We start from the raw sequence: 70,327 nt of genomic DNA on the forward strand, positions 1-70,327 counted from the left end.
ACCGGCATGGTGGTGACCAGGAATCAGTGCAATGGACATAGGACAAACGGCCTTCTGTCTACTTTTGTAATTAAAAGTTTTACTGGAACATGGCCAGGCTCATTCATGCATGTGTTATCTGTGGCTGCTTTTGTGTTACAATGGCAAAGTTCAGTAATTGGTGCACAAAATCTAAAATATTTACTCACTGTTATTAGATGAGTTATCTCCCTCCCCACATTCCTATGCTGGAAGTCCTAATCCCCAGTAACTCAGAATGTTGACTGGGGTCTTTCAAGTTTAAACATTCCAAGTTAAAATAATGATACTGGGTGGGTGCTAATCCAGTCTGACTACTGTCCTTTTAGGCGCTGGGGACAGGCACACACACACAGAGGGACAACCATGTGGGGACATGGGGATATGAGAAGAGGAATTCGAAGAAACCAACTCTCTTGACACCTTGATCTCTGACTTCCAGCCTCTAGAACCGTGAGGAAATAAATCTGTTGTTCAAGCTACCCAGTCTGTGGTACTGTATCATCATCATACTAATACACCGGACTTTCACAGAAAAAGTTTGCACACCCCCATTGTAGGTACCTCAATGTAGTTCCATTGTAGTGGAATGAAATAAAGACTAGAGACAGACCCACATACACATGGTAGGCAAAATAACGGCTCCTGAAAGATGTCCCCATCCTAATCCTAGAAAGGAGAATGAAGTATGCCAATCCAGAATTATCCAAATATCGCCCATGTAATCCACACATGCTCTAAAGTGGAAGAGGGAGACCAAGGAGGCCAGAGAGAGGTGGACAGTACTCAACTCTGTAGCTGGTTTTGGATGCAGAGGAAATGGGCCATGATCCAAGAAATGCATGTGGCCTCTAAAATCTGGAAAAGGCAAGGGAAAGAATCCTTTCCCAAGAGCCGCCAGGAATGAAGGATCCCTGCCAACACTTTTGAATTAGCCCAGTAAGACTTGTGTGGAACTTTTGGCCTACAGAACAGTAAGATACATTTGTATCGTTTTAAGCCACCAAGTTTGTGGTAGCCTGTTACAGAAGCATAGAATGTTAATAGCATATGAGTAACTAGTATATGATTGAAATTATTTTAACCAGTCAGTAGTGGGCAAAAGATGACAATTCTCCATTTCAGTGTAAAACTTTTAGACTCTTCCTTTCCACATTTAGTATTTAGGATTTATTTCACTTTATGAAGTCCTTGATAGAGCAGTAAAAGTATCAAATCAACCCAAGTACTTATCTTTTTACTATCTGTGCAACAGATACTCTGACTCCATACTGAAGTTCCATAGTTATCTCCAGAAAAAGCACTTGTGTGGTTATTTGATTTGGGGGCTTCACCTTGCTAAAAAGGGACTGAAAACAAGGCACTCATGGATGTGGCAGACATGGTCTCAAAAATTGAGTGAGCTTGTCACTTCAAGGGAAACAAATGACCGTATTTATTTATTTACAACCTAAAATTCAAGTTTTCTAGGTGTGGAGCCTAAGGCAGGGCTTGAAATCAGGACCTTGAGATCAAAACCTGAATTGAGATCAAAAGCCCATTGGACTGCTGCCCAGGTGCTTGCCAAAAACAGCATTTTCACATTAAGAGTACGATTTTGGGAAACTTGTGTCTGCCACTGATTCTCAGAGTTTTCCAATACTTAAGATCAATGACAATATTAAATAGGATTTTTCATATTGTAAAGCAAAATGTGTCATTTGGAATATCTGCGTAAGTCAGTGAACTGATATTTACACACGACTAATTCATGATAGTAGAGAAGCATGATAATAAAACTATCTGAAGTGCAAGACAGTTTTTAAAAATTTTTCAGTGTAACAGGATTCATTGTTTTTGCACCACACCCAGTGCTCCATGCAATCCGTGCAGTCTCTAATACCCACCACTTGGTTCCCCCAACCTCCCACCCCCCCGCCCCTTCAAAGCCCTCAGATTGTTTTTCAGAGTCCATAGTCTCTCATGGTTCACCTCCCCTTCCAATTTCCCCCAACTCCCTTCTCCTCTCTAACTCCCCATGTCCTCCATGCTATTCCTCATGCTCCACAAATCAGTGAGACCATATAACTGACTCTCTGCTTGACTTATTTCATTCAGCAGAATCTCTTCCCGTCTGCTCCATGTTGCTACAAAAGTTCGATGTTCATCCTTTCTGATGGAGGCATAATACTCCATCGTGTATATGGACCGCATCTTCCTTATCCATTCGTCCATTGAAGGGCATCTTGGTTCTTTCCACAGTTTGGCGACCGTGGCCATTGCTGCTATGAACATTGGGGTACAGATGGCCCTTCTTTTCACTGCATCTGTATCCAGACAAACAGATTTTAATGTAACAGAGTGGAAGTTCACCTATCTGGTTTCAGACTTCCACTGCAACTAAAGTATCCCTTGTTTAGTTGCTATGAGAGGCAGCAGAGAGAGGTGGAAGCAGGCTCCCTCCCCACCAGAGAGTCCGATGCGCGGCTCGATCCCAGGACCCTGAGATCATGACCGGAGCCGAAGGCAGCGGCTTAACCCACGGAGCCACCCAGGCGCCCCTATTTATTATTTTTTTTAACTAATATTCATTAAAGTGTCATTTATGTTAACATGTCATTATGAATTTCTGAGTTTTTATCATGTAACTCGGGACATTCCCCATTTCGGGAAAGTGGAGAATGAAAAACATTTTTAAAAAAAGTTTTTATCTTTTATTAACATGTAACGTATTATTAGCCCCAGGGGTAGGGTCTGTGAATCGCCGGGTTTACACCGTCCACAGCACTGCCCCAGCACATACCCCCAGCGTCCGCACCTCCGTGGATACCACTCCCGCCTACTGCTGCCCACGACTGCAGTTCGCCGCCGCCCTGAGAGACCCCGCACCGCGTCCACGGCCGACCCCGACGACCCGAGCTCCTCTCCGCAGCCTTCCGGGCGCCGGCGGCCCTCCCACGGCGCCCGACCCACCCCGAGGCCGGGCGCGCTCCCGCAGGGACTTCTGGGAGTTGTAGTTCTCCGCCCTGCGGTCGCACCGACCGACGCGTTTCCGGCGCGTCCCTAACGGCCGCCGCGGGCTGGGCCCGGCCCGGAGAACCCGGTTTCGCGGTGACCCGAGCTCGTCTGCCTCGACAGCCGTGGCCGAAGCACCCGCGGCCGGCGCCGCCCACTCGAAGGGAGGCCCGAGCCGATGGGGCTGCCGAGCCGCGAGGTCGAGGCGGCCGGTGCCCCGCGTGCCCCGGCCGGCGGCTGAGGGGTCGCTGCAGCGTCAGGGCGGCCGGACGGTAGCAGCGCCTCCGACCTCGCGTGCCCCTGCGCAGACTGGGAGCGGTGTCCGGCCCGATCGCGCAGGGGCCGGGCAGGGGCGGCGTGGGGACGGCGGGCCCCGGGGCCGCGACCGGGGCGGCGTCTCCGCGGGGCGCCCTCCGTGGGGGCGGGAGGCGGTCCCCGGCGCGGGGTGCGAGCGGCGCGGACGCCGCCTCCTTCGCGCGTCGTGCCCCTCCGGCAGCCCCGGGGTCCTGCCGCCGCCCGCGGGACGCATCGACCGGCCGCGGGCATGGCCACCCGGGTCCGGACAGCGGCCATCTGGGTGAGTAGCGCGTCTCTCGGTTCTGAGAAGCTCTCCCTGAGCCCCCGGCGGACCCGGTCCGTTGGCCGCGCGGGGGAGTCTCGCGCGCGCCCCCGCCGCCCACGGCGCGCCCCCGCCGCCCACGGCGCCTCGAGACTCTCGGGAGAGCGTGTTTGCTCGAGGCCGGAAGGACCCCACCCCCGGCTTCCGTCTCTCTGCGGCCGGCTCTGTCCCTTCTCGTCTCGCCGGCTCTTTCTCGGCGCGTCGGACCGCATTGGGAAATCGGCCCTCGTGTATCCCCTATTCAGCAGCGTGTAGGGTCTCGTGCTGGCAGGCCCGGGGCCGGTGCTCAGAGCGCAGACATCAGTTGTTCCTGCCCTTGTTTGGGGAGAGCGGAGGTCTGGTGGGGCCGGTGGACCTGGAAGCCCGTGGGGACAATGACGGTAGGTACCCAGAGCCGGCCGCCGAAGGACATGGGGACGCTTGGCGCAGGGTCCGTTCGGGAGACGAGGGTCCTCCAAAGAAAGGCTTGGCGAGGAATAAGACTCTTAACTGAGCTTTGGAAGGTGAGTGTGAATGAGGGACGGAAGGTCAGCCTGGGAAAAGGAAGCAACGTGCACACCTGCGAGGCTGGAAGTGCCCTGGTCTGTTGGTGAACTTGGATCGTTTTAGGGTTGCTGAAATGTGGAGGGTGAAGGTGTAGGTGACGGTGGAGTGCGTGCTGAGAGAGGAGGCCACAGCCACAGGCTGACCAGATCATCGCGGGGTTTGAGGATTACCTTAAGAACTTGGATTTTAGGGGCGCCTGGGTGGCTCAGTGGGTTGGGCCGCTGCCTTCGGCTCGGGTCATGATCTCAGGGTCCTGGGATCGAGTCCCGCGTCGGGCTCTCTGCTCAGCAGGGAGCCTGCTTCCTCCTCTCTCTCTCTCTGCCTACTTGTGATCTCTCTCTGTCAAAAAAAAATGAATAAGATCTTAAAAAAAAAATGTACAACTTGGTCACCTTTAGTATTTAGAGTTGTACACGGGTCACCGCTAATTCTAAACATTAGGGTCACTCCAGTGAGAAACCGTCCCCATCTGCAGTCCCTCCCTCTTCCCCCTTTTCCTTGGCAACCATTAATCTACTTTGTGTTTTTCTGAATTTACCAATTTCATAGAGTTACACCGTATGTGGCCTATTCTGTCTGGCCTCTTTGGGCATGATGTTTTCAAGGGTTGCTTTGCGTTGGTTTCCGCCTGTCAGGCGAGACGCTAGCGAGTAGGTTGGCCTGCGGCCCTCCCTGGGCCCATGTGACCGTCCAGACATTCCCAACTGGAGGCAGAGTTGCAGCTGGACTGGCGTTTGAGGTTCGTCCTATGATGGCAAGACGCTTCATCAGCAACCGCCAGGGAATGTTGGAAAAACAAGGTTTATAAGTCCTGGAGGTTCGTAAGCCCTGGAGGGCATGTGGTATGCCAGACAGCAAGGTCGTTGGGCGGGAAGGGTGCACTCAAGCTTGTGCCTTTATTGAGGTTGAGGGTGGGGTGCCTTGTGTTTTGCAGGTTCACTTTTTATTGGTGAATTTAAAATATAAGGGTGGGAATTAGGGCACAGACAGGGAAAACCAGGGTCCCTCAGTCGAGCAGTTATCTAGGTCACCCAGCGCTTTCCAAAAGGGGGATGTCATTGGGAGGGGCGGCCCTGTTCTTCGCCTTTTGGTGTAGCCGGCGATGTGTTGGTCCAAGATGAGTGTCTTCAGACTGGATGGCTTGACAATGAAAAGCTCGCCTCAGACACTTAAATTACGGTCAAAAAAGCTAATTGCTGGGTGCTTCCTCTCCAAGGGTTCATCAGTGTTCATCACCGTTTATCAGCACTTAATTCCTCGGTGTGGCTCAGTGGCCTCTGCTGGTGAGGCCACATCTCCTGTATGCGATCATCCATTGGTGGACATCTGGGTGGTTCCCAATACTGAGCTGCCTCTACAAACATCGGTGTACACGTGTACAACTTACTGTTGCATCTTTTTTGTCACGTGCTAGGGATCTTGTTTTTATTTTATGAAGTGACCGTTTTAATTCCAGTGTGGTGACCGTGCAGTGTCGTGTTGGTTTCGGGCGAGCCGGGTGCTGATGCAGCGCTGCCACACATCACCGCGCGCTCCTCGTCCCCTGACCTGGTTCACCGCCCCCTCTGCTGACCATGTGCTCTCTGTAGCTAGGACACTCTTTCTTGGCTTGTCTCTCTCTTTTTTTTTTCCTTTTGTTTGGTTTCTTCAATTCCACATATGACAGAGATCATATGGTATTCGTCTGTCTCTGCCTTATTTCACTGAGCGTCATCCTCTCCAGCTCCGTCCGTCTCATTGCACAGGGCACGATCTCATTCTTTTTGCCTTTTTTTTTTTTTTTTTTAAGATTTTACTTGTTTATCTGACAGACAGAGATCACAAGCAGGCAGAGAAGCAGGCAGAGAGAGGGGGAGGGAAGCAGGCTCCCCACTGAGCAGAGAGCCCGATGTGGGGCTCAAACCCAGGACGTTGAGATCAGGCATGACCCGAGCTGAAGGCAGAGGCTTAACCCACTGAGCCACGCAGGCGCCCCTCCATTGCATATTCTTGCCTCTTTTATCAGAGATTAATTGACCATGTAATCTTGGGTTTGTTTTGGCTTACAGTCCTTTTCTGTTGATCTGTTCTGTTTTGGGGCCAGTACTACACCATTCGGATTACTGCAGTTTGTAGTAGAAAGTGAGTCTGGAATTGATACTTCCGGCTTGGTTTTTCTTTTTCAAGACTGTTCAGCTATTTGGAGCCTTTTGTGGTTCCATACAATTTGTAGGGTTATTTGTTCTCGGTCTGGGAGAAATGCTGTTGGAATACGTTGATTGGGATTGCATGAAATCTGTAGGTCGCTTTGGGTCGTGTGGCCATTTTATTTTTTTTAAAGATTTTATTTATTTATTTGACAGAGAGAGAGATCACAAGCAGGCAGAGAGGCAGGCAGAGAGAGAGAGAGAGGAGGAAGCAGGCTCCCCGCTGAGCAGAGAGCCTGATGCAGGACTCGATCCCAGGACCCCAAGATCATGACCTGAGCCGAAGGCAGCGGCTTAACCCACTGAGCCACCCAGGCGCCCTGTGTGGCCATTTTAACGGCATCTGTTCTTTCAGTCCATGGGCGTGGAGCACTTTTTCGTTTGTGTCATCTTCAGTTTCTTCCATCAGTGTTTTATAGTTTACAGAGCACAAGTCTTTCTCCTCCTTTTTAAAGTTTATTCCCAGGTGTTTTATTCTTTTTGGTACAATTGTAAATAGATTGTTTTTCTAATTTCTCTTTCTGCTGCTTTATTATTAGTGGGTAGAACTGCAGTGGATTTCTCTCTGAATTCATTTATCAGCTCCAGTGGTGTTTGGTGCGGTCTTTAGGATTTCTCTACATGGTATTAATGTTGTCTGCAAATAGTGAAAGCTTTACTTTTTCCTTACCAGTCTGGAAGCCTCTTACTCCATTTTCTTGCCTGATTGCTGTGGTGGGACTTTGAGTGCTGTGATGAATACAAGTAGTGAAGGCGGACATCCTTGTCGTGGGCCCGATATTAGGAGGAAAACTCTCGCTCTCTCACCTTTCAGTATGACGTTAGCTCTGGGTTGTTCAAATATGGCTTTCTTATGTTTACGGTATGTTCCCTCTAAATCTACTTTGTGATTTTTTTTTTTAAATCATGAATGTCTGTTATACTCTGTGAAATGCTTTTTCTGCATCTGTGGAAATGATCATATGGTTTTTATGCTTTCTGTTGTTGATGCAATCTTTCGTGTTGATTGATGATTGATTTGTGAATATGGAACCACCCTTGCAACCCAGGAATAAATCCCACTTGATCGAAGTGAATGATGTTTTTAGAATATTGTTGGATTTGGTTTGCCGATATTTTGTTGAGGATTTTTGCATCTGTATTCATCAGAGATACTGGCCTGTAGTTCCTGTTTGTTTTTTTTTTTAAGATTTTATATATGTATTTGAGAGAGAGAGAGCACAAGCAGGCAGAGCGAAAGAGTGAGAAGCAGGCTTTCCTCTGAGCAGGGGCCTGACGTGGGGCTTGATCTCAGGACTCTGGGATCATGACCTGAGCCAAAGACAGATGCTTAACAGACTGAGCCACCCAGGTGCCCCAAGTTCCTCTTATTTTGTAGTGTCTTTATTTGGTTTTGGGATCAGGATAATGCAGCCCTCATAGAATCAGTTTGGAAGTTTTCATTCTTCCCTTTTTTGGAATACTTGGAGAAGAACGGATGTTAACTCTCCTTCAGATGTTTGGTAGAACTTAACCCGTGAGGCTGCCCGTGAGATGACTTCTGTGCGTTGGGAGTTTTTTGCTTACTGATTCAGTGTCATCGCCGGGAATCGGTCTGTTCAGATTCTCTGTGTCTTCCTGATTCAGTTTGGGAGGTTGTATGTCTCTAGGGTTTTATCCATTTCTTCCTGGTTGTCCAGTTTGTTGGGACAATGTTCATATTCACGTATTCATAGTATTCTCTTACGAGCCTTTGTATTTCTGTAGTATTACTTATTAGTTCCCCTTTCTTTTCTAATTTTATTTGAGGCCTCTCTCTGTCTCTCTGTCTCTCTGTCTCTCTCTGTCGCTCTTGGTGAGTCTAGTGAAAAGTTCATCAATTTGGTTGATCTTTTCAAAGAACCAGCTTCTTGTCTCACTGGTCTGTTCCATTGTTTGTTTTAGTTTCTCTTACATTTATTTCAGCTCTGATCTTTATTATTTCCTTCCTTCTCCTGGTTTTGGGTTTTGTTTGTTCTTTTTCTGGTTCCTTTAGGTGTATGGTTGGTAGGTTGAGATTTTTCTTGTTTCTTGAGGTGGGCCTGTATTGCTATGAACGTTTCTCTTAAAACATTCCAGACATTTGGGACTACCGTGTTTTTTCTGCATGTGTTTTCTTGATTTTCTCTTTGATTTCCTGGGTGACATATTCATCGTTTGGTAATATGTTACTTAACCTCTATATATTTGTGTTTTTTTCCAAATTTTTTTCTTGGTTGATTCTTAGTTTCATAGCATTGTGTCAGAAAAGATGCTTGGAATGACTTCAGTCTTTTGGAGTTTGTTGAGATTTGTTTTATGGCCTAATGTGTGATCTGCTCGGGAGACTGTTCCATGTGTATGTGAAAAGAGTGTGTATCTGCTGTTTATGATGGGATGTGATGAATGTATCTGTTAAATCCAGATATCTTCATTCTTAATAATGGTAATAGAACTGTCATATCCTACAATGTCCATAGAATGGTTTTTAAAATTTATTTTATTTTTTTTTTAAAGATTTTATTTATTTACTTGACAGAGCAAGATCACAAGTAGGAAGAGAGAGAGAAGAGGAAGCAGAGAGCCAAGCAGAGAGCCTGATGCGGGACTTGATCCCAGGACTCTGAGATCATGACCCTAGCTGAAGGCAGAGGCTTTAACCCACTGAGCCACCCAGGCGCCCCATAGAATGGTTTTAAAATTATAATTTGTTTTTACTAACAAGGATGCTGAATGAAGTTCAGTTTGTCTTGGTAGCTCATTGTATCTAAAGATCAGTTAGGAAAATTATCCTTTTGTAGTTTTGTTTTCAGTTGGATAAAAACATTTGTTGACACTTACTTGCAGCTGTAAGGGCTGCCCTCCCTCTTTCTGATTATGTACGATATTTATACGTGATTCACAAGTGGAAACTGACTTGCTGTTAACCCTTCTGCCCCGTTCCGCCCTCCTGCAGAAGTCTCCATTTTTACTGCTCCACTTCATCTTCTCAGTGCTTCTTTTGCAGACAGAAACAAACTCGTACTTCAGTGCTGCGCCGTATCAGGAAGCCCTTTATTTGGCCTCTAGCCTCTGCTTCCTTCAGCATGCCTGGTCTTCTAATGCATTTCTTTCACATTCACGTATTTTGTGGTAATTTCTGGAATAGGATCTCAGTGCTTCCCTCTTACTGTCTGGTAGCCTTTCTCCTTTCTCTGCCCGTTCCCTCTAGTCACCTGGACCTCTCCTCTCTCCGCCCCTCCTTCCCCCTCCCCTCCCTTCCTCTCCCCTCCTCTGTCTCCGTCGCTCTGTCATTCCTCTCACTACCTTAATCTTCCGTGTTGAGCAATTTGGGCATGATTTTTAGCACTTTTCCCTCAGAGCGAAGATCTTTGTGTCTGGAGAGGACTGTTTGCCGGTCATTTTTCAAATTCCCATGTGCTTAGGTGGCGGCAGTGCATCAGGTCACTTAGTGACTTCGGGATTGTCTTCCGATTGGGGGCACGCATTATTGGTGACTTTGGGGATCTGCGGTGTGTGGCCCATCAGAATCTTCCCTCATCGTTCACTCTTCTCTCCTGGGATCTGTCCTGTGCTCTGAGGTCACCTCTGCCTCTATCCTGATGTTTGTGCGGAGACGTCGTCACCTAGACTGTGTTGGTTTGGTGTGGACGTCTGCGGGCTTTTTCCTGTACCACTGTGATTGGGCTCGTCTGCATTCATTGGGCATTTTTGGAAGAATAAAAAACTGCGCTGCTCTACCTGGTGCCACCCTGTGCTGGTGTTCTCACTGCAGCAAACAGTAAGACTCCGCGGAGAGAGGAAGTGACTTGTTGATGGGCATTTAAATAACGAGGGAAGAGACTCTAAGGCAGTGTGGCTCATTCGAAATCTGTGGCTTGCATACGCCCGGCCTAAGTGCCCTTGTTGCGCTCTATTTGAGTGACCCCCTGCGGTTGTTCAGCTCCTAGGGTGGCTGGTGCAGCTTCGGGGCTCCTGAGCATCTGTGTGCAGAAGCAGGGCGGGGGCTGTCGTCACTGCACTGGGGTTCCGCCCCACAGTGACGCTGAGCACAGCGGGCAGAACATCCAGCCCGGCCTCCTGCGAGTGTGTTTTCCGGCACAGGAGACTGAGGTTGGGGCCCAGGGGAGTTCTGGTCGTTAACGTGAGTTTGCTCTTGTGCCCACAGGTCCCACCTCTCCAGGAACAAGAGAGTTCACGCCTCAGAGCGGGAGAGCTGCAGGGTCAGGACACCGTCCTGGGTCAAGGGACCCCTGACCACCGGCCTTTCCCTGGAGGACCCTGGCAAAGACACAAGAATCACAGGACAGAGCAGGTTCTAGAGTGGCTGTTTATTTCCCAGGAGCAGCCAAAAACCACCCAGTCTCGGGTGAGTTGTTTGCTTATTTATTCCTGCTTTTCTTTAGTTCTCTCTCGGTCTGTGTAAGGTCCCTATCTGTCTTTATTAACATATTTTCTGATTTCCTGTAGTCTATTTCGATCCCTCCCCCATTACTTTGTTTTCCATGGATTTCTTTTGTTTGTATGTGTTCACAAAATATGTACTGTTATTGCTATAGATGCATTTTTAGTTTATGTTAATGGTGTGACACCTGTATCTCTTTTTTAAATTTTAAGATTTTATTTATTTATTTGTCAGAGAGAGGGAAAGATAACACAAGCAGGGGTAGCGGCAGAGGGAGAAGCAGGCTCCCTGGCTCTGTCCCAGGACCCTGGGGTCACGAGCTGAGCCACCCGGCTGTGGCAGGTTTGTCTCCGTTTACTGTTTCTGTTCCTCAGTAAGCACTTTGTTTCATTAAATACCCGTCCGCTTCTATTTACAACTCATGCTAGGAGAACAGTGTTTGCGTGTTCCGCTTGCTTTAAGTTCTTGGCCAGCAATTTCTATTGTTAGTCTTTTGCATTTGCGCCATTGTTGTGGTTGTGTGGTGGTGGTGTCTCTTTGTGGGTTTAATTTGCATTTCCTGCTAGCTGAAGAGAATGAATACCTTTTGTCGTGTTTATTTGACATCTAGTTGCCTTTGGTTTTTCTGTCTTTTTCTTACTGGTTTACATGGATTTTTTTGTGTTCTGGAAGCTTGTTAGAAATGTAGAATATCGGAGCGCCTGGGTGGCTCAGTCAGTAAGGGGCTGGGTATGGCTCAGGTCATGATCCCCGAGTCGTGGGATCCAGCCCCGCATCGGGCTCCCTGCTCTGCAGGAAGCCTGCTCCTCCCTCTCCCAGTTCCCCTGCTTGTGTTCCCTCTTGCTGTGTCTCTGTCTGTCATATAAATAAATAAAATCTTTAAAAAAAAAAAGGAAAGAAATGCAGAATACCATGTCCCACCTCAATACTGTTTTTTTTTTTAAGATTTTTTTTTTTTTTTAATTTGACAGAGAGAGAGAGATCACAAGTAGGCAGAGAGGCAAGCAGAGACAGGGGGGGAAGCAGGATCCCCACCGAGCAGAGAGCCTGATGTGGGACTCGATCCCAGGACCCCAGGATCATGACCTGAGCTGAAAGCAGAGGCTTTAACCCACTGAGCCACCCAGGAGCCCCGACTTTTCATTTTCACAGGATTCAGTGATTCATGCACATGGAAGTTCAAAACTTACTTGATACCAAATCCATTTTCAAATTTTACTCAGGGTGCTTCTTTTACCTCTAATACTGTGTTACAAAAATCTTCAGAGGGCAAGGTTGAAAGGATGTCGGCGGACCTCTGTGTACCCGACCCCCGGAATCTGCCATTGACATTGTCCTGTACTTGCGCTGTCACAGTATCTGCCTTTGTCTCTGTCTCTCTTTGCATCCTTGAAGCCATCTTATTTTTGGTGCATTTCTTAATATATTTCAGATATCTTCATGCTTCATCTAAATATTTCAGTATGAATAGCACTAACTCTTGTTCAATATTTTTTTGTTTTGCTTCCCTTTTCATTCTGTTAGTGCTCTTTTGATGAACAGATATTTCTCATTTTAATTTACTCTGATTTATACAATTTTTATTGTTTGTGCTTTTTGTGTCCAGTTTATTTTTATTTTATTTTATTTTAAAGATTTTATTTATTTATTTGACAGGCAGAGATCACAAGCAGGCTGAGAGGCAGGCAGAGAGAGAGAGGAGGAAGCAGGCTCCCCGCCGAGCAGAGAGCCCGATGCGGAGCTCGATCCCAGGACCCTGGGATCATGACCTGAGCCGAAGGCAGCGGCTTAACCCACTGAGCCACCCAGGTGGCTTTTTAAGTTTAAGTGCTTTTCTCTTATCTGAAGCTCAGGAGGATGTTTTTCTTTGTTATTATTTTACCTTTCACATTGAGATTTATAATATATCTAGAATGAATTTTTATGTTGGTGTGGGTAGAAGTCAAGATGTACTTTTTTCACAGAGCTGTCCACCTGTCCTGATTCCAGTGGAGCGATTGGTTTCTGCCTCTGGCCCGGCAGTGCCGGCTTTGTCACGTGTCAGGCGTCCATGCGTGTGGTGTGGTTTCCTAACTCTTTCTTCCGTTCCGTCGGTGTCACGGGCGTGCTGTGAGGGTGCATGAGCTGTGTCTAGTGTCTTCAGTTACAAAACAAGGTTAACAAAACTGTGAAGCAATTCAGGATTTCAAACTCAATGCCATTTCACTTATTGTGGCTTCGGACACATCACACAGAGCAAAGCTTCGTACAAAGTCCCGCAACAAACAAGAGGTACCAAGGGGTAGGAGCTGAACAAACCAAATGCGAAGTGTGTCCATGAGTGTCCATGAGTTGGGCTGAGGACACAGTCTGGTCTGGTCGCTCTTGCCACGTGCTTCTCACTGTTCAAGCTGTGGGGAGGCTCTTCTGCTCAGAGGTCACTTGGGCAGAGCCTGCGGCGGCAGTCGCCTTTCTGATACCTTTGGATTGAATGAGTCAGTATCTGAGGACTCTGATGGTGTATGACAAAATCTCCCCTTGTCAAAGCAGTTTAATCAGGGGCACCCAGGTGGCTCAGCAGGTTAAGTGACTCAGGTTTGGCTCAAGTCACAATCTCAGGGTGGTGGGATCGAGCCCTGCGTCAGGCTCCACACTCAGCTCGGAAGCTGCTTAAGATTCTCTCTCCCTCCCGTGCCCCTCCCTCTGCTCTGTGCTCTTTCTCGCTCTCGAATATGTATTATGAATCGTTAAGGGAGTTTAATCAGTCTTAGACCTCTGCAGGCCTCTTCTTGTTCTGGTTTTTGGTTCTGGACGCTGGTTTCCGTGATAACTGGTCTTCCCGGCAGTGCCCTTGGCTGCTTGTGTTGCCATTGGACACGAGTGACGCCACCGTGCTCTCCGCACTTGGTCTGCTTTTCTGGCCTTGTGCCAGCCTCATGGTCTTTATTTATAGTAAGCCTTGATATCCATGTGATTCCAGTTTTTGGTGATTACAAATGCTGTCCTCATTCATCAATGGGTTTTTAAAATTTTATTATTTTAAAAATTATTTTTATTAACATAGAATGTATTATTTGCCCAGGGTACAGGTCTGTGAGTCATCAGACTTACACACTTCACAGCACTCATCGTAGCACATACCCTCCCCAGTGTCTGGTCATATGGGTTTTTATGTAAACACGAGTTTTCCCACCAGCTGGGTAAATACCTAAGAGCTTGATTGCTGGGTTGTATGGTAACCGTGTATTTATCTTTGTAAAAAACTGTCTGCCAAAGTGGCTGTGCAATTCTGTGTTCTTAGCAGCAGTGAATGAGGGTTCCTGTTGCTCCTTGTCCTGGCTGGTGCTTGGTGTTGTCAGGTCTGTAAAACTTGTCATACTCGTACATGTGAGGTGGTATTACATTGTGGGTTTAAATTGCATTTCCCTGTACCTAGTATTATTGAGTATCTTTAATATTTTGCTCTCTGAATATCTTTGGTGAAGTATCTGTTCTGTGCCTGATCTTTTCCCCAATTTTTACTTGGGTTGTTTTCTTGCCATTGATTTTGAAGAGTTCTTTACCTATTTGAGATTCAAGTCTTTCATCAAAAAAGTATGTGTAAATGTTTTCTCCCAGTCTCTGGCTTGTCTTTTCATTTTTGTAACACTGACTTTCACAGACCAAGTATTTTGATTTTGATAAATTCTGTTTTCTCGATTTTATTTTTTAGAATGAATTGAGTTTATATCTGAAATCTCATTGCCGGGCACCTGTTTGACTCAGTTGGTGGAACATGCAACTCTTGATCTCTGGGTCATGAATTCAAGCCCCACACTGGGAGTGAAGCCTGCTGAACAAAATGAATAAATAAAAATCAAATCTTATTACCCAAACCAAAGTACACAAATTTTCTCTTGTATTTCTCTAGACTTTTATAGTTTTAGCTTTTACATTTAAGTCTATGACCCATTTAAAAATTTTTTTTTAAATTTATTTTCAGCATAACAGTATTCATTGTTTTTGCACCACACCCAGTGCTCCATGCAATCCGTGCCCTCTCCAATACCCACCACCTGGTTCCCCCAACCTCCCACCCCCAACCCCTTCAAAACCCCTGACCCATTTTTAGTTAAATTTTGTATAGGGTTGGGTTATGTGTTGAGGTTTACTTTTTAAAAATTTTAAAAATTATTTCATTCATTTATTTGACAGGGAGTGAGCACAAGTAGGGGGAGTCACGGGCAGAGGGTGAGACAGAAGCAGGCTCCCCTGCTGAGCAAGGAGCCCCATGCAGGGCTCGATCCCAGGACCCCGGGGATCATGATCTGAGCCAAAGGCAGACTTTTTTTTTAAAGATTTATTTATTTATTTTATTTGACAGAGATTTTCCTCTATACATTGAATTGCTTTTATGTCTTTGTTTAAAAACAAAAACAAAAATCAGGAGACAAGCTTTGTATGGGTCTATTTCTTTCTTTTTTTTTTTTTTTAAAGATTTTATTTATTTATTTGACAGACAGAGATCACAAGCAGGCAGAGAGACAGGCACAGAGAGAGGAGGAAGCAGGCTCCTTGCTGAGCAGAGCGCCCGATGCGGGGCTCGATCCTAGGACCCTGAGATCATGACCTGAGCCGAAGGCAGAGGCTTTAACCCACTGAGCCACCCAGGCACCCCTGTATGGGTCTATTTCTAAGCTCCGCTTGCTGTTTCATTCATCTTGTGTCTGATCTTTCACCAGCATCACACTGTCTGGAGGTTACAGGAAATCTTAAAATGGGCTACAGGGATACTTCATCTTTATTCTCCAGAATTGTTTTGGCTGATTTTTTCCCTCTGCCTTTCCATGTTAACTATAAAAGAGCTTGTGGATAGCTGCAGAAAGCCTTGCTAAGATTTTAGGGTTTGTTTTTACGTATGATACTAGGTAAGGATCCAACTGCATTTCATTCTTGTTGTGGGTACTGCGTTTTCCTTCCCCATCATGTCGTGCTGGCACCATTTTGAAATCACTTTACCATTGAATAATTATGGATGTGAAAACTACAATCACCATTCTGATGAGGGGCTTTATTTTTTATTATCCGTATTAACTGTTGAGTAAAATATTTTAAAAATTATTTGATCATATATGCATGGGTTTATTTCTGGGTTCTCTATTCTATTCCATCCATCTGTGTTTCAGTCTTTGTGCCAGTATTACTTTGCTGTCATTACTGGAGCTTTGTTGTAAGTGTTGAAATAGGGAAACGTGAGTCCTTCAGCTTTGTTCTTTTTCTATATTGTTTTGGCTGTTCAGGGTTCCTTGAGATTCCATATGAGTTTTAGGATGGGCTTTTCTATTTCTGCAAAAAAAATTGTCGGTGGGATTTTGACAGGGATTATACTAATATGTAGATCACTGTGAGTAAGTAGTATTGACATCTTAATGATAAGCCTTCCAGTCCATGAACATTTATTTATATCATTTAGAATTTCTTTGAGCAAAGTTTTCTAGTTTTCTTCTTCCTTTTTTTTTTTTAAAGATTATTTATTTACTTATTTGACAGAGAGAGAGAGATCACAAGTAGGCAGAGAGGCAGGCAGAGAAAGAGAGAGGGGGAAGCAGGCTCCATGTGGGACTAGAGAGCCTAATGCAGGGCTCGATCCTAGGACCCTGAGACCATGACCTGAGCCAAAGGCTCAGGCTTATTAACCCACTGAGCCATCCAGGTGCCCTCTAGTTTTCATTCTGTGTCATTTACTTCCTTGGATACACATTTATTCTGTTTGATGCTTTTATAAATGGAATTGTTTTCATAATTTTGCTTTTCAGAATGATCATTGTTCAAGTGTAGAAAGGCAACTGATTTTTGACATTGTAAGCTGCTACTTTGCTGAATTCATTTGTGTGTGTTTAATCTTTAAAGTTTTCTACATATAGGATCATATCATCTGTGAACAGAGATAATTTTGCTTCTTCCTTTCCAGTTTGTAAGACTTATTTTTTTTCCTTGCCAGATGGCTCTGGCTAGAACTTTCAGTTCTATGTTGAATAGAAGTGGTGAAAGCCAGCATTCCTGCTGTGTTCCTTCTCTTAGAGGAAAGCTTTCAGTCTTTTGCCATTGAGAATGACATTTGACTTTTGTTTCTTGGGAGTTTTTTTTTTTTTTTTTAAAGATTTTATTTATTTATCAGAGAGAGAGGGGGGGAGAGAGCGAGCACAGGCAGACAGAATGGCAGGCAGAGGCAGAGGGAGAAGCAGGCTCCCCGCTGAGCAAGGAGCCCGATGTGGGACTCGATCCCAGGACGCTAGGGTCATAACCTGAGCCGAAGGCAGCTGCTTAACCAACTGAGCCACGCAGGCGTCCCTTCTTTTTCTTTTCTTACTTTATTTGAGTCCTCTCTCTTTCTCTTTTAGTTTCTGTTTCATTTATTTCTGCTCTAATCTGTATTACTTTACATCTTCTACTGGTTTTGGATTTTGTTTTTTTCTTTTTCTAGTTCTGTTCTGTGTAAGGTTTGGTTGCTTATTTGAGATTTTTCTTGTTTCTTGTGGGACCTGTATTGATATAAACTTTCCTCTTAGAACAGCACTGGTACATCCCAAAGATTTTGGACCATTGTGTTTTCACTTTGATTTTTCTCCATGTATTTTTAAATTTTCTCTTTGACTTCTTGGATGACACACTCATTGCATACTAGTATGTTATTTAACATCCATGTATTTTTTTCCCCCCAGATATTTTCTTGTGGTTGATTTTTAGTCTCATAGCATTGTAGTTGGAGAAGATGCTTGATGGGGTGCCTGGGTGGCTCAGTCGGTGGAGTGTTTTTTTTCCTGATTTTGGCTCAGGTCTTGATCTCTGGGTCGTGAGATTGAGTCCCGCATTGGGCTTGTGTGGTGGGTGTAGAGCCTGTTTAAGAGTCTCTGTCTTGCGGCGCTTGGGTGGCTCAAGCTACTGCCTTTGGCTCAGGTCATGATCTCAGAGTCCTGGGATTGAGTCCCATATCGGGCTCTCTGCTCAGCAGGAAGCCTGCTTCCCTCTCTCTCTCTGCCTTCCTCTCTGCCTGCTTGTGATCTCTCTCTCTGTCAAATAAATAAATAAATAATCTTTTTTTAAAAAAGAGACTCTGTCTCCCTCTACCCCTCCTTGCTCATGCACTCTTTTGTGCTCGCTCTCTCAAGAAAAAAAGAAAAAAGAAAAGAAAGGAAAAGAAAAGATGCTTGGTATGACTTTGATCTTTTTTAATTTGTTGAGATTTGTTTTTTGGCCTTATATGTTCTCTATCTGAGGAATGTTCCATGTATATTTGAAAAGAATGTGTTTTCTGCTGTTTTATGATGGAATGTTCTGAATATATCTGTTAGATCCGTGTGATCCAACATGTCATTCAAAGCCACTGTTTTCTTGTTGATATTTTGTTGGATATTCTGTCTGTTGATGCAAGTTACCTCCTCCTGTTACCGTGTTATTGTGGATGACTTCCTCTTGTTTGTTGCTCGCGGCTGTGTGCCATTTGGGTGCTGCGCTGCTGTGTGCGTATTTACAATAGCTACAGCTTCCTGTTGGCTTGTTCCCTTTGTGCTTATATGTGGGCAATCTTTTTTTTTTTTATTACTGTCTTTGTTTTAAAATCTATTTTGTCTGGATATAAGTATTGGTACTCTGGCCTTTGATGTCCGTTTGCATGAGAAATGCTTTTCCAACCCTTCCATTTCAATCTGTGTCTTCAGGTTAAAAATGAGCCTCTTAGCAGCAGCATATATTTTTTATCCATTCCGTCACTCTCTGTCTTTGGATTCAAGCATTTAGTCTGTTTACATTGGAAGTAATTATTGATAGATTTGTACTTACCATCATTTCTTACTTGTTTTATAGTTCTTTTCTGTTCCTTTTCTTGCTCTCTTCTCTCATGGCTTATTGGCTTTCTTTAGTGATATTGCTTGGATTCCTTTCTCTTTATTTATTTTTTTTTTTCGTATTAGTGGTCTTTGATTTGTGGTTACCATTAGGTTTGAATATAGCATCTTACACATATGGCAGTCTGTATTAAATTGATGGTTGCTTAAGTTCGAACCCATTCTTCCCTCCCCCCGTCCACACATTTTAAGTATATGGTGTCATACTTCACATCCTTTTATTTTGTGAGGTCCTTCACAGATTTTTTTAGAGATAGTTATTTATACTGCTTTTTTGCTTCCTGCTTTTCTTACTCCTTCTTAGGTCTTTCCTTTCCACTCAAGGGTCCTCTTTAGTATTTCTCGTAGGGCCGGTTTACTGGTCATGAATTCCTTTAACTTTTGTTTGGAAAACTCACTATCTTTCTTTTTTTGAATGACAGGTTTGCTGGATAGAGTATTCTTGGCTGGAGGTTTTTTCTTTCAGCACTTTGAATATACCATGGCACTCTCTCTCCTTTTTTTTTTTTTTTTTTAAGATTTTATTTATTTATGTGACAGATCGCAAGTAAGCAGAGAGGCAGGCAGAGAGGGGGGAAGCAGGCTCCCTGCTGAGCAGAGAGCCCAATGTGGGGCTCAATCCCAAGATCCTGAGATCATGACCTGAGCTAAAGGCAGAGGCTCAACCCACTGAGCCACCCAGGCGCCCATAATTGGCACTCTCTTCTGGTCTGCAAAGTTTCTCTGAAAAATCAGCTGACAGTCTAATGGGTTTCCCTTGTATTTAACTGCTTTCTTTCCTCTTGCTGCTTTAAAATTCTCTCTTTACTACTGCTTTTTTGCCATTTTAGTTACTACACGTCTTGGTGTGAACCTTCTTGGGTTGATTTTCTTGGGGGTTCTTTGTGCCTCCTGGATCTGTATTTCTGTTCCTTTCTCCAGATTCAAGAAGTTTTCAGCTATTACTTCTTAAAATAAATTTTCTGCTCCCTTTTCTCTCTGTTTTCCTTCTGGGATCCATATAATGCAAATGTTAACTACTCTTGATGGTGTTGCTGAGTTCCCTTTTTTCATTTTGCGTTATTCTTTTTTCTCTTTGCTGTTCAGCTTGATTTCCATTACTCTGTCCTCCAGATCACTGATCTGTTTTTTGCTTCCTCTAGTGTACTCTTTATTCATCTAGTAAAATTTCTCCTTAACACTGCTTTTTGTTGCATCCTATGAATTTTGGTATGTTGGGTTTTGTTTTCATTCAGATCTAATAAGTATTTACTAATTTACCTTTTGATTTCTTCCTTGATCTGTTGGTTAAGATACGTAGTTTAATTTCTCTGATTTTGTGATTTTTCAATGTTTCAATGTTTTCAATGTTTCCCCCCTTCTGTTACTGATTTCTAACTTTATCCTACTTGGTCAGAGAAGATACTTTGTATGATCTTTATTTTTTTTTTTTTTTTTTTTTTTTTTTTTTTTTTTTAATGAGAGAGTGAGCACACATGAGTGGTAAGGGAAGGGCAGAGGGAGTAGAAGAGAGGAGAGAATGTTAAGCAGGCTCTGTGCCCAGCATGGACCTGACACAGGACTCAGCTGCACAATCCTGAGATCATGACCTAAGCCAAAGTCAAGAGTCAGATGCTTAACTGACTGAGACACTTAGGTGCCTTTAGAATCTGTTGGGACTTTATTTATGGGCTGACACATAGTGTATCCTGTACAATGTCCCATGTGCACTTGAAGAATATGTGTATGCTCTTGTTGGGTAGAATATTTTGCCTATGTCTCTTAGATCTAGTTGCTGTGTTTAAGTGTTTTGTTTTCTTGTCTTCTGTCTAATTGTTCTACCCATTATTGAGAGTGAGATATTGACATTTCCAATTATCATTATAAAACTTTCTCCCTTTAATTATGTCAGTTTTTGCTTTATATAATTCAATAATCTGTTATTACATGTATAACTTTATAATGTTATAGCGTCTTGTGGTGTTAAATCTTTAATAATATATAATGTCTCTTTTGGTCTCATAACATTTTTTTAATTTTCAAGATTTTATTTATTTGAGAGAGAGAATGTAAGAGAGAGGATACGATGGGGTGAGGGGAAGAGGGAGAGGCAGACTCCCTGCTGACCAGGGATTCCAATGTGGGGCTCGATCCTGGGACTCTGGGATTGTGACCTGAGCGCAGGGTGGATGCTTCACCAACTGAGCCACCCAGACACCCCCTCTTTTTTTTTTTTTTAAAGATTTTATTTATTTATTGGACACAGAGAGCGATCACAAGTAGGCAGAGAGGCAGGCAGAGAGAGAGGAGGAAGCAGGCTCCCCGCTGAGCAGAGAGCCCGATGCGGGACTCGATCCCAGGACCCTGAGACCATGACCTGAGCCGAAGGCAGAGGCTTAACCCACTGAGCCACACAGGCGCCCCCCCAGACACCCCCTCTTATAACCTTTTCTGATTTGAAGTCTCTGGTGTCTGATGGTGGTATTACCCTCACTGATCTCTTTTGGTTACTGTTCGTGTGAAAGATCTTTCTTTATCCATTCTTTCACTTTCAATCTGTTTTTTTAATCTTTGGATCTGAAATGAGTGTGAGTCTCTTTTAGACAACTTATAGTTGGGTCATGGTTTGTAAGGCATTCTGCCAATCTCTGTATTTGATATGAGAGTTTCATCAATTTACACTTAAAGTAATTACTGATAAGGGGGGACTTATTTCTTTCATTCTGTCTGAATCCTATATGCCTTACAGCTTTTTTTTGGTCTCTCAGTCTCTATATTACTGTCTTCTTTTGTGTTTAATTTCCTTTTTGTAGTTAAATATCTAAATTCCTTTCTTATTTCCTTTTGTGTAAATTATATAGATATTTTCTTTGTGGTTATCAGGGATTATGTTCAGCTTCCTGAAGTTGTAGCATTCTTATTTGAAATTATACCAGCTTAACTTTGTTACTCTACAAAGATTCTGCTCCTCTACAGTTCTGTCCCCACCCATTTTGGTGACTGATGTCACAAAATTACATCTTTGTACATCGCATGCCCCTAAACACAAGCTAATAAGTTATTTTAAATGCGTTAGTCTCATATAATTATGTAAGAAGACAAAATGTGGGGTTAGAAACCAAAGTTAAATTAATACTGTCTTTTATCATTGTCCATGTATCTACCTTTATTAAGATCTTTATTTCCTCATACAGCTTTGTATTATTTTATAGTGTCCTTCTGTTTCACCTATGAGACTCCCTTGAACATTTCTTTCAGGCAAGTCTAGAGGTAATAACTAGACTCCCATTTGTTTTTTTGGGAATGTCTTAATCCTCCCCCGCCCCCCGCCACTTCTGAAGGACAGTTTTGACAGGCACAGGATTTTTGGTTGACAATTTTGTTTCTTTTAGCTCTTTGAATATATGGGTCCATTGCCTTCAGGCATCCAAAGATTCTGATGAGAAATCTGATTATAAACTTACTGAGGATCCCTTGCGTGTGACAAATTGTTTCTTTGATGCTTTCAAGATCTTCTCTATGTCTTTGTAGAAAATTTGAGAGGTCATGGCATGGATTCCTTTGAGTTCATCTTTGTTGGATTCTTTTGAGCTTCTTGGATGTTTATGTTCATGTCTTGAAATTTGGTGGTGGTATTACTATTTTTACAATGTCGGCCATTCTAATAAGTGTGTAATGGTGTGTGATTCATGTGCAGTTCTCTAATGATGGATGATGTTGAGTGTCTTTGATATGCTCATTTGCCATCTGTTTATCTTCTTATTCAGATCATTTGCCCCACAGATTGGCTGCTACTTAGAGCTTTTGCGCTTTCTTGCCACTGAAGGTTTGGCACGTCTTCTGTCACAGTGGCTGCTCCCGCAGTACCCTTTCACAGATTCAGCCTGACACGTCCCGTGGCCTTGCTGGCTGCCTCCTTTGTGCCCCTGTCTTACTCTCTCTGTTGTTCATCTTAGCTTCTCTAATCCCCTGTTGTGTTTGTATGTTTTAAACTTTTCTTTCTTCTAAAGTGCTGAACGCTTCTCTCGGGCAGGAGTGTCTTTTCATCCTTTTTTGTGTCACCTGCACTTTTTGAATACTGGGCAGCTGCAGCTCAGGCCGTGTTGCAGAAGGAGGGTGACCAGCCATCCCTGTTGGCCTCTAGCTGGCCTGCCTTTAGCACCGAAGGTCCATGTCTAGGGAAATCCCTTAGTCCTGGGTAACCTGGGACAGTTGGTTATTGTGTGTAGATGGTTCCTAGGATAAACATTCGAAGATGTCTCTATAATGAGTAGCATCGCTGCTTCCGTCTCTGTGCCCTTGTTATACTCTGTGCGTTCTTTTGTGTTAGTGTTAGCTTCTTTGAGGCCCAGTTGCATTCACAGATGTTTAAGTTCGCTTTTCTATGCAGTGGTGAACACTTCTTGTGGACAGGATTGTGTTTCATTCAAGTTTTTTTTTAAGGATTTATTTTATATACGAGAGAGACAGAGCACACAAACGGGGAGGGGCAGAGGAGATGGGGAGAGAGAATCCTCAAGCAGACTCCCCACTGAGCGTGAAGCCCGACACGAGACTTGATGCCAGAACCCCGAGATCATGACCTGAGTGAAATCAAGAGATGGACACTTAAATGACTGAGCCACCTAGATGTCCCTTCATTCAAGTTCTGTCACCTGGACCTCGCTGACTATCTGGCTCCTGCTCTTCTCACATGTTCAGTGAAAGGCTGACTGGTTGAATATACATTGATGGAATGTTTATAATAGATTTTTACTTTCTTCACAAAGTAGAATATAAACAATGGACATCCTAGGCAGCTTGTTGTTTCCCAGAAACTCAGGAAAGAATTGGATATTGAATAGGAATATGCTCTTTCAGGGACCATTGTCATTCGTGGATGTGTTTGTGGACTTTACCTGGGAAGAGTGGCGGCTGCTGGACCCCTCCCAGAAGCACCTGTACCGGAGTGTGATGCTGGAGAACTACAGCAACCTGGTGTCCCTGGGTAGGAACTCCCTCCCCAAAGGACTGTGTCTAATCTCCAGGCTTCCCCTTCTTGGTTGCTGAAAGCTGGGTGGCTTTTGCAATGTTCTTAGTAATTTGGGATTTATATTTAAAGGCCAGATTTTCTTAGTCTCCTTTTGGCATCAGAATGTGCTAGTTGAAAATGGTCTTTGCTTTGCCATGGGACAGAAGGGTGGCTTTATCATGCTGCCTCAAAACTCTACCCCCTTCATGAACTGAGTGACTCTTCTCCCTTCGTGAATAGGGTTTGAGGTAGTTTTGGTCCAGGTTTTTTGTGATTTTCCATTCATAGGGTATCAAGACAGCAAACCCGACATCATCTTCAAGTTGGAACAAGAAGAACCGTGGATGATGCCAGCCCAGATCCCACGTCCAGGCCATCCAGGTGAGCGATGAGGATATTTAGATCTTTTCTTCCTTTCCAGAATTGATGTGAATTCTGACGTGACATTCGCCTTATGTTTGTACTTTTTGTCTTGTTCATAACCATTCTTTCATAGTTCATCTCTTTCTCTGTGGCATTCTCCGTTTCCTGTGTACTTTCCCAGGAGAGTAGACTCATTTTGTTATGCAGTTGAACAGGCTTTTTCTCTGTCTCTCCTGTTGTGACTTTCTCTCTTCCTTCTACTTTCTTTCTTTTAAATTATATTTTTAAAATCTTTTACACTTACAATCAACAACCATAGTCCCAGTGTCCTTCCCTGTCCTTCAGATCTACTAGAAGTCATTACTGTCCCTTCCAAGTGCATCCCCGCCCCCTGGATATTAGTTACCCTCTCTCGAGCCCTCTGACTCCCTCATGGGACACCCATGGAGCCCACTCACACTGCATGACCAAGTGCGTGTTCTTTCCATGCTTTCCTGGCTTCTCTTGTTCTCCCCTTTGAGTCCAAAGGCACTTTTCATAGTCACTACTTTTCCATATATTGTAACCTCAGAAGACATCCATTCTGAAGATTTGAGCTCTTTTTCTCTTTTGGTAATTGGCAGCCTGTCGCTGTTTCATCCGGCCTTTGGTACCCGGCGTCTTCCCTGCGTGTGCCGCTCCTTGGTCTCATTTCCAGAAGCTGGAATTGTTTGTCGCGTTGCTCAGTAGCTACATCGAGCTTTCTTTTCCCCTTTCTCATTCTTTATTCTTTCTGCTCTGCCTCTAGCTCTTTCTCTTGGCACTGGAGAATATGCATAGATCTCCTTTATACACAATTTTCTTCACTAGGGTTGTTGAAATCTCTTAATATTTTGGTTTCCTAAGAAGAAGTCTTTTAAGGCCCCCATGGTCCCAGTTCCCACCCAGAACAAGGCCAATATCCCATTTCTTGATCATTCTATTTATTAACCAAATGTACACATCTTCCTCCTTTTGTTCATCTTGATATTGCTGTAGGATAGGTTTCCCTGATGTGGTTGCTCTGTCACAGGCATAATGGATCCAGTTAGTCTTTGTATCGTTAGGATTGCTTCAGCTTCATTTCTGATTATCCTAAATCAGTCTATGAAACAGAAGTTATTTATTACAACACATCACAAAAAGTCCTGAAGTGGGGCAGCTGTAGGGTTGACTAAGTGATTTGGTAAATCACCAAAGGTCCTTCTCTGCCCTGCCATTCTGAGTTCCCCAGCATTTTCTTAGGTTCACTCCCTCGTGGTCACTGATGGCTGTTACCATTCCAGGCAACACCTGCAGGTACACCAGTGGCCAGGAGAACAAGAACTGCTTTTCCCACGTGGCTCGCTCTTTCTAATCAGGTGGTAAAGCCTATTCCAGGAAGTCTCAGCAAACTTGTGCTTGGTGGGCTAGGTTTTTATCCTAGGTCCCTGTCTGCAGAAGACTGGCAAGGAAAATGGGCCCGGCACTGTCAGCTCAGATAAGTGGTGCTTCGTCTTCTGGGGTAGGGGTAGAGGTAGCATTGGAGAAGGGTCTCTGTTTCCCCAACTGAAGCACATGGCCTTAAGGATGGGTTTGGAGGAAAAGTCCGGTTTCTGCCAGTCAGGACAAGGGAGGAAGGATCGTTGCAGGTGGCGCTGGCGGCCTTCATCCACCTCTTTGGCCAGGCGGCTTCCAGTCAGACTCTTCTTCTAGTCCGTACGTCTTCCAACAGATTCCACCATTCCTGTGTCCCTTTTGTGCTATATTAGTAGAAGTCTTGGATCCTCGTTCACAGGTAACATCTGGTAATGTGCAGTTAAAGGTAAGTTATTTATGTGCAACCAGCCAGACAGGTCCAGAGTGGGAGAGACGCGTGTAGCGTAGAAAACACTGGAAAAAACTGAAGACTGAGCTAACCCCAATGAAATAACTTTGAGTAGAGTGACTGGGGTGTAAGAAGAGACAGTGCGTGTGTCCTGGGAGTGTGGAAGAAGAGGGGGTGAAGGAGAATGAGCTCGCCTCAGTGTTACTCTGAATAATCCTCACTGGGGAATCAGTGTGCAGTAGAATAAGCTGGTTATTTTGAAATATGGAAGCGGATACCATAAAAAGCCAAAGGGGGGGCGCCTGGGTGGCTCAGTGGTTAAGCCGCTGCCTTCGGCTCAGGTCATGATCTCAGGGTCCTGGGATCGAGTCCCGCATCGGGCTCTCTGCTCAGCGGGGAGCCTGCTTCCTCCTCTCTCTCTCTCTGCCTGCCTCTCTGCCTACTTGTGATTTCTCTCTGTCAAATAAATAAATAAAATCTTTAAAAAAAAAAAAAAAAAAAAGCCAAAGGGGATGACGGGGCTTTTTCCTGGGGGACTAGAACACCGGGGTGGGGGCGCGGAGCGAGCAGAATGCTGCTGATGACAAAACCCCGAAGCCAGAATGAGACAGTAGAGCAGCAGCAAGACCCAGGACTCGGTCCTCAGGCACAATGTCAAGTATGTGGAGGCTGACCAGGAGAGAATGGGTAGACCCGATCTAGACGTCCTCAAGTAATATGCTGACCAAAGCAACAAATAGGAAAGAGCATGAACAGAACATAGCAGCAAGTCGGGCTTGGAGATGGCAGATCAGAGGACCTTAATATCTCATTCCAGGTTTTCCTGCCTCTCAGATCTGATCCCTCTTCGTTTTGTAAACAGTCTCCAAATTGTCAAGCACCAGTTGCCAAGTGGGGGAGTTACCTTCTCCTAGACGCCCTGAGAAATGAACATTAGACTTTGGACTTTAATGGGAACTTTGGACTATCACGATAATTTGAGAGGGAGTGTTACTGGCTGTTCTGTGGTTCTAAACTCAGAAATGTTTCCTTCAAGAAGAAAATAGCCAGAGAGCAATAAATATTTGCCTGGGAATCAGATTTGCTCATGTGTTTGGCTAATAGTCTAATCCCTGTAGACTTTGAGAGCGCATGGACACTAAATCTGTCCTAACACTCTACCCTGTAACCCTTTTGTGGCTGGAACCATAACCCTCCTACTTCCCCTGGTTAGCCACAGCTCTGACATCTTGATTTCCTAGGAAACCTTAACACGTTTTCTGTTGAGCATTCTCTTTGCAACAATAATGGCAGATAATGATATTATGGTTGGTATCTTAAGGGAAATTTCAGAGAATTCCAGAAATGAGGAAATGATACCAAAGCCAATGAATGGAAGACAGAATTTTCTATGCTTAAATATTGACCATGATTGAAGATGAAGATGATTACTGGCTGTGGTTCAAAAGTAATCCCTGGAAACTCCACTTGTACCGACAGAATAGTATTCTCCCAAAAACCATCTTTTTTTTTTTTTAAGATTTTATTTATTTATTTATTTATTTATTTATTTGACAGACAGAGATCACAAGTAGGCAGAGAGGCAGACAGATAGAGAGGGGAGGGGGAAGCAGGCTCCCTACTGAGCAGAGGCCCGATGCGGGCCTCGATCCCAGGACCCTGAGATTATGACCCGAGCTGGAGGCAGAGGCTTTAACCCACTGAGCCACCCAGGCGCCTCCCCGCCCCAAACAACCATCTTGAGTGTAGCCGCAGAACACAACGGAAAACGGAACTGTGCTCAGAGAGCAGAACCAAGGGCTTACCAGGCCACTGCCACAGCAGGGAGTCCTTGCGCAGCTTGCCCAACCAGGGTGTCCGTGCACTGTGAGCCGGTGCCTGCTATGTGGCATTCGCTGTGGCTGCTCTTCCAGAATGGGGACTCCTGTTAGATCAGTCTTCAGTTTTTACATCTTTATGACTATGTCATTCCCATTCACAGGTGAATCACGCAGACATGCAATGGCTAATTTTTGTTCACACATCATTTTTTTCTTTTGAGTTGTTCTATTTTCCTGCTGAGTTTTCTCTCTTCTTACCATTCGTGTATTTGTCATGAACCCCTGTGCTATGTTCAACCGCATTAATGATTCTGTCTCTTCCTGATGAGGTTGCTTCGCTGTTCCTTGATGTGCTTCAGCGACCCAAGTTGACCTCATACCCAGGCTGTACTACAGTGTTTTATCCCAGAGTCACCTTTTAGATTTTATTTTCCATATTTATTCTGTATCATCTTTTTTCTTGGTTTGTTTTGTTGACGTTCCTCTTTGAGTAGCTTCCTGTGAAAGAGTGCATGTAACATAAAATTGGAGACCTGTGTCTCTGGAGAGGTTATGCTTTACTCCTGAATGCTCTGTGTTTTGTCCCCTAATGATGCTGATGTCATTAGATTAAAGACAGATGCTGTTCTCACTTTGATCCTTTACACAAAACAATTTTTTTGGTTTCTCTGGGAACTTTATTCCCTGCTGCTTGTCCTCAGTGTTCTGAAACATCACACTGATTTTTTTCTTGTGCATTTATTTTCATGTATTTGGGTATGCAGTAGAACTTCATTCCCAAGAGGACTGTAAACTGGTTTGCAGTGTTTTCTGAGTTTCTTCTGAGTTCAGCACAGTGTTTGGCACATAATAGAGATTCAATAATTATTTGTTGAAAGAGTATAATGCTGAGATGCCTTCCAACTGGTTTATATCTTTCTTATTTTCACCTGTGCCTACGTTACCTTTTTTTTTTTCCTACGTTACCTTCTTTACCGACATTTTAAAACTTAAAACCATCCCGAGTCATTGTCAGTTTTCTGTGCCTATCTTCATTCTTCGTTTTATTTGTTCTCCCTGGCCAGGAGTTTTGGCACATGTACACTTGAGATTTTACTTATATTCAGAGCCGATATATGAAACTAAAAGTATACTCTCTTGACATGGCATTTTTAAGGTAATTTTATGCTCTGCCTGGTTCATGTTATTTTTAACAGACAACTGTTTTCATTGCTAGAAAAAGTCGGGGAAATTGATCGTATGGAATGGCATCAGGAAAATCAAAGCAAGCTGGAAAGTATGGCAAAAGGCTACGAATGTACTACATTTGGAAAGCTGTGCCTTCTTAGTACAAATTATGTTTCTTCAGGACAAAACCTTCATAAATACGTCACACGTGGAATGAGTTTTAAATATAATACAGACTTCAGTAGTAATCATGCTGGAAGGAACGATCCTAATGAGTTTCATGCATATAGGGAATCATTCCACCCTTCTAAACATGAGCAAACTGTTATTGGAATAAAATACAGTGAAAGTAATGAATCTGGAAAAATTGTCAACAAGAAGTCACAACTCCTGTGCCAACCAACGTACGCAGGAGGAAAACCTTTCGAATGCAGTTTTTGTATGAAGACCTTCAGCAGTAAGTCCTACCTTGCAGTGCATCAGCGAACTCATGTAGAAGAGAAACCCTACAAATGTGAGGGATGTGGGAAGACCTTCAGCAGCAAGTCCTACCTCACTGTCCACCAGAGAACTCACACAGGTGAGAAACTCCATGAGTGCAGTGATTGTGGGAAAGCCTTCAGTTTCAATTCACAACTTGTTATACATCAGAGAATCCACACAGGAGAGAGTCCCTATGAGTGCTGCGAGTGTGGGAAAGTATTCAGTAGGAAAGACCAGCTCGTTTCACACCAGAGAACTCATTCAGGACAGAAACCCTATGGTTGTAGTGAATGTGGGAAAACTTTTGGTTTGAAGTCACAGCTCATTATACATCAGAGAATTCATACAGGAGAGAAACCCTTTGAATGTAGCGAATGTCAGAAAGCTTTTAATACAAAGTCAAACCTCATGGTACATCAGAGGACCCATACAGGGGAGAAGCCCTATGGTTGTAGTGAATGTGGAAAAGCCTTCACTTTCAAGTCACAGCTCATTGTACATCAGGGGCTTCACACAGGAGTAAAGCCCTATGGGTGCGTCCAGTGTGGGAAAGCCTTCAGCTTGAAGTCGCAGCTCATTGTGCATCAGAGAAGTCACACAGGAATGAAACCTTATGTATGCAGTGAATGTGGCAAAGCCTTCAGGAGCAAGTCGTACCTCATTATCCATATGAGAACTCACACTGGCGAGAAACTCCATGAGTTCAGTGACTGTGGGAAAGCCTTTAGTTTCAATTCACAACTTGTTATACATCAGAGAATCCACACAGGAGAGAGTCCATATGAGTGCCATGAATGTGGGAAAGCCTTCAGTCGGAAATACCAGCTCATTTCACACCAGAGAACCCATGCTGGGGAGAAGCCCTATGAATGCAGTGACTGTGGGAAGACTTTCGGTTTGAAGTCACAGCTCATTATACATCAGAGAACCCACACTGGGGAGAAACCCTTTGAATGCAGCGACTGTAGCAAAGCCTTTAATACAAAGTCAAACCTTATTGTACACCAGAGAACCCATACAGGGGAGAAACCATATGGTTGTAGTGAATGTGGAAAAGCCTTCACTTTCAAGTCGCAGCTCATTGTACATCAGGGAGCACACACTGGGGTAAAACCATATGGATGTAATCAGTGTGGGAAAGCCTTCAGCTTGAAGTCGCAGCTCATTGTGCATCAGAGAAGTCACACTGGAGTGAAACCCTATGGATGCAGTGAGTGTGGCAAAGCCTTCAGGAGCAAGTCATACCTCATTATCCATATGAGAACTCACACAGGCGAGAAACCACATGAGTGCAGTGAATGCGGGAAATCCTTCAGTTTCAATTCACAGCTCATTGTGCATCAGAGAATCCACACGGGGGAAAATCCCTATGAATGCAGCGAGTGTGGAAAAGCCTTCAACAGGAAAGATCAGCTCATTGCTCATCAACGAACTCATGCAGGGGAAAAACCTTACGGATGCAGTGACTGTGGGAAAGCCTTTAGTAGCAAATCCTATCTCATCATACACATGCGAACTCATTCAGGAGAGAAACCGTATGAATGTAACAGATGTGGGAAGGCCTTCATTTGGAAGTCACTGCTCATTGTCCATGAGCGAACGCACGCAGGGGAAAGCCCTTATAAATGTAGCCAGTGCGAGAAGTCCTTCAGTGGAAAGTTACGGCTCATTGTACATCAGAGAATGCACACAAGAGAGAAGCCCTATGAGTGCAGTGAATGTGAGAAGGCTTTCATTAGGAAATCTCAGCTCATTGTACATCAGAGAACTCATTCAGGGGAGAAGCCCTATGGATGCGACGAATGTGGGAAAACCTTCTCTCAGAAGTCTATCCTCAGTGCGCATCAGAGGACTCACACGGGAGAGAAACCCTGTAAATGCACTGAATGTGGAAAAGCCTTTTGTTGGAAGTCACAGCTCATTATGCATCAGAGAACTCATGCAGATGAAAAATGTGTTGATGAGTTAAATGTAAGAAATTTTCTTCCACAAGTCAACTCATAGGAAATAGCAGCAAATTCATATAGAAGAGAAACTCTGTGAGATCATCTCATTGTACACCAGGAAACTAATACTGAGTAGAAACCTGTGAATGCACAGCATGGACAGGGATGCCCACAGAAAGCTGCTTTTTACACATACCCTCCCCACCCCGACCCCCAGTAAATGCACACAGGAATGTTAAGAAGGTGAACCCCGTGGAAGTTTTCAGCAGCAAGTCATACCTTTTTTTTTTTTTAAAGATCTTATTTATTTATTTGACACAGATCACAAGTAGGCAGAGAGAGAGGGGGGAGCAGGCTCCCGGCCGAGCAGAGAACCTGATGTAGGGCTCGATCCCAGGACCCCAAGATCATGACCTGAGCCAAAGGCAGAGGCTTTAACCCATTGAGCCACCCAGGTGCCCCAAGTCATACGCTTTTTAAGTATAGGTGAGGAACCATAACAATGAAGTGAATACTGGAAAGTTATTTTTTTACTGTGATAAATTTGCAAAGAGGAAGTTTTGTAAAACAAGTAAATATGGAACACATTGCTTTGAAATTTGTATTAAACAGGAGGATTTTTTAAAACAGTATTTTAATGAGAAAAATGGAAACCAGCGAATGGCAGAATTATCAAAATCACACTTTATGTATCAGAAGCTCATACTTTGGAGAAACTATACTATCAATTAGGGAAGTTCTTGATATAGGAAAGACAAACTTTCATTAAAAAATTAATAATATGTAGTGGTAACAAAAGTCTCAATAGAAAGGTTCCCCTTACTGTTATTTTGATTAAGTTAGAAACAATTTCCTTTACAAATTATTGTGAGGGAAATTGTGTTCTAAATGTTCCAAATTGTTAGGAAAAGGTTGGAGAAAACCTCAAGTATAAATGATAGGCATGTCCAAAATGGAATATATATATTTTTCCAAGTAAATAAATGCAGTCACAAGAACCAGAAATACATTGACAGACCTACAGGGATATTTAGATCTTATCTTCCTTGGTACTGTGTGAGTTTTGTGTAGTTTGGCATTTTACCTAATGAATGTCACAGATGAGAGGTAAGTTAGGTAGATACATGCCATTGTCCGGGGACTTGTACTTTGCATAGCAACATTGTTTTTAACAAATACAACTTGCTACTAGAATGATGTGATTTATTAAAAATCAATTTCAATACTGCAAACCTTTCCTACTACTTTGTAGCCTTTGTAAGTGGGCCTGGCAATGACTTCTTTAGTTACATATGTGCGTATAGTGCCAAATCAGGTGCTTGTGTAGCTGGAACGTGTTCTGCCCCCAGCAGTTAGAACATCATGATTTTCTTTAAGATAATCTCTGAGTGTAGGAGGTCATGGGGGGCTCATCACTTGTGGTGTCCTGCGAAGGCGTTGGCATGATCGTTAAGGTAGGCTAAGATATTCATTCCAGATTTCTGATGGACTCCTTAAGTACCAGGAAGAAAACTGAACTTTTGTTTTCTGATAACATTTTCCTGCAATTATTAATCAGTTCCTTCTATACGGACTACCCATGGTAGCTTTAGTTATTGTCACTTTACAACTCGAGTGCACCAGTCTTTTTATTTGAGTCCCCGGTTTGTGTCTCAGGCAGACGTGTACGTGATGCTATGGAGATGTGTGCAGCCACGCCCCATTGGCTGTGCTTCGCAGGGAATGCTTTTAACCCCCAAAGTGAAGGCTTGTGGCAACCCTGCATTGGGCCAGTGGGTTAGTTTTCCAACAGCATTCGTTACTTCATGCCTGTGTCACATGGTTGTAATTCTGGCAATATTCCTCACTTTTCATTACTTCTTATGTTGATCTCTCATTACTGCTTGTGATTTGCTGAAAGCTCACCATGTTTTAGCAATATTCCTAAATAAGGTGTGTATGTTGCTTTTTTTTTTTTTTAAAGACATAATGCTTTTGCAGTCCCAATACACTACAGTACTACAGTGTAGTGTAAACATAACATATGCATTGAGTAACAACAAAAAAAAAAAATCATTTGACTCGGTTTATTGCTTCATTTGCTTCATTGTGGTGGTCTGGAATGGCCCTGCATGGTATCTGCAAGGTAATTAATGCCTGTTTGTATAGCTGCAGAGTCAGGGTAGTAAAAAGTCATTCTGCCACTTGCCTTCTTACAAAGTCCGTTTTCTTCACCAGTTTGTGTACATGAAAGAGCATTTACCTGAAAACAGTTGAGGCCATAGCATTTAGGACTGTTTTGGAGGAGTAGGACGGTTCCAAATTGCAAGTATATCTGAAAACACCCTCCACTTTCTACTCTGTGCTTCAGGAGGGAAACCCACCGTTTACCCAAAGAAACTGTTGCTTCTTCGGAGGAGATATTTAGTGATTTCTGAATGTCTGGTCCTTAGTATATTCAGTTCATTATACAAGATCCGGTCTAAAGATATGTGGGCTGTAGAAGGATGGTTCACAGAAGGGAAGAGAAAGTTGTATAAAGAAGGAGTGCCAGTATTTGTAAAGTATATCCCCCAAATCCGGAAAACACGAATATGTGTTTTGTCATACATGTTCTGAGGAAGATTCACACATAATAAAGAGTAAATACCTAAGAGGAAGTCTACATTCAGTGCACTACTACCCCGTGTCAGTTAGATTTTAAAAGTTTCTGATTGTGTGAGGCAAATCCACATGCAACATGTTATCCAGTAGATGCCAGAAATGGTGACATAATGTTGAAGACAGGAATGAAATATTGTGGGAAAGGCTAATGCTAACATTAAGGTCTTAATCTGAAGTGAAAAAGAAAATTTAGGGCACCTGGCTGCCTCAGTCTTTTGTGCAACTCTTGATCTCAGGGTTGTGGGTTTGAGCCCCGCCTTGGATAAAGTAAAGAAAAAGTTTGAAATTTAACAAAATGAATAGACCTGTAACTAGTGAACAAAAAGGAAAAGTAAAGATTTGAATCCCTGGCTTGAAAATCGACTTAGTCTTTCTAAGCCTGCCCCAGTTGCAGAACAGAAAGAAATTCCAGAGACTTCTAGCAATAGTTGATAATTCTCAGGAAAAGTCATGGAACATTAACTAGCGTTTTACAGGTTTTCCCAAAAATTGACATGTGGGGGATAAATGTTGCAATTCATATTTATGGACATCACAGAAAATAAACTAAATGTTATTAGAGCAAAACAAGTGAATAACGTGGTGGTTTTCTTTTTTTTAAAGTAATGACAATAGTAAGTGTAGCAGACCTTTTTTCCCCCAAGATTTTATTTATTTATCTGACAGACAGAGATCACAAGGAGGCAGAGGGTGAGGGAGAAGCAGGCTCCCCGCTGAGCAGAGAGCCCGACACGGGACTCAATCCCAGGACCCTGAGATCGTGACCTGAGCTGAAGGCAGAGGCTTAACCCACTGAGCCACCCAGCTGCCCCATCACTGTACTTTTCATAATGCCAGTGCACCCAGCCTAAAAGCCACATTTCTCCACTGTCTTTGTAGCAAAGTATGATCTTACTGCTAAATTCTGAGTACTGAGTTAGAGATTCCTGACAGTGTCTAATGGGAAGGTTGTCAAGAAGAGAGCTGAGGAAAGCCTCTCAGTGTCCTGTAATCATTCCTCACTTCAATACACAGCACATGTGGTGCTTGGAACTTGAGCAGCCACTGTAGAGCCTGGTGCCTCAGGAAGACAGAAGGCGTCTGCTGCAGGGCTCTCTGGTATACCAGCCGCACACCACCAGCACTGAAGTATCTGCTGTGTAAGGGGAAATGAGCTGTCTTGTTTAATCCTCCTTTTCTTTTGTTGGGTAGGAAGAGAGTTGGTTCTGTTATATGCAGTAGAATGTGACCCTATAAAAATACATTATGATGTTTGGGGATTTAATAATAGAAAATGTTTCCATAAAATTATCCACACTTCCAGATTTTAAAAGATGGCCATATGATTATCTCAATGTGTGTAGGTAACACATTTGATGGAATTTAGTACCCATAGGTTATTTTTAAATATTAAATTAGGAATGGAGATTAAGGGGCGCCTGGGTGGCTCAGTGGGTTAAGCCGCTGCCTTCGGCTCAGGTCATGATCTCAGGGTCCTGGGATCGAGTCCCGCGTTGGGCTCTCTGCTCAGCAGGGAGCCTGCTTCCTTCTCTCTCTCTCTCTGCCTGCCTCTCAGTGTACTTGGAATTTCTCTCTGTCAAATAAATAAATAAAATCTTTAAAAAAAAAAAAAAAGGAATGGAGATTAAGTCCTTTACCTTTGCAAGGAGTATGTTCCCAAAACTGACAAATGTTGTACTTAATGGTATGTGTGTGTGTGTACACACTTTATATTATATATTAAGAAAATGACACAGTACTCATGAGTTTTTGAACAGTGTGTGAACATTCTAGCCAATGTGTGAAAAGAAAGTAAGGAATTGGAGATGAGGGCAGAAAAAAAAGTTCCACTGTTTGGAGATGTTGCCTATAGGAAAGCTAAAGTAAGTTTCAGGCAAATATTTAGAATTGCAAATAGAGAAGGACTTGTACTAGACATGTACACAGTTTTAAGGAATCAGTTGTGTTGTTCAGCTTCTGGTTAACCTGGATAATCTACAGCCTCCTAGAAAAGAGAACCCAAGCCCAAATGAACATAGCAGTAGAGAGTAGGGAACACTTTATGTAAGAAAAGGAGAGTTGCGGCTCTCATTCTCAGTGAAATGCAGGAAGAGAAGAGGGCCAGCATGGCATCCGGGGGTGAGACGAGCAGATGGTTGTCTGTGGACTGGGGTGACACATTAGAATCCTGAAGCCCCTTGGGAACACCTGGGTGGCTCAGATGGCTAGGCATCTGCCTTTGGCTTGGGATTGTGATCCCAGGGTCCTGGGATTGAGCCCTGCATCGGGATCCTTGGTAATTGGGGGTTCTTTTCTCTCTGCCTGCTGTTCCCCGTGCTTGTGCTCTCTCCAGTCCCCTTGCTGTCAAATAAATAAAATCCTTTAAAAAAGAGAAAAAATAAAAAAGAATCCCAAAGCCCCCACTCTGAAGGAGTGTGCAGCCAACTCTTTGCCATGGGTCTTCATGGAACCTTTGGTAGAGAAAGCTTTAAAAAAAAGCATGTCAAGGTCCTCCTTTAAGGTGGACACTGAAGGCAGGAAGGTGGACAGGGCAACAGTTGAGGGAAATCCCTTAGAAGCTCTCTGGACTGCGGCTGAGGGAAGGATAGAGAACGGAGACCACACTATCCCTTCCCTGCCCCCCCAGAAGAGAACCATCCCAAACACTCAGATCCTTCTATTAGAAAGGATGGCAGAAGCGTCCGGAGACCTGAGAGACCACAGCACTGCAGGCCTTCTCAGAGGGCTGGGGTCCTGTGGCCAGAGGAGCCAGAGACTAGAAGTCGCACTGAAACCTCTCTGGGAGTCTGGAAATGACCGGCATTGGAACGCAGAGACCTCAGCGACCCACAAAGCTGTCCGGCTCCAACGGAGTCAAGGAGGTAGCGGTCAGCCTTGAAAACCAGACATGACTCTAAGTCCGCTTTTCCTCCCTAGCTGTACACCCAGGAGAGGGAGGGCATGAGTTCACTCTAAGATGTCACAGGAATATTCATGGCGGGGGGGGGGGCAAGACGGCCGAGGAGCAGGTCTCAAGTCCACCTGGTCCCGGGAATTCGGCCAGGTAGTTCTCGGACCTTCCTGACTCCATGGGGGATCGAAGAGACGAAGAGCCGCAATCCCGTGAACAGAAGCGCGGCCACTCTCTGGAAGGTAGGACGTGCGGGGCAGGGAGTCCGAGGCAACCTGCGGACGAACAGACAGACCGCGGGGCGGGGGCGGGGGCCCCTCGGCGCGCTCCAGCAAGCGACGGCCGCGCCGCACAGAATCAGCTGGAGACCAGGGAGCCGGGAGGGACCGAGGGACTTCGAGAAGTCCGCTGCGCTGAGGGACGCTGCGCCGGTGGCTCAGCGGAGTGTGGAGCCCTCGCGGGGACAGTGTGGTCTCAGGTCTCACGGGGTCACCCAAAGACTGGGGGGGTCTGGCCTGCCGGGTACCAGCGGGGAAGCCGGCTCCAGGGATGGAGCTGAGGAGTCGTCCTCAGCTTGGGCTTACCTTAAACCGTGATCCGAGGCACAGTCGGGCCCCGGCTGCTCGGGCAGGGACCCCACAAACGGCAGGTCGTGGGAGACTCCATCGTCACAGCTCCGGGCTTCCAGGAGGAGCAGTGCAGGAGCAGCTGCAGGAATCCGCTGGGCTGGAGACCCCACACGGGCCGGGCGCCAGAGACAGAAACGCTGGGTCACAGCCCGGGTGAGCTCGGAGCGCGGCTGGAGACCAGGGAGCCGGGAGGGACTGAGGAACGGGGCCCTGAGCCCTCAGCTCGGGGCGGGAGACTGGGCGCCGCCATCTTCTTCCCGTCCTCCAAAGCGGTACGGAAAGCGCGCAGGGAACAAAAGCTCCAGCGCGAACGCGAGCAGATGACTTAGCCGGGCCCCTGGCAAGGGCGGTGCAGTCCCGCGTCAGGCAGAGACACTGGAGATCGCGGCCACAGGCCCCTCCCCCAGAAGATCAGCAGGAACATCCGGCCGAGACCAGTTCACGCATCAACGAGAACTGGGGAACTCCAGAGCTAGGGGAAAGCAACATAGAATTTATGGCTTCTTTCCCATGATTACCCGTGATTTAGTTTTTCAAAGTTAAATTTTTAAAATTTTCTTTATTTTTTTCTACTTCTTTGGTATTTTTTCTTTTCTTTTTCAATCAACATCTTATCGATTCCTTTAAAAATATCTTTTCTAATTTTAATTTTAACAGTCATATTCTATCAATTATACTTAACCTTTTTTTTGTATATATATGTCTTTCTTTGAAATTTTGGGATACAATTTCTTCCAACAGACCAAAATATACCCTAAATCTACTGTACAGCTTTGTTCTAGTCTCTTGCTTGATCACATTCTCTATTTTTTTTATTTTTTCAACCAACTTAGCAATTCTTTTAAAAAGTTTTAAAATTTTACTCTTTACAGTCATATTCCATCCTTTCATCATATTTGCTCTTATTTGTGTATATATAAAAGTTTTTTTTTTTTTTTAAATTTTGGGAGGCAGTTTCTTCTAACAGACCAAAATACACCCAAAATCTAATGTGTGGCTCTGTTCTATTCACCAACATGATCATACTCTCTTTTCCCCCTGGTTTTGGGTCTCTTCTGATTTGTTTAGTGTATATTTTTCTGGGGTCATTGCTACGCTTTTAGGATTTTGTTCTCTTATTCATCTGTTCTCCTCTGGACAAAATGACATAATGGAAAAGCCCACGTCAAGAGAAAGAAGGGGCACCTGGGTGGCTCAGTGGGTTAAGCCTCTGCCTTCGGCTCAGGTCATGATCCCAGGATCCTGGGATCGAGCCCCACATCGGGCTCTCTGCTCAGTGGGGAGCCTGCTTCCTCCTCTCTCTCTGCCTGCCTCTCTGCCTACTTGTGATCTCTGTCAGATAAATAAAGAAAAAATCTTAAAAAAAAAAAAAAGAGAGAGAGAAAGAAGAAGCAGTACCAACTGCCGGGGGCCTCATCAATATGGACATTAGTAAGATGTTGGAACTAGAGTTCAGAATGACAATTCTAAAGATACTAGCTGGGCTTGGAAAAAAGCATAGAAAATACTAGAGAATCCCTTTCTGGAGAAATAAGAGAACTAAAATCCAACCATGTTGAAATAAAAAAGGAAAATCCAACCAAGTTGAAATAAAAAAGGCTAATAATGAGGTGCAATAAAAAATGGAGGCTCTCACTGCTGGGATAAGTCAGGCAGGAGAGAGAATTAGTGATACAGAAGACCAAATGATGGACTGTAAAGAAGCTGAGAAAAAGAGAGACAACTACTGGACCACGAGGGGAAAGTTTGAGAGGTAAGTGATACCTTAAGATGAAATAATATGAGAACAATTGGGATCCCACAAGAAGAGAGAGAGAGGGGAGCAAAAGGTATATTGGAGCAAATTACAACCTAACCCTAAACCTAACCCTAACCCAAAGCTGGTGGCATCACAATTCTGGACTTCAAGCTCTATTACAAAGCTGTCATCATCAAGACAGCATGGTACTGGCAAAAAAGAACACATAAATAAATAGAACAGAATAGAGAGCCCAGAAATGGACCCTCAAATCTATGGTCAACTACTCTTCGACAAAGCAGGAAAGAACATCCAATGGGAAAAAGACAGTCTCTTCAACAAATGGTGTTGGGAAAATTGGACAGCCACATGCAGAAGAACGAAACATTTCCTGGGAAAAAGACTGTCTCTTCAACAAATGGGGTTGAGAAAATTGGACAGCCACATGCAGAAGAATGAAACATTTCCTGGACCATTTCCTGAACCATTTCCTTACACCATGTATACAAAAGTAGACTCAAAATGGATGGAAGACCTAAATGTGAAACAGGAATCCATCCAAATCCTTGAGGAGAACACAGGGAGCAACCTCTTCAACCTGAGCTGCAGAAACTTCTTCCTAGAAACATTGCCAAAGACATGGGAAGCAAGGGCAAAAAATGAACTATTGGGACTTCATCAAGATCAATAGCTTTTGCACAACAAAGGAAACAGTCAACAAAACCAAAAGACAACCGACAGAATGGGAGAAGATATTTGCAAATGATGTATCGGATGAAGAGCTAGTATCCAAAATCTAGAAAGAATTTATCAAGCTCAACACCCAAAGAACAAATAGTCCCATCAAGAAACGGGCAGAAGGGGCGCCTGGGTGGCTCAGTGGGTTAGGCCGCTGCCTTCGGCTCAGGTCATGATCTCAGGGTCCTGGGATCGAGTCCCGCATCAGGCTCTCTGCTCAGCGGGGAACCTGCTTCCTCCTCTCTCTCTCTCTCTGCCTGCCTCTCTGCCTACTTGTGATCTTTCTCTGTCAAATAAATAAATAAAATCTTTAAAAAAAAAAAAAAAAAAAAAGAAACGGGCAGAAGACATGAACACACGTTTCTGTAAAGAAGACATCCAGATGGCCAACAGAAACATGGAAAAGTGCTCAACATCACTTGGCATCAGGGAAATACAAATCAAAACTACAGTGATATACCACCTCACATCAGTCAGAATAACTAAAATTAACAAGTCAGGAAATGACAGATGCTGGCCAGGTTGCGGAGAAAGGGGAACCTCCTACACTGTTGGTGGGAATGCAAGCTGGTGTAGTCACTCTGGGAAACAGTATGGCGGTTCCTCAGAAAGTTGAAAATAGAGCTACCCTATGACCTAGTGATTGCACTACTGAGTATATACCCCAAATATAAAAATGTAATGATCCAAAGGGACATGTGCACCCCAATATTTATAGCAGCAATGTCCACAATAGCCAAACTATGGAAAGAGCACAGATGTCCACCAACAGATGAATGGATAAAGAAGATGTTGTAGATAAACACACAATGGAATATTATGCAGCCATCAAAAAAATCTTGCCATTTGCAATGATGTGCATTGAACCGTCAGGTATCATGTTAAGCAAAATAATTCAATCAGAGAAAGACAATTATATGATCTCACTGATATGAGGAATTAGAGAAACAACACAGAGTATCATAGGGGAAGGGAGGGAAAAATGAAACAAGATGAAACCAGAGAGGAAGATAAATTGTAAGAGACTCTTAATCTCAGGAAACAAACTGAGGGTTGGTGGAGTGGAGCGGGGTGAGAGGGATATGGTGGTTGGGTGATGGACACTGGCAAAGGTATGTGCTATGGTGAGTCCCATGAATTGTGACAGACCTTACCCCCAAACAAATAATACATTATATGTTAAAAAATAGTCATGACATTTTTACTGATAATATATGACGAGCAAACAGTTAAAATTTCCAACAGCTGAATGGATAGACAATTCGTGATACAATGAAACCACAGAAGTCTACACCACAATAAAATGCCCACCTGACAGACTCATTAGGAATGTAACTAGTACTGGCACTCCCAGTCCCTGACCCCTGCTCCCCCTGACCTACCCCTAGAGGCCAGGAAGGTTTGTAGCAGGTGAAGGGGCCTCATTGAGCACAGCATGACTGCCCAGCCACCTCAGCCTGAGGCACAGGAAAACTAAGTAATACCCATCTCATCTTTTTCAACAATTTTGTTATTTGTTCATTGTGTATTCTCTAGTGTTAATATATTTTTAAAATATTGTATTAAATTATTGTTTATCTTGATTATGGAATTTGTTTATGCTTCACTTGCCTCACCCTGGTCCTGGCCTTATTTGGAAGATAAAGTGTTCTGTAACACAGCCTGAACCTTAATAGTAGGTTCTAGACTAGAACTAGACTAGAAGGATCTAGACTGCACAGAGTGTGGGCTCTCCGTCTGCTGAGTTATTGCCCTGACATGGGGAGGCAGGAAGCTAGAGAACACAAGCATGGAGGCATGCCACGGTTTCACTGGGGGGCTGCTGGACCATGACCCAGAAGAGGACACTGCAGCACTTTGACCCATTGGAAGATGCCCAGCTGGAGATGCAACTCATCGGACATACTGAGTTTTTGAAAGAAAAGGCTTCACCCCTTTAGCAGGGCTTAGTCTGAACTGTTTCTGTCACAGCAAAACCAGGAGCCATTTCCAATGTCCCCTGGGAAGGTGCTTTAAATTGAAGGTCCTGTTTTCCTGTTCCCTGCCTGCTTTCAGGAGGGCAGTGGTGGCTGAACCACGCTCAACCTCTTGTTTATGTTCCCTTAGTCCTTCACAGAACTTCACCCAGACCATCAGGTGCCCCCCCCCCGGACTCTCCGTCAGTGGTCTTTTTCCCGGGGTGTTCCGCGGGCGACTGGCTCCTGCTAGTCCTGTGACTGACACAGTTCACTGATACTCCAAAAGTACTATTTTTTTTTTTTAAAGAGCACTGACAAAAGGTTCTCGAATTTATTGTCACATTTCCTCTTCAGAGCAGTCCTGTGAGGTTGACATCCACATTTTACAGACGAGGACACTGAAGCGTAGAATGCAACTAATGAGTCATTGAACACCACAACCACACCGAAGTCTAATTTGTACACTATTTGTAACACATTCAAAATCTGGTAAGGTAGATTCATTCATATTACATTTACTTTTTAGAAAAACCTGGTGGTGGCGCCTCACCAGCTCAGTTGGAGGAACATGTGACTTTTGATCTTGGGGTCATGGTTTTGATTCCCACATTGGATATAGAGGTTACTAAAAATAAATAAACTTTGAGGGGGAAAAGTTTCTGATGGTTCTTATATTTCCCCCCGCTAGTTGCATACATTTTTAAAATCCCTGATCCACAGAAGCCTGGGAGGCAAACTAGATCAGCCTCCTAAGAACCCCAGTTTCATCCTGAACCCCTCTTCCTTCCAGGGAATTACATTCATCACCGTGGGTTCTTCTGATTCCATCGAGCTTTTCAGTTCACTGGAGAGCAATCAGGAATGTTTTGATGGAGCATCTAGTGTGTCCTAGAGCAGGAGCCAAGACTGCACTGACAGGAAGATTTCACTGTAAAGGGGAGGGCGTGCTGCAGTAAGGCTCGTTTCCCTGTTCACCCAAATTAGGGCTGCGGCAGCTTCACTGTGCAGCTGACTCTCGGGCACGCAGGAGTCAGGGATGCCAACCCCGTGAGTTCAGAATCCACACAGAACTTTTGACTCCCCCAAGTCTTAACTGATAGGCTACTGTTGACTAGAAGGCTCACTGATAACATATATGTTCCATGTATTTTATATTCTATTCTTATTTTTATTTTATTTATAAAAAGATTTTATTTATTTATTTCACAGAGAGAGAGAGAGAGAGATCACAAGTAGGCGGAGAGGCAGGCAGAGAGAGAGAGGAGGAAGCAGGCTCCCCACTGAGCAGGGAGCCCAATGCGGGGCTCGATCCCAGGACCCTGAGATCATGACCTGAGCTGAAAGCAGAAGCTTAACCCACTGAGCCACCCAGGTGCCCCTTTATATTGTATTCTCACAATAAATTAAGCTAGAGAAAAGAAAATGTTATTTTTAAAAGTCCAGGTATAAAGGAACGCCTGCAGTTCTTTTTTTTTTTTTTAAGATTTTTATTTATTCATTTGACAGAATGAGAGGGATCAGAAGCAGGAGAAGCGTCAGGTGGAGGGAAACGGAGAAGCGGCTGTCGCCTCAGCTGCCTGCTCATGACCTGAGCGACGGCAGATGCTGAAGGGACGGAGCCACCCAGTGCTAGGACCCCATGCAGTTCTAACCTGTGTTGGTCAAGTGTCATCTGTACTTGGTCGTTCAAGGGCTGCTCCCTACAACCCCATTCTTTCTCTTTCCACTCCTTGAAAAGAAACTTAAAAACAGAATCCTCTTTTTGGGGCACCTGGGTGGCTCCGTGGGTTAAGCCTCTGCCTTCGGCTCAGGTCATGATCTCAGGGTCCTGGGATCGAGCCCCGCATCGGGCTCTCTGCTCAGCGGGGAGCCTGCTTCCTCCTCTCTCTCTGCCTGCCTCTCTGCCTACTGTGATCTCTCTGTCAAATAAATAAATAAAATCTTTAAAACAAACAAACAACAAACAAACAAAAAACCGGAATCCTATTTTTATAAAAAGTAGTAAAGACATGGGTAGGCAAAAAAAAAAAAAAAAAAAAAACACAAAATTAAAATGCCCAAGAAAAGCAATGAAGTAAAGTAATTCTATCCCCTATGTTCAACCAGGGTTTAACAATGTGGCGCATATCATTTTACATCTGTACTTTTCAAATAGGTTCAAATCACTCAAACTCTTGTTACACGCCATTTTCTTTGTACAATGTATCCCGGTCACGGCAGGTCAGCGTCCTTCCGAAGCATGATGACCAACAACCTCCCGGGAGCCCGTCCTCTTCGGGAAGCGTCTTTCTCCAGAGGCTTGGCTTGTTCCAGATCTGCACTGGCACCGACGCTGAAGTGTCGATCTTTCCGCCCATGTCTTCTGCATCAGGTCATGCACATGAGCTGCGGCGTCAGAGAACCCTTCCAGAAGAGCTTGGCCGTCTGTGAAAACCAACTCGAAGTCGTCCTGGTCCCTCACACAAGCTGACTTGTGGGACAGAACGACCACCTGGGCAGAGGCTAGACGGCGTCCAAGCCCGGAGGTGGACCATCTAGTGATTTCCATCCATCTTTTAGCGGGTCTGGGAGAACCTGGGACCCGCCCGGGGCCGTCCTAGCTCAGATCTCTGGGTTGAACGCGGTCAGGATGGGTGATGTCAGCCCGAGCCGTCGGTCCTAGGTGGCCGCTCTGGGGGGCGGGTAGGTGAATCTGCACCGCAGGCCCCCGCGCCCCCTGCGGGGGGCCACTGTTCAGATCCTGTCTCCTTGGGGTGGCTTTTGGATTTGAAAGGTGCCCTCCTCCCGCCGGGGCAGGGAGGGGTGCGGATCTCAGCACGGGAGGGGTCATCTGCCCAGAAACTGAGCTCCGCTGGGCCTTGGCTCCGTGGTGCACCCGGGCAGGTGGTGTGGGGTCACTCAAAGGTCACAGCTTCCTCCTGCCCCCCGCGGGCACGAGGGTCGTGGACTTTCTCCTCCACTGCCAGCCAGACTCTCTCGCAGCCCACGACCCCCCAGGCCCTGGCCCCACTTTTTCTTGCACCTGAGGATGCGCAGAGCCAGGCTCGACTGCGCCTCCGAACCTCCAGAAACTCCTGGTTACTCCAGAGCCCCCCGAACCCCCCCCCCCCGGAACTTCTCCGTTTCCCCAGAACCCGCGTAAAACAGGGCAGACCTCCCCCGCGCAGGGGTACAGCGGGGCGCAGGCCCGGAGGCCCGGGTTGCCGGGCGGAGCCCTCGCCCGATTGGCCGCGGCCTCGATACTTTGTTGCGACCGCGCCTCCTCCCGGGAGCTGCGGGCAGAGCACGTGCGGCGAGCGCGGAAGTGGGGCGCGGCGAGCAGCAGGGCGGGTGCCTCTGGGCAGGAATCTCGGCCTTTGCTGCGGAGCAGCGCACCCCGAAAGGTACCGGAGCGGGGCTGGGCCAAGCCAGGCCGGGGGGTGCCTGGGGCAGGGCGCCCGGTAGAGCCACCCTCCCCCGGGTCTCCTCCATCCCTGCCTGGGGGCTGGGGCCCTTCCCTGTCCTGGGTACCCCCCAAGAGGCCACTTCGTTCTTGAACTCCAAGGTCCCGTCCGCAGAAGCCTGGCTCTTAACCTCCTGCCTGGCCTCTTTCCCTAGAGCCAGTGCTGGGGCCGAGGTTGCCGGGTTGGGGCGGGCTGCGCTGGAAGAAGCCGGGGTCCTGCCAGGAGCCCTCCTCTCCCTCCCCACCAAAGCCCTGGGACCTCGGCTCCCTTGAGGGACGCGGGATCTGGGGCGTCCCGCCCAACGCGATGGGGAGAAACGCTGGGCCCGGAGTTAGGATCTGTCGAAGGGCGCTAAGGCTCAGAAGCCGTGGAATAGATGGGAGCGTTTCCCCCTGCTGGGCGGCCCCGGGTGCTGAGGAGGACCCAGGGGGCGGTGCAGGGCGGAAAGAACTAGAAACTGGGCCAGACCCTCCGCCAGGGAGCGCGCACAGCCTCTGCGGTTCCGCGCGCAGATCCTTATCCCCTGGGGGGAAGCAGTTGGCGTCTGCTAAAGCCACAATGCCGTGGAGCACCAGCCTTTAACCTCGCTTAGGCGAGTCGTCTGTGGAAGTAAGAGGAGTCGTGACCAAAGGTATCAGGGTTACTATGCTAACGAGTGCCCGGGGTTGGACAGGTGTTGAAGGAGGTCTGGCCCCTACTGTCGTGCGTGCCCTGCGGGCGCATTCCTGTGGGTTAGGGAATGTGCCTGGGGTCGTGGCCAGATCGAGTCACGGCATAAGTAGTCTCTCTTTTGGTAAAAACTGCTGTATGTATACATAGTCAGATTTTTATAAAAAAAATTCATAAAGCCCTCTGATCCAACTTGCTATAGCTGACCCCTATGTGTGTGGGGGGCAGTGCAGAGTGGATGGACCAGGCATAGGGTGGCCCAGAAAATGGTTCATTCTTTTGTATGTATTTTTGAAAGTGTGGGATTAAGGCAGTCTTGAAAATTTTGTGTTTTTCAAATATGTTTGTTTATTTTCAAGACCATAGTAGTCAAAAGAAGATGGTGCTAGTCCTGCTCCGGCAGACCATGGGGCTCCTCTTTGTAGGAATGTCAGCCACGTCTGCCAAGCCCTTAGCTCAGGGTCCCCCCCACTGCTCTGAGAGGCCTCGGCATCCGTGGGCTGGATGGGGGGGAAATCTAATAACCCCAATACACAGGGTCGCTGGCCTGATGGAGCCCAGAGAAGTGAAACGCGACTCGATGACCTTGTCTGTGTCAGACTGGGGCAAACAGGGAGGAGACATGGGAGGACCAGGCTGGGCCCTGTGGGTGCGGCACAGGCGAAAGGGTCACAGGAATGAGATGAACCATCGCAGTGACAGCACCGGGCACACAAATGAGGACCGAAACAGAAAACTGTAGCAGGCACCGATGCCCCTATGCCTTTTCTCAGAGCGCTCCTGCCACCGTGTTACAAATGCCTGTGGCAAGAGGGGCCTTGCCGAGGTGTGGATGGGCGTGTAGTCAGCCCACAGGCAGAGCCGGCCATCGTCATGGCTGACGTCTTGTTTGCAGAGGCCCAGAACCCGACACAGGATGCAGAGCTTCCTGAGGCTGCTGAGGGAGAGTGGGGGCACTGGGCCCCCCTTGGAGGGGCTGGTGACTCTTGCAGGCCGACTGTGCCGGGACCTCCAGGATGACCCAGCCCAGGTGCAGCCCTTGGTCACCGCCGTGTTGGACAGTCCCCTCCGCCTGCACCTCCTGGACAACGTGGATGTGGCCCTCGTGTGTGCCCGAGTGCTGGCCCAGCAGGACCAGCACCAGGCTGCCTGCCGCGTCCTGGAGGTAAGACCCGTCTCGGGGCTGGGACGGAGAGCCACAGTAGCCACAACCGTCCCCAACCCAATCGAAGCGCCTACAGGTCGGCAAGAACCTGGGGAGAGACATTCTAGAAACCAAGCCAGGATGGTCCACTCTCTGTGCAGAGTTCTACTACCATAGTAATTGGAGGCCAAACTGTCTGTTTGTGAGCCCCATTTTGAGTGGTGGTCCTGGCTTGGATCCCAGTGGGTAAGACAGTCACCCAGACCCAGGACCTCAGTCCCTTAGCTGCAGACCCATGGCTGGGCACGCAAACTGAAAGTACGGTCGTCACTCATCGGGTGCTACTTAGGCGCACAACTCCTCTGGCAGAGGGGACGTGAAGCCGTTACCGTCTGTAGCCACTTAATGTGACCACAGGTCATTCTGCTACCTAAATAGTGGTACGTTGGACTGCAGCACGCATCACATAGGACATGCCTGCATTACTTCCTAAACTCTGAGAAATTCTGAATTCCAAAATCCCTCTGGCTCAAAGGGTTTCAAAAAAGGGGTGTGGGGGCCTGTTTCTCCGTCTTTCACCCCATCATACAGCTCATGCAGAATTCATGCTGAGTTTATTTTCAAGATAGTTCTTTTTTAAAAGATTTATTTATTTTTCAAGATTTTATTTATTTATTTGAGAGGGAGCATGAGCAGGGGAGGAGCAGAAGGAGAGGGAGAAGCAGACTCCCCGCTGAGCAGGGACCCCCCCCCACGTGGGACTCGATCCCAGGACACTGGGATCATGCATGACCTGAGCCGAAGGCAGACGCTTCACTGATGGAGCCATCCTGGCACCCCGAGATACTCTGTTCTTTCCAGTTCTTTCCGTTTCCACGCCCTTCGCCACAGGCTGCATAGTGCCCTCGTGTCCCCTTGGTTTGTTCTTCACGTAGCTGCCGGAGAGCTTGCAGGTGCCGATGAGCCCCAGGGAGCCCCGAGCCCGCGGACTGCGCCTGCCTGCGCCCCCCTCTCCCCGTCAGCCTCTCCCTGAGCTTCCTCCGCAGTCGTCACGCTGCTTCCGTGCTCATCAGACCATCCCGAGGCCTCAGGACCTCAGCACGTGCTGCTCCCTCTGCCGGCAGCTGGAGCCCGGCTGCCTCCGTGGCTGCTGCCTTTCCTCCTCTCGCTGGTTTCTGCTGTAAATGCCTCCGTGGCTCGGCCGTGCCCCCTTTATCGTGCAGCGTAGAGTCTGGTTCCCCCTGCGGCTGCTCCCTCGGGTCTTTGTTCCGTCGGCCTCCCCGGCTCTGCGGCCCATGAGGCAGGCGCCCCTCGGTTGTGCTTACGTAGCAGCTGTGAGTCAGCGGGGCTCGGTGTTTCACGTCGGTCAAAGCGAACAAGCAAGGAAGACCCGGGTTGTGGTGCGCTCTCGGGGCACTCGGTGGTCAAATGTGTGAATGATGTCGGTGATGGAAAACCCCCGGAGCGGGGATGTAAACTCGGTCTGGACGGCCCTCAGCGTCTCTGAGGAGCTGACATGTAGGGGAGACCTGAGAGAGACGGCGGGGACGGCACACTGAGGAGGGCCGCGTCCTGCAGGGGCACGTTTCCCTGACAGCTGTGCCCTAGGCTGATGGCTGCCTCCTGGCAGCCGACTGGAAGTCACAGCCTCGCAAAATGGGCATTTTCCGCTCTGTGGAGAGAAGGTGGAATGACTGTCGGCACCTCCCTTGCCAAGATGATGCTGAGAACATTGGGGTTAAATGCGGGAAGCACACGCCGACCACAGGGCTGTGTCGAGGGGAGGCCAGCACTGGGCACCCTGGGCCAGCTCCGGAGTCTGGTCGTGTGAACAGGTCATGCTGGATTGGTGAGCTTGGTGCGGCACAGACCAGAGCCACTTCATTCCTCTCGGCTCAGAAGGCACTCCCTGAGCAGGCGAGGGGCAGCCCTGCTGGGTGGGAGGGGAAGGTCTTTCATGCAAGATGGGGGTCAGCCCTTGGACCCTCAAGTCTGACAAGGTGCCTCTAACTGTGGCCCTGCCTCTCACGCGTTGTGTGGCCCCGGGCCCTTCGTTTGCCTTCCCCTCGCCTCGTGCTCCCCGTGTGTAAGGAGCGGCGGACAGCTGCTTTGTGTGCGCGGGGGGAGCTGACGGGACCTCGCCCGGGCCCTCAGCCAGCAGCTCCTCCCGCAGGTTGGGTCGGGTCGGAGGGCAGTGCTCCGGGGGCAGCCGGGCCTCAGCAGGCTTTTCTCAACAGGGATGCCAGGTGCCCGGAGGCAGCCAGGAGCTGGTCCAGCTCTGGAACGACCTTCACTACCGTCTGGTCATGAAGCGGCTGGGCGTGGCCACGCTCACCCCAGTGCAGAAGTTCCGCTGCAGAAAGAGGTACACCGCCGGCCTTTATTTGTGCGTGCTCCCCAGGACTCCCGGGGGTGTTTCATCTAAAACCACGGAGGGGCTGAGGTGAAGCCGAGACAGGAGGTAAATGCAGGAGAAGTCACAAGAAGCAGTCACCATCAAAAGGTAGCAGGCTCTGCGACAGCCAGTGTGCCCAGCACTGAGCTACCCTCTCCATCTGCTCAGCTGGCCATGGGGGTGCAGCCCTACTTACGCCAGCAGGGTGAGAAGGGCCACTGCCTTCCTGTGAGGGCTCTGAAGGCTCTGCAGGGAAGGAGGCAGCCGGTGGACATCCTGACCTCACTCTCTTCCTCTTGTCTTCTCCTCCCGTGGCCTTTGGTCATCTGATTCCCACAGACAGGCTCTGCAGGTGCCATGGGCTGGGGTCTTCAGCACCACCCCTCGGGGCTGCGGGGCCTTTCAAAGAGAGGTAAAGATGAGAGTGATGGGACATGTCAGACAAGATTCATGGGGTGCTTAGGAGATTGCCTGGCATGTGAGGGATGCTGGGTCCACATTAATAGTAATTACCACCACGGCCATTATCAGCACTAAGGAAACATTACAACTGCTAATTACTATTATTCCTTCATCACCACTTATGGATGAGGAAACTGAGGCCCAGAAAGGTCAGAACTTGCCAGAGCTGTCACAGGAGAGAGATGCAAAGCTGGGGCTCCAGGCTAGACACTGAGACCATAGAGCCTTTCTTCATCCTGGGTGTTGCCCCCTGACCAGGAAGGGCTGATGTCCTCTGAGTTCCTGGCAGCCCAAGTAATGGGATTTTTGCACCACGGGGCCTGGTAACCAGAAGCAATGGATTCTTTCTGGATCCATGGTGTCTGTCAAAGAATGAGATATGTCCCCAAAGCCCAGTAGTTCATCAACCTTATGGTCTTCGGGAATGGGATCCTTTCCCTCCATATAGTTGCCGATGGCCTGCCAGAGTGCAGTTCAGTAAACGACTTGGGGATCAGTGTGCATTGTTTGTAAAGAGGCCCCTGATTGCTGGGAGCTGTTGGAGTTGCTGGGGATATAGCCTGAGCCCTACTCTCCTGGAGCTGACACTTGGTGCAGACAAGGGACAGTAGAGAGGACACAGAGTAGATTCCATTGTTCCAAGCGGGAGTACTAGACACAGAATGTGCCTACTAGAGGACTGTGCCACCTTTGTGCTTTGTATTGGGGTGGAGGGTGCCGAACAGGCTCCTCTAAGCCTTGGCAGAGGGGGCCTGAATGTGGGGATGGCAGCCCTCGGAGGTGTAAGGACCGGGCGGTCGTGGAGTTAGAGCGATGGTCGGTCCGCCGGCTGAGGGTGGTGGTTTCTCCTAGAGGGGGTCACCCCAGGGTGGGCTGGCATAGGAGCAGAGGCAGGAGGCTCTCGGGAGTCTCTGGCGTGTCAGGACAGATTCTGGAGGATCTGCTGAGGAGCTGGATGTGTCGGAGGCGGTGAAGAGAGAACGAAGCCAGCCTGCTGGGCTCTCGGAACACGGTGGTTTCTCACTGAGATGCACAGAGCTGGGGCCCCGGGGGCAGTTGGGGAGGGGGAAGGATCAGGCTCCATTCGGGATGTGGCATGTGTGGGGCGCCTTCCGGACATCCACAGTGGTTTGTTTAGTTGGCCTGGGGGTATCTTGGGTGTTCCGCGCTGGTACCGTTTGTGTCCTGTCGGAACAACCCGTGTGTCTACGCAGGAGAGAGCAGCGCGACCGACCCATCTCCCCGTCATCCGCTCTCTAAGCTCTGGGCCGCGGGTCAGTGAGCGGTCCCGGAGCGCCCGGTGAGGGGCCCCGCGGTCCTTCCGAGGGGGGCTCGGCAGCACGAGCCCGGGGAGGAGCCCAGCCGGCGGAGGAGAGGCCGCGGGGGGTGCCCGGCGCGAGCCCGCGAGGAGCACGCGGGAGGGGCGCCCGTAACCGCGGCCTCCCCGTCCGCATCAGGAACCCGCCCCCGCCCGCCCTCTGCCCCGACGGCCCGAAGAGCCGCAACTTCCCCCGAGACGTTCGCCAGAAGCTGCACGACTTCGCCTCCGCCGTGAGCACCAACCCCAGCAAGGCCGAGAGGGTGAGAGCCGAGGCGGAGGCCGCCCTCCCCTTCGCTGCCCCCGACCTCGGGACCCCCACCCTGTGCCGCCCCCCGCCCCCCGGGCTTCCGCGGGGCCCTCTGCCGGGCGCCGGTGGCTTCGGGCCGGCTGAGCCTCCCCGGGGGACAGGCGCTCCCCGGCCGGCAGCTCCGGACCGTCCAGCCTGCGCACGTGGAGGGTCAGTGCCCTCCCGCCCCCGGCCCGACGCGGGGTGCGGGGGTCAGGCGACGGCGGTCGCGGAGCTTCCGGCGGGGAGGCCGGGTTCGCGGAGCTCCGTGCCCGGTGAGGCCGGCGGGCGACCCCGCAGCGCGGCCCCCGAAGCGGAAGGCACCGGCGAGCCGCCGCGCGTGCGCGCTCGTTTCCGGCTGCTTCGAAGTCGGGGCTTGTTCTCTTCCCCTGCTTCTCGGCTCTGTCCAATCGGCGGGGGCTCCCCGTGTTAGCTCCGCCTACCTGTCGCCCTCATCCAATCGACGGGGCGTTCCCGAGTGGGGGCTTGCTCAGTCAGCGGGGTTCCTCGTGCCTGCTCCACCCACCGCGCTCCCTGTCCAATCGGCAGGGCTCTCCCAGCGATCCCCGCGCGGGCTCTGCGGGCGGGCTTCCGGCGCGCGCACCTGCGCAACCTCGGCCGACGGCCTGCGGCGCCGCCCGCCCCCCGCGTGGTCCCAGCCCCCGCTGCCTGCCGCGGGCCGTGGCGCCGCTCGGGCCCTCCCGTGTCCGGGTTCGGCCGGCTGCGGCTCCGCGAACGAGCGAGGCCGGGGTGCAGGGCGTCCCGGCTCGGAGGCCGCGCCGGGCGGGGGCGGGGGCGGGCGCCGGCCCTGGGGGTCACCCTGGGCCCGGGGCGGCGCTCGAGGCTGTGCGGTCCGCGGCAGGAGAACCTGGCGGCGGAGATGAGCCTGAGCGCGGAGCAGGTGTACAACTGGTTCGCCAACTACCGGCGGCGCAGACGGGCCCTTCTGCAGCGTCGTGCGCCGGCCTCGGAGGACGCGGCGGTGGACCTCCGCGTGCGGGAGGCGGCCCCGGAGCGCCCGCAGCCCCCGCGCCAGCCCCGCCCTGGCCCCGGCGGCGCGGCCCGGCCTCGGTGGCCAGGTGAGAGGCTCCCGCGCCGCCCGCTCTGCCCGGCCCGCTTTCCTAGCGAGGCCTCGTGAGCGCCGCTCCGTCCCGGGGACGGGCCCTCCGCGCCCGGTCGGCCCCTAGACGACGTCCTCTTGTGGGAGGGGACCCCGGAGCGGGGGCGGGAGGGCGCGCAGGGGCTGCGCGAGGCTGCAGCGCGTAGCGGTCCCCGCGTCCGGGGCCGGGCGTCCGCGGCAGCGCTGCTCCTAACCGCTGGGAAGGAGGCTGGGCCGCCGGCTCCCGCAGCCTTCCCACCGCCCGACTGACCCTCAGCAGGACCGGAGGAAGATGGGCCCGCACAGTCCACGGAGACCACTCAAGGGCCATGGGAGTCGCTGGCTCTGGCCCCGGACTTCGCTGGAGATGAGACACTGCCGAAGCCATTGCCTCCCAGGTACTGCGGTCCGCACGGCCCGTGGGACCATCTCCGTCTTGACTTTCCCCGTCCCGAGTGGGTGACCGGGCCTGGAGCGCACATGCGGATGTCGGGGCTGACAGCGGGACGACGTCAGTGATTGCCGAGAGCAGAGACCCCTGTGAGTCCGGGGTGGGGAAGCCGCTCCTAAGGAGCCCATGTCAGGGACCCCCACTTGCTCCTTGGAGCCTGGCTCGTAGCCTGATTCCATGGATGTGTTGGGGAAGGGGGAACACAGAGCTGGGACGAAACACATGCTGGCTGGCTTCCCAAAGCCAAGCCCGAGCTGTTGTTTCTTTCTTACTGTATTTTGTAGTGTTTGTGTGTCGTTGAGTCCGTGACAGGTAATAGTTCTTGAATTCCTCATTATGCACGAGGCACCGTCCAAGCCTGGTCCCTCCCCTGGGATGAGGCATGAACCTGGTGTAAGGGTAAGGAGAGTGTTGGCCATCCTCAGGACTAGGTCAGAGAGAGGGGCCAGGTTCCCGTGTGTAGCCATCAAGCTGTGGACACTGTTTCCATCTGCCGTTGTGACATCGGCCTCTCTCATGACACTCCCTGTCTGCCCTTCCCGTGAAGGCTGGCACTGCCCAGGTGTGGAACTTGGGCAGGTTCCTGTGAGCTCTCAGTGCCGTGCGTTTCTCATCTGTGAGACGGGGAGGGGTAGGATGCAGGTGGTTGCAGAAGTGACAGGGCTAGGGGAGGGGATCACAGAAGCCCAGGAGCACCATCTGAGACACACTGAGTGTGCAGTATCGAGTCTTTAAATTATTATCAGCTGCTGCTTGATGTTCCTGGAAGATCAGCCATCATCATTCATCCCACTGCTAGGGTCTTGCTCATCATTTCCTGTTTTTGGTATTATGGAACAGTGCTTCATTGAAGGTCCTTTTAAATCAAGAGCTAATGAGTTAAAGTATTTTTTTTTTTTTAACTGTTGTGGACCTTTGCAGCCACAGGTAGAACAGTGAAAGCTGTGTGATGAGGGTCACGGTGGGCCAGAAAACCATCAGTGGCGGAGTTGAGTTGGGAACCTGGATTCCCAAATGGGGCTGGAGTTTCCTCCCAGGCCTCTCTTCCCTGGCCTGAGGGAGTCTCTGCCCTCCAAGGGACGGTGTTTGCTGTCTTCCCCAGGTCTCTGCAGGGCAGTGAGATGTACCAGGAGGGTCCTGGCCGAAGCCCTGCCACTCTCCCCCACATCTGCCCAGGCCCTGGCCTCTGCCCTCTGACTTCTGGCAGTGACATGCTGGACTCTTCCCTGGCTGCCCCTGAGTCATGGCTGATGTCCCTTGCACTGGCGTCCTCCAAGGAAGTTTCCTTCCAGACTGGGCAGCTGGTCCATGGGCATGGGCTGGACCTCACGATGCGCCCCGCAGATGCCACTGTGGCTATGTCCATCACTGCCCTCGGTGAGCCCAGCTCCACAGGTGGGTTCATTCCAGACAGACCGTGCTCTTCTGCACAAGATGACACAACTAGTCAGGTCTCATTTGAGGGGGTGTGGGAAGGGGCAGCACTCTCCTGCTTTTCTAGTTGCAAAGTAAAATGTGCATACGACTAAAAGTAGGCCGGTGAGGAAAGGGTTAAAACGAAATGAGACAGCTGCCACCCTGCACTCCCATTGCAGTCCACCCGACTTGCCTGTCACCACGTGCTGCAATAGAGGACAGGTCACCCCATCTCATGATCTAAGTATCATTTCCTTCGTTTCTAACATGAAACTTATCAACTTGAAACTTACTGTTTAGCTATAACTGTAGCCTGTAGAGTGTGGATTTAGAGACGTGTTTGTCTACCATGTTCAGAAGCGTCTTGTGACACTTCACCTTATGTGGAGGCCGTTGGCAGTGTCAGTTTACCCATCACCTAAATTTCTTAGTCTTCTGTGTTTATATCTTTACTTTCTTGGGGTTTCTAATTGTCTTCCTTTCTTTTAGATTCCCTGTTTTTGTCACACCTGTAACTTCTCCCATTTTTCCGAGTGTATCCTCCAAAGACCCATGGCTGGGAGGCCTCCTTCCGTTTCTGCCCAAGTGATGTTTCCTAGACCTGGGCGGAGTCAGCGGCCCAAGAACGCTCCTTTCATTGCCTCCCAGGTTTGGGTCAGTGTTTCCTGAGTTGCAGGTCTTGTCCTGTCTTCACTGACTTCCTTGTTATGTTTGGGAACATCTTCACTGTGCAAGAAAGGGGGCTTGTGAGATAAATTTTCTGATTTCTTACGTGCTGTGAAATTATCCTTAACCTGCCCTCACATTTGATGAATAAACTGGCAGGGACAGAATTTTGAGTTTAAATACCCTCCCGTAGGTATCTGCAGACACAGTCATGTCATTGTAGCATCTGATGTTCGTGTCATCTTCTGGCGTCTTTGCAGATCACACATTGTTCCTTTCTTGGAATTTTTGTTTGTTTGTTTGCTTTAAGTCTGGGTGTTCTAAGATTTCACAGTGATCGTGTGCGGTGTGAGTCTCTTTAATTCACTTTCCTCTTAAGCCTTTCGATTTAAAGAACAGGTGACAATGTATCCTCTAAGGTTTGGGTATTTCTTAGATAATATTCCTTGATGGTTTTCCTCCTCCATGTTCTTCATTCTCTTTAGAGCACAAATCTTACCGGGATTTTGGAAATCCTGGGCCAGTCTCCCTAGGTGCTTACCTTTTTCTTATGTTTCTTTTCTTTTTCATTGTATATGCTTTGGGGGTATTAGAGTCTGTCTTTCAAAAGTCCTAATTTGATAGTTATACTTTAAGAGAATTCCAGGCTCTTTTTTTTTTTAAAGATTTTATTTATTTATTTGACAGAGAGAGAAATCACAAGTAGGCAGAGAGGCCGGCAGAGAGAGAGAGAGAGAGAGAGAGAGAGAGAGAAGCAGGCTCCCTGCTGAGCAGAGAGCCCGATGCGGGACTCGATCCCAGGACCCTGAGATCATGACCTGAGCTGAAGGCAGCGGCTTAACCCACTGAGCCACCCAGGCGCCCCCAGGCTCTTTTTTTATTTGAATTTTCCTTTAGTCAGAGGTTGTGTTACTTTTTATAGATGCAGTATCTTTTTTTTCCCTTGAGTATTCAAAATAAAAAGTTTCAAGATTATGCTTTGTTGTCTGAGGGCGGGAATATTGGGGCTGTGGATTCTGGCCCTTGAGCAGAGAAAGGTGAGGGGCGGGAAAGAGGAAGAGCCCTGGAGACTCACTGCTCTGGAGGCAGCTTTTCAGTCTGATCATATCGGTCCTTCATTTGTCCACGTCTTCCACTGTGGGAGACCTACGCTTGCCCAGCCCATATTTACCGCCAAGGCCGGAGTGGGGTGGTCACTGGCTGTATTCACATGGGGGCGAGGGGAGCTGGTGTTGACACCACATCCAGCACAGGTGAAAGGTGACGTTCTGTATGAACTGGTGAGCCTCCCTGCCAACTGACCGCCTGAGCACCGGGGTGTTCCCCTCTTTCCCTTTCCCTAACTTTGCTTACCCTCCCTCCCACTTGAAGATTCTCAGGACCTGATCTCAGTCCCACCTTGCTTTCAGGTGCCCTACCAACAAAGGATGGTACTTGTGTCCTGGGTCTCCTTATGCTGCTTTTGTTCTGGACTTTGGCTTCTTGTCTTCCTTTTGGAGGAAGAAGATGTAATTTAGTGATCTTTTAATCTGAACCAGCAATGCTCAAATTAGTCCTTCAGTTGTATTTAACATACCTCAGGGTATTTCTAGAGTTCTGCAGAAAAGAAGAAGCAGCAGAAAGTGGGGGTGGAATCACACAATGAATGGTCAGGAAGGTTCCTTTGGTCTGAGGTTGGGCTGCAGGCTGGCAAGTTAGGTGGTCACTCTGGCAGACAGTGGGGGGCGGAGGGGGGACAGTGCATGCCCAGCCCAGCTGGCCTGTTGTTTTGTCTGAGGTCAGAGAGTCTGACGCTGGGCTTACCACCTGGTAGATTTCTTACCTTCCCTCGCTCTGAAGTGTCTGCTGGCCCAGAACTGATCTGATCTGCCACGGCTTCTGTGTAAGAGTGAGAGACATACGGGGACATCCTCTGCAGCATTTTCTGTAGAAGGAGGAGCAGGGTGAGGTAGTGCCACGTCACGTCTCCGTGAACTCGTGGTGCAGCACGAGATGGAAGGTGGCAGTGGTTGTGGTCCAGCCTCTGAAGAGCCAGCACGAGGCAGACCGAGAAGTTCTCACGTGGCAGCAATGGCACTGGAGGCCTGAAGTCTGGGTAGATGAAGCAAAATTTGAAGTCCGCAAAACTGGACTTTGCTTTTGTTTCTGGAAGCCTAAAAAGGCCCTGAGATCAATAGCTGTGACTCTTCCTCAGTAAGGGAGGTTGAGGCTTGGGGCCGGCCAGGCTGGACGCTGCTTCTCTCTGTGGAGGTCTTGGTCTTGGTGCTCGGGGGCTGTGTTCTGTCCTCCCAGCACTGGGTGTGGAATTTGCTTCTGTGTAGGATTCGCTGACCCACCTGCTGGCAACCCCCCGAGCATGTACCTGGAGGAAGGTGCAGGCGCCAGCGGCGGCCAGGCAGAACAGCAGGCGGGCAGCTTCCTGGTGACACAGCCTCCCGAATTCCTCCTAGCCCAGAGGTGAGCCACACAGAGCCACGGGTGGGGTGTTCCAGGTTTATAGACTTGGCAGATACGCAGATTGAGTCCTTTCCTTACGGGTTTCTGGAAAATACAACATCATCCCCACCCTGCATCTACCAGAAAAGGGTGGCTTTTCCCTGAGACAGGAGAACACCCAGAAATTGCAGAGCAGACACAGGTGTTGGTGTTGGGGTTCGTGCTCCCACTTTGCTTCTTCCCCAAGATCACCCTGGATCCCAGAAGCCGCTTTTTGGCATTTTGTTTTCACCAGGTGGAGGTTGAGTTTTAAAGCAGCATCAAGATCCTGATTTTATATTCCAAACTGTAGTGTGAAAGGTGCGTGCGAGCTGGGAGTAGCCTCGGGGCTTCAGGCTCTGGCTGCGGGGGCCGGGGCCACAGGCCGGAGAATCAGGGGGTTGAGGAGAGGGATTAGAGGAGCGTGAGAAGTCAGGGTCGTCTGTCGGACAGGAAGCTGCAGTAGGGGTTGCCAGGACTAGGCTCCCCAGTCTGGGAGCTGAAGGCCAGGTGCCCCGCACGAGCAGAACTACAGGGCAGCGTGTGAGAGAGAAGGGGGCGGTGGGTCAGGTCACAGGTTCTGCTTTCTGAAGCAGCCAGAGCATGAGACAATACAGACTTTGCAGATGGACTCACTTTTCTGTTCATGTCCAGGAACCTGGATGGAGAAAATGCCACTGTCAGGTCCCCTCACGGCTGCTCACCCTTGCCCTCTGATGGCTCGGCCCATCCTTGCTCCGATGTGATGACCTTGAGTCATTCCCTAACAGTAGATTCGTTGGGCGTTGTTAGCCTCCAGTAAAGCACCGCGTTAGGCGATACAGATGCTGGTTTTCTGAGTGTGACTTCTGTATCGACCGCGTGCTGAGCTGTGTGGATCAGCCCCTCCTGCTGCCGCCTGCAGGACCACGGATCTGCTTTCTTTTCTGCATTTTTAAAAGTCCCATGTGAACGGAATGCAGGAGTGTTAAACTTTGAGGAGGGGAGAGAGGGTCTAGCTTCTCTGACTCTGCATGAGTGTTTGGGGATTTTACCCTGTGGCTCTGTGTATTGGTCCATTCATCTTTGTGAGCTCTGTCCCGTGATGGGGATGGACTGTGGTGTTTGGATCCATCGCCTCTTGGTAGCCATCTCTGGGTTCCCAGTTTGGGGTCGCTGTGAGCACTCCTGGATGCGCGTGGGTCTGCCTGTGTGCCTTCAGGTCTCTGGGCTGTGTACACGCCTAGGAGTGGAATGGCTGTCGGTGCGTGTTTGTCTTTTTAGGGAACTGCCAGGCTGCTGTTGTCCTGAGTGGCTACACCTGTTAGCTCCCCTGCTGTCCCTGCTGCTCCCCCGATTGGATTCTGATGGCTCCCCAGGGCTGCCCCTTGACCTCTTCCTTCAGGTTTCTGTTGGTCCATCTCTGTGAGCCTCCTCAAGTGCTCTCTGCCTCACCCAAGCCACCTGCCTGGGATGTCACACAGGTCCCTCTAGCACTGGAGGGCCCTGTGGGAGGACACTTCTTAAAGTGTGTCTTACCCCCGGAAGGGCTGCTTATATGCAGAGTGCTGTCAGGTCATGTTGCTCGCGGGGTGGACCATGACCTGGTGCGCCTCCATATGGAGCTTATCCTGACGTCTCTTTTCCAGTCCGCTGGAGTTGGCACCGGGCCCTTCCTTTTCCAGCCCTGTTTCTGCTGTGGACCTGAGCCAGCCCGTGCCCTCTAGCCAGGTGAGACCCTACCACCAGGGACTCTGCATGTCCCTCTTAACTTTTGGATCCTCAGGTCATACCTTTGGAGTGAGTAAACCAGGCACATGTCACAAGGGAAGGGGTGCTTCAAGGCTGGACAACAGTTGAATGGGGCCCGGGAGGTGGGTGCTGCGGGCTCGTGTTTCTTACTGAGTCCAGAGATGGGGTGTCCCGGAGTAAGGGGTGGCAGGTGGGAATGTGGAGCCAGGCAGAAGGTGCTTCCGTGTGTAATGCTGTGTTGGCTTTCCAGGTGCAGTGGCCTGACGGCCAGGCCTCCAGTGATGCCTTCTGGGGAGCCAGAATGCTTCTTGAGCTTTCAGGGGGCAGCCTGGGTTGAGATGTCCCTTTGGGGTATCCAGCCAGTGCCCCCAGGGGAGCAGGCGTGGACATCGAGCCTTTCAACACATGTTACATAGAGCTTTATTCCGACTGAAGAGAGGCCCCAGGGTTCCTTGGGGGGTTCCAGTGAGAAGCACTGAGGCTGCGTAGCCCCCTGCCGTGTTTGCATAGTTTGGTTGGCCGCTCGCTGTATCAGAGGAGGCATTTGAGAAATGCTCTTGAGCCCAGAAGTCCAGGGGGTCTGTTTCACTCAGGCAGTGGGAGATTGTGGATTCGAGCTCCTGGGCTTGTAGGTTATGGGCAGGGAAGGCCTTTCTGGAGACAAAGGAGAATGTTGCACTGCTGTCTGCCCTCCCTGCCCTATGACAAGGCCGAGCTTCACCCAGTTAGGTTGGCGAGTGGGGCGTGGGTAGTGCTGTGACACTCTGTGTCTTGGGGGTGATGTGGTTGGGACGGCACAGGCAGGGTGGGCCAGGGTGCCTTTTCCCTACAGGTTGGAGTTTACTGTGTTTGTAAAACATGTTCTATTCAATTAAATTGCAGTTCAATGTTCTGAGCTCTCCCCTTTTACTGACCTGACTACATCGTGGACACCTGTCCCTGTCAGTCCTTTGCCTTTCTGTCCCTGGCTGGCGTTCTGTGGCCTGCGTGTGCATTGAGTGATGGACCAGTACCCTATTGATTTGATTGTTTCTAGTATGTCTGGTTTATAAGCAACACCACAGTGGGCATCTCTGCCCTCTGCCCTTCACCTGACTGTTGTGTTGTGGGAAAAGGAATTGCCCTGGTGCTAGATGCCACCATGTCCAAGCACGCAGGGCCCCAGGGGCCGAGTGTGATGTGACTCCTGATGCAGATGACTTCGTACAGGGGTGACTTTGACACTCAGGACTGTCACTGGCAGGAATAAGCCCTAGTCCTTGCCTCACCCATTGTATCAGTTGGAAGTTGTGTGCTGAGCAGTTCCTCTGATACATCAGGGAGCAAAGGCCATTTTGTGCTCGCAGGTGGCCCCCAGCATGGACAGGAATAAGCCGGCAGTCATGGGTGGTTGCTGAGAGGGTAGTGTGAAGCAACAGATGGCTGAGAGCCCAGGACGTGTGGGGCCTGGATGATGAGACTGGGAGCCCAGGACGTGTGGGGCCTGGATGACGAGACTGGGAGCCCAGGACGTGTGGGGCCTGGATGATGAGACTGGGCCCAGGACGTGTGGCCTGGATGACGAGACTGGGAGCCCAGGACATGTGGGGCCTGGATGACAAGACTGGGAGCTTCCTGAAGGGGGGCAGCTGGGTCGAGACGCCTGTGCTCCCCAGCCACAGCCCCCGGCTCTCAGCTGTACTCCTCTCCCTCACCTTTACTCTGCAGACCCGGACCCTCCACATCCCTTCCTCATCGCCACATTGGTGCTGCTCAAGCACCAGCAGTAACATGTACTTCCTTTCAGGGACACTTACTCTCGTCCTGTTCCGTAGAATCAGGAATCTTTTAGTTGTCAAGTATTTCTTTATTCTGAAATGGTCACAAACTTAGAAAAAGTTTCAAATAGAGCACAAATTACTGAGCTGATGCCTGTACTCCATTTGTGTGTTTCCTTTCGATAAGGAATTCTGCATTCCTCTAGTGCGGTCATCGGTCGGGAAGTCCGTGCTGGTCCTCCACTGCCTTCTTCCAGACCCCATGGAAGTCAGTTGTCCCAGCAACACCCTAAGTGACAAACCAGTCACATCACGTAGCCCATGCTGAGTGCCCTTGACTGTCTCACTGCCATTCAGGCCACAGCAGTGGACTTGAATGATCCTGACACTTTGGAAGAGTTCAAGCCAGTTACTCTGTAGAATGTCCCCCAGAATGGCCATGTCAGGCATTTTCATGTAATTTGGAAAATTCCTTTTTGGATGGACTTGCAGAAGTGACACGAGGCACTTACCGTGTCCTACAGATGGCACATGATTTTGGTTGTCCCATTGTTATTGGTGCTCTTTGTGATCCCTTCATTAGGGTGTTTCCTTCCAACCCTCTCCACTATAGTTACTCTGCTTGTATATTTTGGGAGGTCGTGCTTTGCAGCTGTGAAAACATGCTCTTCTTATCAAGCTTTCCATTGACTTATGGATTTCTCTGGTGTGCTTCCATTTTCATAATCCGTGAGCACATTACTAACCTAGTTCTGGCATCAGAATGGCACCAGCTTCCCTCATGTACTATCACAAAGTCTATGCCTGTGAAGATTCACTCTTCAGCCTTATGGGCCCGTCAGCCAAGTGGTGATTTTTTTTAATCATTGGGGTTTTTAACTCATCGTACGTTACCTGTCACCATGGGAAGCACGGCCCAAATTCATCCTGCCCTCAGTCATTTGCAGTCTGCATCAAATATCTGCAGAGTTAGAGAGGGTGAGGGATTAACCCTGGGTTGTGAAGACCCTTTGGCCTTCCATGGGAATGTGCAGAGCTCTGGACCCATCCCAGTCTTAGCCTTTCCGGAGCCACAGGGAGGTACCTATGTGTGAGGCAAGAGCCTCCTGAACAGGCTGTGCGAGCACCTTCTGGGTAGCTTCCTCCCCCTACCTTTTACAGACACCTGACTTGATCCTGAAAGTTCAGAGCACAGACTCAGCCAGCTGGATTGTCTCCATTTTGTGGCAAATGGACTGAAGTCTCTGGAGCTGACTGTTAACTGAGACCCGAGTGCCTTTGGAGGGCTTCCTATGCAGAGGTCAGATGTCCTGTGAGGCTGGAGGCCTTGCCCCCTCCCGCTTGCCCAGCACCTGTGGGAATGGCCACTCCTCTCAGTGTCCTGCCACCCAGCTGCCACTCTGAGGTCCACCACTTCCCTTTCTGCTGTCTTGATCCCAGGCTCCTTTGAGAAGAAGAATGTTGGCTCTAAAGACTATTCTGCCCTCACCCCCATAAGGGGCCAGCCTGGGTCCAGTGGATATAGGTGAGGTGCTGTGACCAGGTCAAGGGTCCTCCTTTTGTGTCTTGCTGAGGCACTTTTCCTCCTGAGATGAAAAAGGGTATGGTGGCCATTTCAAATGGCTGATAGTTCTCAGAGGGGCTCAGAGGAGATGTCAGAGAGGCTTTCCGGGCTCCAGTAATAGCAGGGGGGATGTCCAGTGACCAGCTCCAGGGAGACCAACTTTTCCGCCTCTCCTTGTCTACATAGTTGTGTGGGTTCCAGGAGGTTGAGAGCTGTGGCCAGATCTCCTGCACAATCAGGCCCAGAAATGATCACCCAGCAATGGCCCCAGTGTATGAAGGGTCCTGCCTTCACCTCCACTGTCCATGGTGTGGAGACTGATGGAGAGGGCAGAGGGTGCCTGTATTGATCTCTTAGGCCAAGCTATGTGGCTCAGAATAACAGATTTGGAGGTGCGATGTGGGTGATGTCATTGTCCTGAAGGCTCAAGGGGAGCTTTCTCCAGGTTCCAGTACTTCCTTGATTTGGGACTGCAGAGCACCAGTCTTCTTCTTCTTCTTCTTCTTCTTCTTTTTTCTTTTTTGAAATATTTTATTAAAAAAAAGATTTTATGTTTTCATGTGAAACAGAGAGAGAGGAGAAGTAAGAGGGAGAAGCAGATTCCCTGCTGAGCGTGGAGCCCAATGTGGGACTTGATCTCAGGACTCCAGGATTATGACCCAAGTCCAAGGCAGTTGCTAATCAACTGAGCCACATCTTGACTTGATAATCTCTGAAGACTGTATTTTCGTATCAGGTCTCATTCAGGGATGTTGGGGATTAGGATTTCTACATATGGGAGGGGAAAAAAGATGGTGGAGGAGTAGGGGACCCTATTTCAACTGGCCCCCTGAATTGAGCTGGATATCTGCCAGACCATTCTGAACCCACAAAATCAACCCGAGATGTAAGAAAATATGTCTGGAGCTCTACAAACAGAATCTCTCTGGCAGTTGGTCCTGAGGTATGAAGCGGGGAGCTGTGATTCTGCAGGCAAATAATGGAAGATAAACAGAAGGGGAAGGGATCCTCTGTGAACTTGTGCCAGGAAGCTGAGGTAACAAAAGCCTCCTGCCTGGGAACTGGGCACAGACTTGCAGACCAGTAGCAGCAGGGAAAAAACTTCAGGGCAGCCCCCAAACAGAAACCAGGAGCTATGGGTGTGCACTTATGAACTGGGGGCGGTTTGCAGCTTTAGAAGCACAAAGGACAGAGACATGCCCAGCCCTGGGAGTGACGGCTGGGGGAGCTGCTGTGGGGCGCACAACCCAGAATGCTGCGGTTTTTAGCACGGAAGCGAAGACTATGGCCTGGAGAGCTCAGTGAAGAGCAGACTGCGATCTCTCTGCTTTGAGACAGAGGTTTGTATGTGGTCACTTGTCTGACTCTCAGAGATGTGGAAAGCTAGGGAAAGCCGCCAGAGAACAAAAGCCCCAGAAAATCGATGTTCACTGAGCACCCCCCTGGGGGGTAGGGCAACTCTTCCTAAACCGGAGTTAACAGTGGACTATCAGCATGGCAGGCCCCTCCCCTAGAAGACAGGCTGGAAGAACAAGAGGCTGACAATCCCAAGGTGCCTAGAAAACAGGTGCATCTTCCTTGGGTTGTGGTCAATACTTAGGACTCTGTACATTCCTTCAGCCACCCCTCAACAGAATGACTAAAAGGAGGAGCCCCCAACAAAGAAAAGAATCAGAGACTGGGGCCTCTGTCACAGAACTAATGGATATGGATATAACCAGGATGTCAGAAATTTACTTCAGAGTAACAATTATGAAGGTGATATCTAGGCTTGAGAAAAATATTGACAGTATAGAATCTCTAAGGACAGAAATGAGGTGTAATTGGGCCAAACTTAAAAATGGTATGAATGAAATGCAGTCTAAACTGGATACTCTGACTGCCGGGGAAAATGAGGCAGAAGAATGAATTGGTGAGCTAGAAGATAAGATGATAGAAAAGAAGGAAACAGGTGACATGGGAAAAAGATTAAAGCCCAATGGGTCAAATAGATTAATGACTCAATGAAACTTTCCAATATCAGAATTATTGGGATCTTTGGGGTGGAGATACATAGATCGATCTATCTATCTCTCTATCTCCATATATCTGAGGACTTCCCTAATTGGGGGAAGGAAACAAGTATTCATGTCATATATCTGAGGACTTCCCTAATTTGGGGAAGGAAACAAGTATTCATGTCCAAGAGGTAAAGACGACCCTTCCCAAGATCAATGAGAACAGACTGATGCCATGACATAATAGTACAATTGGCAAATCTTAGAATCAAGGAAATGATCTTGAAAGTGGTGAGGGGGAAGAGCTTTGTTATGTTAAGAGGGAGGAACATCAGATTAAGGTCAGACCTGTCTACAGAGACCTGGCAGGCCAGAAAGGGCTGGTGAGACCTATGCAGGATAAAGAACGTGCAGCCAAGGATACTTTATCCAGCAAGGTTGTCATTCAGAATGGATGGAGAGACAAGGCTCTTACAAGATGGGGGAAACAGGGCGCCTGGGTGGCTCAGTGGGTTGGGCCGCTGCCTTTGGCTCGGGTCATGATCTCAGGGTCCTGGGATCAAGTCCCGCATTGGGCTCTCTGCTTGGCGGGGAGCCTGCTTCCTCCTCTCTCTCTCTCTGCCTGCCTCTCTGCCTACTTGTGATCTCTCTGTCAAATAAATAAATAAAATCTTAAAAAAAAAAAAAAGAAAAAGATGGGGGAAACAAAGAATATGTGACCACCAAGCCAACCCTGCAAGAAATATTAAGAGGGGTTCTATAAAGGGAAAAAGACCCCAAGATGATAATAGAAATTTACAGGGACAATCTATAGAAATAAGGACTTCACAGGCAACATGACAAAATTGTATCTTTCAATAGTTACTCTTAATGTGAATGGCCTAAATGCTCCCATGAAATGGCACAGAGTTGCAGATTGGTTAAAAAGAAATGACCCTTCCCTATGCTGTCTACAAGAGACTCATTTTGAACCAAAGATACATCCAGACTGAAAGTGAGGGGATAGAAAACCATTTTTAATGTCAATGAACCTTAAAAGAAAGCTGAGGTAGCAATTCTCATATCAGACAAATTAGATTTTAAGCTAAAGACTGTAGTAAGAGATACAGAAGGACACTATATCATTCTTAAAAGGCCTTTCCAACAAGAGCATTTAACAGTTGTATATATCTATGCCCCCCAAGTGGGAGCAGCCAACTACATAAGCCAACAGTTAACGAAAGTAAACATTGCTAATAATATGTTAATAGCAGGAGACCCCCAAACTCCACTCTCTGCCATAGGTGGGTCACTTAAGCAGAAAGTCAACAAAGAAACAAGAGCTTTGACACAGTGGACCAGATGGACTTCATATATACAGAACATTGCACCCTAAAACAGCAGACTACTCATTCTTCTCAAACTCACATTGAGCTTTCTCCAGAATAGACTACACACTGGATCACAAATCAGGTCTCAATTGATACCAAAAGACAGATTATTCCCTGCATATTCTCAGACCACAATGCTTTGAAATGAACTCAATCACAAGAAAAATTTTGGAAGACATTCAAACACTTGAATGTCTAAAGATGGCTAAAGGATTCTTAAGCAGGATGGCTAAAGACCATCCTGCTTAAGAATGTTTGGGTCAGGGGTGCCTGGGTGGCTCAGTGGATTAAGCCTCTGCCTTCAGCTCAGGTCATGATCTCAGGGTCCTGGGATCAAGCCCCACATCAGGCTCTCTGCTAAGCGGGGAGCCTGCTTTCCCCCACCCCCACTCTGCCTGCCTCTCTGCCTACTTGTGGTCTCTGCCTATCAAATAAATAAATAAATCTAAAAAAAAAAAAAAAGAATGGGTCAACCAGGAAATCAAAGAACTGAAACAATTCATACAAACCAATGAGAACCAAAACACATCAGTCAAAAACCTGTGAGAGGGGCCCCTGGGTGGCTCAGTGGGTTAAAACCTCTGCCTTCGGCTCGGGTCGTGATTCCAGGGTCCTGGGATGGAGCCCCGCATTGGGCTCTTTGCTCAGCGGGGAGCCTGCTTCCTCCTCTCTCTCTGCCTGCTTCTCTGCCTACTTGTAATCTCTGTCTGTCAAATAAGTAAAATAAAAAAAAATCTATGAGATACTGCAAAGGTGGGTCTAAGGGGGAGGCATACAGCCATCCAAAATGTATCCCCCTTAATAGAAAAATCCCCAATACATAAACTAACTTTACATCTTAAAGAACTGGAGAAAGAACAACAAATAAAGCCTAATGCAACCAGGGGAAGAGAAATAATTAGAGCAGAGATCAATGAATTAGAAACTAGAAATATGGGGCACCTGGGTGGCTCAGTGAGTTGAGCCTCTGCCTTCGGCTTGGGTCATGATCCCAGGGTGCTGGGATCGAACCCTGCATTAGGCTACCTGCTCAGCAGGGAGCCTACTTCCTCCTGTCTCTCTGCCTGCCTGTCTGTGTACTTGTGATCTCTCTTTGTGTCAAATAATAAAATCTTAAAAAAAAAAAAATGGTAGAGCAGCTCAAGGAAACTAGAAGCTGGTTCTTGGAAAGAATTAATAAGATTGATAAGCTATTAGCCAGACTTATCCAAAAGAAAAAAAGCAAGGACCCAAATTAATAAAATTATAAATGGAAGGGGAAAGATCACAACTAACACCAAGAGAATAGAAATTACTATCAACAACTATATGCCAGTAAATTAAGCAACCTGGAAGAATTTGATGCCTTTCTAGAAACCTATAAACTACTAAGACTGAAACAGGAAGAAACAGACAATCTTAAGAGACCAATAATCAGTTATGAAATTGAAGCAGTGATCAAAAACCTCCCAGAGGGGCACTTGGGTGGCTCAGTTGGTTAGGCGACTGCCTTCAGCTTAGGTCATTGTCCTGGAGTCCCTAGATTAAATCCCACATTGGGCTCCAGGGAGTCTGCTTCTCCTGCTGACCTCTCTCCTCTCATGCTCTCTTTGCCTCTAATAAATTAAAAAAAAAAAAAACCCTCCCAGAAAACAAGAGTCTAGAGCCTAATGGATTCCCAGAGGAATTCTGCCAAACATTTAAAAAATAACACCAGTTCTCCTGAAGCTGTCTGAAGAAAAAGATAGAAGGAAAACTTCTAAACTCATTCTATGAGGCCAGCATTACCTTGATCTCAAAACCAGGTAAAGACCCCATCAAAAAGGAGAAGTACAATATCCCTGATGAATGAATACGGATGCCAAAATTCTCAACAAGATCCTAGCTAATAGGATCCAACAGTACATTAGAAGGATTATCTGGGCACCTGGGTGGCTCAGTAATTAAGGGTCTGCCTTTGGCTCAGGTTGTGATTTCAGATTCCTGGGATTGAGCACCATATCAGGCTCCCTTCTCCGTGGGTAGTCTGCTTCTCCTTCTGTCTCTCCTACTGCTTGCGTTCTCTCTCTCTCTCAAATAAAATAAACCTTTAAAAAAAAAAGATTACCCATCACAACCAGGTGGAGTTTATTCCTGGGATACAAGGTGGTTCAACATTCATAAATCAATGTGATAGAACACATTAATAAGAGAAGAGACAAGAACCATATGATCCTCTCAATGCAGAAAAAGCATTTGACAAAATACAGCCTTTCTGGATTAAAACTCCTCAGAGTGTAGGGATAGAGGGAACATTCCTCAAATTCATAAAAACCATCTATGAAAAACCCACAGAGAATCATTCTCAGTGGAAAAAAAGCTGAGAGCTTTTTCCTTACCAGGAGTAAGACAAGGATGTCTACTCTCACCACTGTTGTTCAACATAATACTAGAAGTCTTAGCATCAGCAACCAGACCAAAAAAAAAAAAAAAAAAAAAAAAAAAAGATTCAAATTGGCAAAAAGTCAAACACTCTTCACAGATGACATACTTTATGTGGAAAACCTAAAAGACTCCACCCACAAATTACTAGAACTCATACAGCAATTCAGTAATGTGGCAGGATAAAAAAAAATCAATGTACAGAAATCATTTGCTTTTTTATACACTAACAATGTAACTGTAGAAAGAGAAATTAAGGAATTGATTCCTTTTACAATAGCACCAAAAACCACAAGCTACCTTGGAATAAATCTAACCAAAGAGGTAAAGAATCTATACTCCAGATACTGCAGAACACTTATGAAAGAAATTGAAGAAGACACAAAAAGATGGAAAACAATTCCATGCTCATGGATTGGAAATGTAAACATTGTTTTAAACAAAATGTCTGTGCTGTTCAGATTAATCTATATTGTCAACTCCATTTTGATCAAAGTACCAATGGCATTTTTCAAAGCACTGGAACAAAACAATCCTAAAAATTGTATGGAACCAAAAAAGACCCCAGATCACCAGGGAATTGATGAAAAACTAGGGGCATCACATTGCCTGATTTCAAGTTGTAGTACAAAGCTGTGATCACCAAGACAGCATGGTACTGGCACAAAAACAGACACATAGATCAGTGGATCAGAATAGAGAGCTCAGATATGGACCCTCAACTCTGTGGTCAATCTTTGACAAAGCAGGAAAGAATGCCCAATGGAAAAAAGACAGTCTCTTCAATAAGTGTTGCTAGGAAAATTGGGCAGCTACACACAAAAGAATGAAACTCGACCATTCTCTTACACCACACACAAAGATAAACTCTAAATGGATGAAAGACCTCCATGTGAGACAGGAATCTATCAAAATCCTAGAGGAGAGGAGAACATAGGCAGTAACCTCTTCAACATCGGCTACAGCAGTTCTTTCAAGACTTGTCTCCAAAGGCAAGGGTAACAAAAGTGGAAATGAACTTTTGGGACTTCAGGATAAAAAGCTTCTGGATAGCAAAGGAAACCGTCAACAAAACAGAGGCAACGCACAGAATGGGAGAAAAAGATACTTGCAAATGATGTTAAAGATATAGGGCTGGTATCCAAGATCTATAAAGAACTTCTCAAACTCAACCCCTCCCCCCCCCAAAAAAAAACAGTAAGTCAAAAAATGGGCAGAAGACATGAACAGACACTTCTCCAAAGAAGACATATGAATGGCTAACAGACACATGAAAAAATGTTCAACATCATTAGCCATCAGGGAAATGAAAATCAAAACCATATTAAGATACCACCTTACACCAGTTAGAATGGCAAAAATTGACAAGGCAGGAAACAACAAATGTTAATGAGGATGTGGAGAAAGGGGAACCCTCTTATACTGTTGGCAGGAATGCAAGTTTGTACTACCACTTTGGAAAACAGCATGGAAGTTCCTCAAAAGGTTAAAAATAGAGCTACCCTATGACCCAGCAATTGCACTACTCGAAATTTACCCCAAAGATACAGATGTAGTGAAAAGAAGGGGTACATGCACCCCAATATTGCAATGTCCACAATAGCCAAACTGTGGAAGGACCTGAGATGACCTTCAACAGATGAATGGATAAAAAGGATGTGGTCCATATATACAGTGGAATATTACTCAGCCATCATAAGGTGTGAATACCCTCCATTTGCATCAACACGGATGGAACTGGAGGGGATGAGTGAATGCTGAGTGAAGGAGTCAGAGAAAGACATATGGTTTATCATATGGTTTCACTTATATATGGAACATAAGGAATAGCATGGAGGACATTAGGAGAAGGAATGGAAAGATG

The 70,327-nt window shown here is 47.6% G+C and overlaps 2 protein-coding genes across 10 annotated transcripts; both read left to right on the top strand.

The window, feature by feature from the left end:
- The first annotated feature begins 3,401 nt into the window (after nt 1–3,401).
- ZNF268 (zinc finger protein 268) lies at nt 3,402–44,313 on the top strand. Of its 9 annotated transcripts, none has more exons than XM_045087735.1 (5): nt 3,402–3,589; nt 10,529–10,729; nt 23,467–23,593; nt 23,906–23,998; nt 44,189–44,313. In XM_045087735.1, the coding sequence occupies exons 1-5, from the start codon at nt 3,557–3,559 to the stop codon at nt 44,245–44,247; spliced, it is 513 nt and encodes a 170-aa protein (XP_044943670.1). In that variant the 5' UTR covers nt 3,402–3,556; the 3' UTR covers nt 44,248–44,313. The 9 variants fall into 9 exon arrangements, with proteins under 9 accessions (XP_044943670.1, XP_044943671.1, XP_044943666.1 ...); XM_045087736.1 differs by lacking the exon at nt 44,189–44,313 and adding an exon at nt 44,038–44,121; XM_045087731.1 differs by lacking the exon at nt 44,189–44,313 and adding an exon at nt 28,842–34,431.
- Nucleotides 44,314–46,838: 2,525 nt separating this feature from the next.
- On the top strand, nt 46,839–60,267 carry ANHX (anomalous homeobox). The gene is made up of 9 exons (XM_045087741.1): nt 46,839–47,094; nt 49,311–49,438; nt 51,388–51,511; nt 52,400–52,616; nt 52,917–53,034; nt 54,190–54,482; nt 57,491–57,626; nt 59,273–59,354; nt 59,626–60,267. The coding sequence occupies exons 1-9, from the start codon at nt 46,846–46,848 to the stop codon at nt 59,710–59,712; spliced, it is 1,434 nt and encodes a 477-aa protein (XP_044943676.1). The 5' UTR covers nt 46,839–46,845; the 3' UTR covers nt 59,713–60,267.
- The last annotated feature ends 10,060 nt before the right edge of the window (nt 60,268–70,327 follow it).

Source organism: Mustela putorius, unplaced genomic scaffold (assembly GCF_011764305.1).
Source record: "Mustela putorius furo isolate JIRA1106 unplaced genomic scaffold, ASM1176430v1.1 tig00001433_pilon_pilon_pilon, whole genome shotgun sequence".
Classification (NCBI taxonomy): domain Eukaryota; kingdom Metazoa; phylum Chordata; class Mammalia; order Carnivora; family Mustelidae; genus Mustela; species Mustela putorius.

Excerpts from the sequence above, each read along its gene's own strand:
- ZNF268 (XM_045087731.1), top strand. The coding sequence starts at position 3,557 with ATGGCCACCCGGGTCCGGACAGCGGCCATCTGG. Across the intron at positions 3,590-10,528 it reads TCCGGACAGCGGCCATCTGG|GTCCCACCTCTCCAGGAACA; the intron begins GTGAGTAGCGCG and ends TTGTGCCCACAG. Across the intron at positions 23,999-28,841 it reads CCCACGTCCAGGCCATCCAG|AAAAAGTCGGGGAAATTGAT; the intron begins GTGAGCGATGAG and ends TTTCATTGCTAG.
- ANHX (XM_045087741.1), top strand. The coding sequence starts at position 46,846 with ATGCAGAGCTTCCTGAGGCTGCTGAGGGAGAGTGGGGGCACTGGGCCC. Across the intron at positions 47,095-49,310 it reads CTGCCTGCCGCGTCCTGGAG|GGATGCCAGGTGCCCGGAGG; the intron begins GTAAGACCCGTC and ends TTTTCTCAACAG. Across the intron at positions 49,439-51,387 it reads AAGTTCCGCTGCAGAAAGAG|GAACCCGCCCCCGCCCGCCC; the intron begins GTACACCGCCGG and ends CGTCCGCATCAG.